Source organism: Parasteatoda tepidariorum, chromosome 6 (genome assembly GCF_982258835.1).
Source record: "Parasteatoda tepidariorum strain Cologne lab strain chromosome 6, Ptep-v5.0, whole genome shotgun sequence".
NCBI lineage: Eukaryota > Metazoa > Arthropoda > Arachnida > Araneae > Theridiidae > Parasteatoda > Parasteatoda tepidariorum.
This window is the reverse complement of record NC_141760.1, coordinates 72723046-72786258: the sequence shown is the minus strand read 5'-3', so window position 1 is coordinate 72786258 and position 63213 is coordinate 72723046. Positions and strand designations below refer to the sequence as shown.

Here is a 63213-nt window from a genome sequence, read left to right as displayed (position 1 = left end):
GCGTCCCAGGAGGCGGAGCCAAGTCTCAACTTCTGGTGAACGAACTATAGCTGTGTGCAATGCCTCACCACAGATATGATGTGGAAGGTTTGTCTGAGTTCGTAAACCTCTACCCATTTCAATTAAGGATCTATTCTTTCTTTCAGCAACTCCACTTTGACTGGACGAATATGGTACTGTTGTTGATGGTTAATACCCATTTCTCTTAAATAGTTTTCTGTTTCTTTGTCGAGGTATTCCCCACCATTATCAGTTCGTAAGTTTTCTGGTATCTTGCCAAATTTATTTCCCACCATGGCTATGTAATTGTTTAATTTTAGTTAGTGCTTCGGATTTTTTCGATAAAAGGTAAACAAATGTATATCTACTGTAGTCATCGATTAAAGTTAAAAAATATGATTTTCCCCTTATCGTCTGAGTTTTCATTGAACCGCAGATATCACTGTGAATAAGTTCGAGACATTTAGTAGCTCTGTTTTGAGTTGATTTAGGATACGGATTGTCTGTGAGTATACTTTGTACGCAATTTTCACATACATTATTGTGTGCATCGACTTAAGTCAATTCCGGTAGCTAAATCATTTAATTTCAATTTTCGATCGAATTATAATTCTTGTACCCTAGTCTTCTGTGCCAAATCTCTATACAATTTTTGCTATCGCAAATGTTGGTTAATTTAGCATACTCTTGATTTGTTTTGTTATTCAATTTCACTTCGTACAAATTATTTCTTTTTATTCCCTCTAAATAAACTTCCTGATCATGAATTACCATGCATTTGTTTTCGCTAAATGTTACAGTGTATCCGTTTTCTGTTGCTTTGGTAACTGACAAAAGATTAGTTTCAATGTCTGGTACATAGCGAACATTTTGTAGTGTTATTTATTTTATGGCTTGATGTCTTAGTGATAATTTCAGCTTCTCTCGAGCCGTATGACATCAGTGTGTTCCCATTTGCTATGATGACTTCACTTTTGTTTGTGTCAGTTATTTTAATGAATGATTCCTGATTGTTAGAAATAAGTGATGAACTACCAGAGTCAATGATCCAGTTTTCTTTTTCTGATTTCGAAGTTATGAAAGTTAAGTTGCTCATTTTATTTTCTACTTCATGTCTATTTTGCGTATTGCTCTTATAGTTGTTCTCACCTCTAGTATTTTTACATAAGAGGGTTTTCTTTTGTTTGGGTGTTGTTTTAGCTTTTGGTAACTAAGTTTTTTTCAAATGCCAACAATCAGCATTATTGTGTTTTCTAAGCTTGCAATGTGTGCAATGTTTATTACTTTCCCTCTTATAATTATTATTATATTTTCTGTTGATTTGAAATGCTTTGTTTGGATTTTTCGACGCGTAGTTAAATTCTATTCTTCTATTATACTCGTCTACTAGTTTACTTCTTATAAACTCGGAATTTAATTCTGTTTCGGGCCTAGCTTCCAATGCTGTTATGAGTGTGTCATAGCTTTGTGGTACTGAGCATAATAAAATTGCTGATAAATGAGAATCGCTAATTTTTTCATCTATCGCTTTAAGTTTGTTTACAATCTCTAAAATTTTAGTAATGTGAGTTATCATATTTCCCCTTTCCTCTAATTTCGTATTGTAAAGTCTTCTTAACAAAAAGAATTTGCTAGATAAGTTGCTTCTTTCGTGTATTAATTTTAATGCATCCCATGTTTCTTTAGCAGTTTCTTTTTCACGGACGTGAACTATTTGATTATCATCAATGCATAAGTTTATTAGTGCGCTTGCTTTTTTTTTTATCTTTTTTACTCCAACCTGCTGTAATGGGATTTGGAGGTGTATCTGTTACAATTTCATACAATTCCTCCTTATTGAGCAGCATTGACATTTTAAAACTCCAATGACTATAATTGTGTTGATTTAGTTTTTCTATCAATTGAGAGTCTCTTGATAAAGCCATTTTTAATTTTATAAAATAATAATTGCTTAGAATTTCAGCCAATATTTCTATTTTATATACTCATTCAATGTAAACACTTTTATTTATTACACTACACTTTCATTTTTATCTATCCATTTTTATTCTTATTTCTTAGCAAATATATAGAGTTATTGTCTTATAGCTATATAGTAAGTGTGCTATAATCAATATATTCTAATATGAAATGTAGTACTTCTCATGTAGTATATTCTTTCTCAAATAATATATTTATAATTTTTGCACACTATATTTATTTTATACTTTCAGTCTCATAATCTTGATAGGAAAAAGGTAGTAAATCTTACCTTGAAAAGGCTATGAGTACGATGAATGGCTGAAAATAAGTACTTTGAAATTGCAGGGTTCATACAGAGATCAGAAGAAAAAATCCAAGGAGTCCAAAATATTAAGGACATGTCATAATTTAAAAAATTTCACTTAAAAGATAGCTAGATTTTTTTATAGTTAAAAAGCAGTTATTACGAAGAAAATAAATAAAAATGCTTATTTTGCACAAGATACTTTTTTCTCATCCTCTCAAATTTAGACTTTGTCAAACTTAACCAAGAAAAATTAATAAAATCAACACCTTCATAAATTTTCCAATTTCAAATATTTTAATAAATCTAGAGTAAGTGTATAAAGAGAAATTAAAGATTAGCATAAAAATCTGACCAAGCATATGTTTTGAAATCAATCTGAATACGTAAGAAAATATAAGGCATTTTGTACAAAAATAATAAATAAGCAAATAACAAATCATTAACTAAGTTTGCTTGTAACATGGAAAATTATTTTTTTCGTCCAACTCTAGCAATTCTATTTTTTTTTTCTTTTAAAGTTTTTCTCAAACTATTTGACTTCGTCAGCAAAGTCATGTCGTTCAGTTTCTCTGCTTTGTCAGCAAACTCATCAGCGGATTTTGTGAGTTCAACAATACATCGCTGTAAATATTTCCTCTGTCTGTTTACTTCATTTAGAGAATCCTGGTTATCAAATTTCCATTTTTTTGAACTTTCAACTTTTTTATCTTCTTCAAGATACTCGTTGTATCGTTGCCTTGCCATCATAACAGATTTTCTCAGTTCTTTATTGATGATAACCTTTGTTACATCACCACCCAAGCCATTGATATGATCACAAATAGTTCGCAGAGCGATATATGAGTTCTCTTTCAAATTTTCCATTTCTATTTTCTTATTAACACTGAAGCTTGTCCATGACTCAACAAAAGAAGCTTTTGGATGCATGGCCAAACTTTCGAATGTTTCTCTTCCAAATAATGAGAAAAAAATTCATCCAACCTTATTTTTTCTTGATCAAAATTTAAAAAATCTGCAATATTTTGACTAACTGTTTCATTGATGAAATCAGAAAAATCATCATGAACTACATCACAATCACAGATTTTTATAATATTTAAATCTGCTAGGCTATGCAGAAGACTTCTCATTTTCGTCAAGCACCCTTGTTTATCTTCAACTAATTTTTTTGGAGTGAGACACGGCATGTTTCGAACAATACTAAACTTAGCTGGCGACTTTGAAATAATGACCGATACCATCTTTACAAGAGCAGACTTTAAATCTTTACATAAGGATAAGATTTGGCCATCTTAAATTTTTTTCGCCGAATATAACTTTTTCAATAGGAATATGGGTTTATGGATTATCATGCTCTATCTGTAATAACTTAAGAACAGATACGCCGTTAAAAAGCTTAGGATTCAAGAACCTTTGCATTAATCTAACCAAAAGTTTCTTGAGATCTTCAGCCATAAATGGGGTCAAAGGTTTGTCCGACTGATAGGTTTTTAGCAAAGGCTCTACGGTTTTCGCTATACTTAAAAATATGTTCAATTTCACGGGAAATAAAACATCTTTAACATTTTTTCGTATGTTTTGAAATGATTTCGTTGGTGGCTCTTAAAATTTCCCCTTTTCCATGTCTTTCACATAAGTATGTAATGCAGAGAAAATGGCTAATGCTCCTTCACATACTATTATATTCTCAAACCATCCATGGGAGACGAATTTCAAGTGGTAACGAGACCCAGATATTGACGCAAAATCCTCTCTCCTAGCAGGAGAATATTTAAAAAAGTGATATATATTAAATAAAAATAATTCTATTTCCCAGTCTAAAGTTTCAAAACCCTTACGAAAGGCATTATGTACAACATGTAATGAACATGTCCCTATATTTATGAGTTGTTTGCTGAACTCATTAAGAATATGTTCTTCCAATAATTTCAAATTAACAAATGGTCCATCCATCGATAGCTGCAAAGCATTTTTTAAACACAATGGTGAAATTTAATTTAACAGATTCGTAAACATGTCATTAGCAGTTGCATGCCTGAGGAAGACCGATGTTAAAAAGCATGTTTTAATGCAATTATCAAGCCAAAATTCAGCATTAATATCCATCTGCTTCTTTAAATTTTTAGAATTGAGGGTTTCATCGAATAGAAGCACAAAATTTTTTCCCTCCAAGTCTTTTAGAAGAAGATTTTTGAAATGTGGGGCAAGCCCAAAAACAGCTATATACGAAGTTTTCTTTTCACTGCGTGAAAAGTTGGCTGCAATAGCACTATCAGGAAACATAAGCTTTTCAAGACTTTGTCAATGTTGGTGTTTGACCTACTATATGAATGGTGACACTTCACAGTTCTTAAAACCCAGAGTATCTCGGCATCTAGAGTTTTTGAAGTTTGAAAATAACTTTCTAAATTCTTTCCAACTTCATTTGAAGATGAAGTATAACATCATCCCTTTGCTGAGATGAAGTTGATGGAAACGAAATTTTCTTTGTAAGTAGCAGTGCCCTCAATGGCTTTTGTAACCCATGTGTGACTTCAGAGCAGATTCCCCCATGAAGAGTTTTTGAAAATGTCTTATTACAAGACCAGCATCTGGCTAAGAGCCAGTTCTTGTACTTTTCATCTTCTAACCATTTAGTGTTGAAAACACATTTGCCATGTGGAGCCATTATCACAGAGACAATACTCCTAAACAAACAAACAAAACCATTAATCTCTAAACACTGCCAGTCACTTTTTAAATAATAGAAAGTAAAAAATCATTTAATATTTATAAATTTTTATGAACAATGGAAATTACCCCCTAAATATTTGTGTTACAAAAATTAGACATTCGTAGTGGTAGTTACGCCACAATACTCCCCCAACAGAATTTTATCAGAGATAGAATTCGATACCACTAGTTGCTGTACTTATGAAAGATCGGGAGAGCTTTGTTGAGTGCAGAATGTGAGATGTGTATTAACATCACGTTGTTGTTGCATTTTGCAGTCAACTGTTCAACGTGGACTATCCATCGAAGTAGGCGTTACTGCGTGTACAAATCAAGTCCGGAAGTCACTAAAGTGGGGGGAGGAGCTGGATTAAGGTCACCGGGATTTGAGCTTTACCATGAGAGCTGTATTAAGATCATGTTTTGTGGGTGATCTATCCTATGTTGCTATTAGCAGTCTAGTGTGTGCAGAAACCTTATATGTGTAAATGAGACTGAGAAGCAACAGTGCGAGGAGGACGATAATGCAGTCGCTAAAAAGCATGTCTCATATACTAGTGAATTGTTGTTTAATATTCGTAGTGGTAGTTACGCCACAGGCTTTTTAAGATATGTTTTTTAAAAGATTGTCTTTTTTAAAATTATTGTGTTCCTAACTTAGTGTTAAGTTCTAAAACATAGTTACTCAACTGAAATTAGTAAATTCATTAGTGTTGCTGACAGGAAGGGAAAATCCAAATTTAACTTCATCAGAAGTGTATTACTGCCAGTATACTGTCGTTATTTCGAAACTTCATTTTTTTAGAACTTAATAAAATTTCATGTGTTAAAAATTTGTAGAAATTAACTACTAAATAATTACCAGTTGATTTCTAAAATTTTAAATACCATGCATAATTTATTAGAACATAATATAATGTTCTTATAAATTCTGCACAATATCATTATGCTTGTAACATAATTTTCGTAAATACCATTTATAATTATATGCACATAATTTATAAAAATAAAAGCCTCTGTTTTTGAATGAAATTCTTTTACTATACCATAGTACTTTAAAGTTAAAACTCACGCAGTGAACAAAGCCTCTTCTTCTAACCAAGTATCAGTGTAATAAGAAATCAAATGTGTAACGGGAGCTGTCCAGGTTACTTCTCCAACTGATATCAGGAATGCCTCATCCACCTGGCCCATGGGTACAAATGGCATTGCCATTAAGAGATGAATAAATTGCCTGATTTCTGCACAGTTAATATAATGAGATACCAATCCCAACTCTTGTACCTGGAAAGAAATTTTTTAAACAACTCTAAAAGTTTCAAGAATTTTTATATCTATCTTACTATTATTTTTCTTCTTCTTTATGGCGCTTTCTTTACGTTTCACTAACTAAGATACTTATAATTGAAATGCATTCATGGCGCCAAAGTCAAAGGGAGTTTTGGAAGCGTTACGTTTCATCTATCACATTTACAACGTCTCCCAGACAAGTCTGGTCGAGAGTTAAAAAGGCGAATGGTATGTACCGTGAATTCCATCTTCCGGTGTTTGAAAGACACGGTACTTCATGCTCCGATCCTGTAGATGTGAGTAACATCCTAGGTGAAGCTTTTGCTGCATTCTCCAGTCCTGACAGTTACAGCCGAGCGTTTCAAAACCATAAGCGCGTTGCGGAAAAAAATAAACTAAATTTCGTGACTCGACAGCAACTGCAGTATAATCAACCATTTACTTTTACAGAATTACTACGAGCAATTGCGAAAGCTCCCAATACAAGCCCTGGCCCCGATGGAATTAAGTATTGCATGCTACGTCACTTGAATGCTGTCTCCTTGCGCAATATTCTCGAGCTTTTCAACCGAATATGGTTAGAACAAATATTTCCAACTAATTGGCGTGAGGCAATTGTCATACCTGTCTTGAAGCCAGGTAAGGATGCGACAAATTCGATGAATTATCGCCCGATTGCGCTGACGAGTTGCTTCTACTACTTTAAATTTATCTATACCATTCTCAGATATAAAAATACATATAAAAAATGTATATAAAATCTTTATGGCAGGAACAGTGGGATAACCAAGTGAATAATAAGTTGCACGCTTATAAATCAAATTTAGAACCCTTTCCTGTGTTGTGATTACGTAGTGCAGATGTTAAACTTACCCGGCTGCGAATCGGACATACCAGACTGACCCATCTACATCTGTTGTTTGGTGAACCACCTCCTCAATGCAACACTTGTGATGTTTTACTTTCGATTCACCATATTTTAATCATTTGCCCGTGTTTTAATAGACATCGTCTTACCTTTTTTGGTAGTCCTATTTTATCTATGGGAGATTTGTTAGGTGACTCTCATCATCCTAACATTTTTGCGTTTTTACGTGCTATTGGCATTTTAAATTGTAAATAAGTTTTATTCTATTCATGAATTTTTTTCACTTATTTAAAATAGTGTAAAAGTATGCTTCTATATCTTTCAAAATTTAACTGTGTTTCAACTTTGACCTGATTTTAATCCAGTATTACAGTTGATTGTTTCTATATCATTTTATCACTTTTTAATGTGATTTATGGAAAATATGTATGCACTTTAATTTTGACATGTATAAACATATTGTTTGACGCAGCATGTCCAGATTTGGATCTTGTACCATTAAACTCTGCATTCAATCAATCAAATGCATTCATGCTGTAGTGTAAGCATATATGTTGTACGTCCATAAAACTTACATTTAATTATGTTTAGTGCAACACTTGTTTCTAAACCTTACTTTATCGGCCATTTAGGTATGAATCATAACTTGTTTTTAATAATGCAAGATTCAAATAAGTCAGAAACAATGTGGTGTTTTACAGTCAATTTCATGGAATTTATTGATCCTTTGGTCTAGCATTTTTGATTAAGTCACCTGGCAAGGTGACTGCCAAATACATGTTTGTTATCTGTTCTGTGACTACAAAAAATAGTGACGAATCAAAACTTACCTTTCGCCAAATTGATTGCGAGTAGTAGAAATGACATCCTTTAATCTTTACAGATGGAACCTTTTCTTTTAAGCATTCATGGCCCCTACTTCAAAGTCCATCATTGCATATGAGGGGCGAATTTCAATACATTCAATTTACGTTTAGCCCCTGCCATGCTTAATCAAAATTCAATTGAACAATGTTTAAAAAAAAAAAAATGTGACGCTCAAACCAACGACCTCCTAAAAAAATTCTACTGATAAAATGAATTTCTCTTTGAGTTGTTCTTATCCATGTGTGGAAACTGATGCCCAGTGGTGACGCCCCCCTCATCAATCAACTTTTCATTGTCCGAATACACTCAATTGGTTGGAGAGTGTGACGATAGTAACCGGAAATTCCAAGAAACGACCACCCAGTCTGCTCATTCTTACTTCCCATGGGGCTAGGGAATTTTTCTGTTCTTCTAATGTAGCTTGTTTGAACAAATTCTGCTGTCCAGGCATCGGTTACGATGATGTACATTCTCCTTCAAAATTCGAGAAACACAGGTTTTGAAAGAAATTCTTTCGATATAAACTTGAAAAAATACATTAAAATTAAATCGTTAATATCGGGAAACTAAGAAATTTCGAGAAATACAGGTTCAACTGTATTTCTTTAATCATTTTCTAATCCATGACAAAGTGTCGTTTCGTCCACGTGTCAACATCGTGTCAGCTTGAATCTAAAAGACGGAAAACTTTCAATAAGCTAATTAATATTTAATCTTGCCATTAAAAAACTTTTAGCACTCAATTGTAATTTTTAGTCACTATAATTATAATTTTTGATAATAGTTATAAAGGTATTTTTATCTATGAAATATTTCATTATCAATTATTTGTTAATAATTAATAATAATAATTAATGGACGTTTGACAATGATTCAAAACATCAAATTTTGCTTCCCAAAAAGCATAAGTTAACCAAAATGATATTTGCTTACTACCATTTAAAAAATCTTCATGCAGGGCTGCAAGCTTTATTGCAGTTTATTCGACGAGTTCATTGGCCCATGGGTGGAAAAGATATTGCTAGAAAAACCGTTCATGACTGTTTAATTTGTTTTCGCCATAAACGTACTAATTTAGAACAATTAATGGGAAATTTGCCCGCTGAACGTGTAACTCCTAATTTAACTTTTAGCAATACAGGAGAAGACTACTGTGGCCCCTTCCTTATTAAATACAAGAATTAAAAAAAGGGAAATTTACATAAGGTGTATGTTGCTATTTTTATTTGTTTAGTTACGAAGGCCATACATCTAGAAATTGTATTTGATTCTTCTACCCAAGCTTTCGTTGCATGTTTAAAACGCTTCTTTTCTCGAAGAGGGAAAAGCCCTTGTATTTTTAGCGACAATGATACTAATTTCACATGCTACTAATTTCTAATGAATATTTAGCTAATTACTGATCCTCTGAAATTTATCACGAGTAAGGATAAGTACTTATCCTTACTCGTGTCCCAAATTTTGGAGGTCTATGGGAATCAGGAGTAAAGTCATTCAAACATCACTTGAAAAGAACTGTAGCTAATGCTAAATTTAATTATTAAGAACTTCTTTCTGTACTTACCCAAATTGGAGGAATTTTAAATTCCTGTTCGATTTCCCCTTTGTCATCGGACGTTTCTGACTATGAGCTTCTTACCCAAGCCATTTTCTCATAGGTCGACCGATAAATACTATTGCAGAACCGATTTTAATCAATGAGCCCGAAAATAGATTGTCTTATTGGCGTAAACTGTCAAAAATGATACAGATACTTTGGAAACGTCGGTCTGTAGATTATCTTAATCATTTGCAACAACATAAGAAATGGGTTTTTTTTTTTAAGATAATGTTAAGAAAAAAGATATGGTTATTGTTAAGGAGGACAATTTGCCCACTTTTAAATGGATGATGGGAAGAATAGATCAAACTTCCTGGTTTTGATGGAAAGGTCCGAGTTGTAATAGTAAATACCAAATCTGGACCTCCTAAAAGATCTATTTCTAAAATTTTATTACTTTCTATTGAAGTTAATTTTAGTTAAAAACTTTGTTGTGCTTTAAAATTTCACTAATTGCATTCATTTGTCAAAATACTAAAGTTAATTTAATCTACTAAGTGAATTTCAACCATTGTAGTGATCCGTATCTTTTGTTAAAGATTTAATTTCAGTCATATTAGTTGAATTGTTGTGTTCTTGTTTTATAATCTTTATGTATTTTTTTTTACTTTGTTATGTCATAATTGCACTTCTTGTATCTGATTATTATTTATCCACATCTGAGCATAATTCAAGTTTAGGGTCCGACTCAGATGAAGAATTAAGTAGTGAGTTGAATTTAAAAGGTGAGTTACGGAATTGGGCTATTAATTACAATGTGACACTTGGTGCTTTAGGAGATTTGTTAAAAACATTAGGTAAATATGATTTACCTCGTGATGCCCGGACATTGTTATCAACTCCTGCAAATAATGTTGATGTGAAAAAAATTGGTGATGGTGAGTATTATCATTTTGGCTTGATGACGGGGCTTCATAGAAAAATTCTTGATGGCATTAATACGGAGCAACATGATAGCTTAGGAAATATTAAACTTTCCATTAAAACAAATATTGATGGTGTTCAGTTGTTTAGAAGTTCATCAAAACATTTCTGGCCCATAACAAGTATTTTGAATGAGTCAATTAATCTGAGTCCTTTTATTGTAGGTGTGTATTGAGGTACATCAAAACCAGGATCTGTTCATGATCCATCATCTTTGATAGATGAAATGAATTCTCTTTCAAAAGGATTTTTAGTCCAAAATCAATCTTATGTACTTGTTCTCACCGGACCATTTATCTGTGATATTCCTGCTAAATCCTTCATGAAAGGCACAAAATATCATAATGCCTTTCATAGTTGTGATAAATGCACACAGAGAGGTGAATGGAAAGGTCGTGTTGTTTTTCCTGCTGATCTTGTTTATTCTTTGCGAACAGATTTTTCATTTAGGCAATTTTTGGATCCTAAACACCACAATATTTTTGATTCTCCTCTGTGTAAACTTCCAATTGATATGATAAGACAATTTCCATCAGATTATATGCATTCTGTGTGCTTGGGGGTTATGCGTCGTTTGCTATTTCATTGGAGCAAGAAAAGAGGGATAGCTCGTTTATCTAATACTTCAGTTGATTCTATGTCCGAAGTCTTGATATCCTTAAGGGATTGCATTCCTGTTGAATTCAGTAGGAAGCCAAGATCACTTACTGAGTTAGATCGTTGGAAAGCTACTGAATTCAGATTATTTCTTTTATACATTGGTCCTTTTGTTTTAAAATCTTTTCTTTCATTAACTCATTATAAACATTTCTTGAAGCTTCATGCAGCAATTATTATTTTGTGCAGTGACAATGCTCTTCCTAAAGCAATCGATTATGCTAAGAATTTATTAACATCATTTGTAAGAGAAATTGAAGAGTTATATGGTGTTGAAATGCTTGTTTCAAATGTGCATAGTTTACTTCATTTGGCGGATGATGTTAAATTATACGACACATTGGATCAGTTCAGTGCTTTTCCATTTGAAAGCTATATGTGCAAATTAAAGAGCTGGATTAGGTCACCTAACCGGCCCTTACAGCAGCTTGTTAGGAGATATTCTGAAGTCTCGAATGTTAACTGGAGTACGTAATCTGTAACATCTGTACATCTGTAAGTACGTACATCTGTAAGTACATACGTACATCTGTAAGTACAGATAAGGTCGAACTGTCTGGAAAGCATTCTAATGGACCTACTTTAGGTATGACCTGTGCTCAGTTTTCAAAAGTTTCTTATAAAGATTATACATTACATATTAACTATTGTAACAATTGTGTAGTACTTAAAGATTTAACTGTTGATCTTATTAATAATATTGTAGAAATTGATAACATTATTTACATTATTGGCTATAAATTTCTAAATCGAGGAGATTTTTTTACGGAGCCTTGCAACTCCTCTAAGTTCCATATATTCAAGGTAGATTCCCTTTCTATTTTTTTATTTCAGTGGAAACTTTCTGATATTAAGTATAAAGCTGTTGCCTTACAATCAGCATCAGAATATTATGTTATTTATCCTTTAATTCATATTTAATTTTTAAAGTGTATTTCTTATACTAGTAAAAATATTAAATAAAATTTAATTGATCTAATAAAAAGATTTTCTTGAAATTATTAAAATGAATACCTGATATTTGTAAATTTAAATATAATTACTACTCTGATCATTATGTAGTGGATGCGACCCACTATAAAAAGCGTGCCTGATATTTGTAAATTTGTTAGTACTTGATATTTGTAAATTTAAATATAAATTTTACTCTTGATTTTTTTGTAGTGCCTGATATTTGTAAATTTGTTTGTACCTTATAATGTGAATACCTGATATTTGTAAATTTAAATGTAATTGCTATTCTGATCTTTATGTAGTGGATGCAACCCACTTTAAAAAGCGTGCTGAGTGGATGCGACCCACTTTAAAAAGCGTGCCGAGTGGACGCAACCCACTTTTTAAAAAAAGCATGGAGCGCCATAAGGAGAAGAGTTCACGTCCCGCGCTCTGGATGGTTAAATAATGCCAACAAATGTCTCCTTTTTTTTTTTTCAAATTAGTTAAGTAAAATGTGTTTAAAGGGATAAGATGCTTTTTTTTTTAAATTTTAGATTGCATGTTTTGGTCACAAATAGCATATTTCATTTATAATTGTAACTTACACATTGTTCAATTTTTTCCTTAAATTTACCTTTGTAGCTTTTCTTCAATAAAAATTTAAGAGGCATACTAACATCCAATAAAAGTATATATTTAATTAGTAATATTTTGTAGTGAAATTTCATTATCTGTTTCTGTAAAAAGAAACTGCTCTCTTGTATAAACCATATTAATGTCATGATAATTATTGTATTAATCGGCATAAATCATTGCATGAGTAATTCGCGATCGAAACGCTCGAGTACGCCGTCTAGCGGGAGCCTGTAAATATCGGACATTAATTTATCACGTTTTCATTTAGTTCCATCAAAGTCATTGACTGAATCAGACGCCATTTTTTAGCAGCAAATAAGAAACAAAATTTCCCTAAGGAAAAGGCCTAAGAACTTGAAAAAAATCTCCAGAATATTAGTAAATCTTTCAGGAACAGAACACGCCAAACATTTGAAGAAAAATTCCTCAATAATTTTTAATTTCTATTATCAACAAACTTGCAACTGATGACTTCCGATTTCGGATACTGTTACAGATGTGTGTATTAAGGTAAAATGCATTTCTTCTGTCTTCAATTCATTACGAGTTAAAGTGAAGTCAACATTGCTTTCTTCATTCCAGTGAATAAATATGAATTCAGAACATACAGAATTGTAATAGTTATAGCATATTCTTCTTCGTTATAGAATAGTATATATTTCTGTATCCATATAATTCGGAAAACAACAATAAAAAATTATCCAAGTTACTTGAAATAGTGCCATTTGTGCTGATTCTTAATTAATTTAAATCGTTTTCTTGGTAAGTTTTTTTTAATTTTGAAAGAATAAGTTCAACTAGAATTCAGCTATTCTGTTTTTAGCTACATATTCAAATTCATATTAATTATAAAATTTTGCTGTGTAGTATGTTATCTAAAAGTAATGAAGGTATAAACTATGTATCTATTATTTGAGAATAAAGTTTTCAAACAAGAAACTTATCATTTTGGAATTCTCCGGAAATCACAAATCAGGTAAGTGCAATGATTTTTACAATAAAAAATTTGCTTGTAAATATTTTTTTTTCATTTGATGATGGTTCTCTACAGAATGGTTTTTTACGTCTGATTAAGAACTATAAGAATAATAAAAAAAAGAAACAATATGAAAGTTTTTATTTCAATGTTAAGAATTCTTAAAATCGTTTTTTTTATCCTAAGAATTCTTTATTTTCCGTTTTTTAGTTTATAATTTTTTGATAAAAATTGTTCTCAAAATACTTTTGAAAAATTAAATGGTATAACATTATGTGTTTATGTATACTTCTTGTATATTCCAATGTTTGAAATAATATGATTCAGAAAAGTATGGAATAAAAATTCGGTACTTACATATTAACGCCACCGCCGCTACAGATTTGGTGGTTTTTAAGTGCCGCCAATCTACACTTAAAATTTTTGCGACAATTCATAAAATAAAACACTTTATTTAAAATCAAAATAGTTAATCGGATTTCGGTGGAAAATGAGCCGATATAGAGTTTAGCATAGATTTAAAACAATCATATCGCCATATGAACTCTGATAAATAAGATTCCAAATGAAATAACATTTCCAAAACGTACGTTTACCAAGATAAAGTTTTATGTTGTGGGAATTGGTACATTTTCGTTTTTTCGGTAAAATATTTCCCTCCTGAAAAAATAAAATTGCATCTTGTTTTGTTTTTGGCAAATCCCAAAGACGAATATTCGTAGCACTAAAAATGGCGACAAAAAAGAATTGTTTATTTTTTTTGTTTTTGTTTCGTCAGCATTCTTTATTTTACGTTTCTTAGTTTCTAAATAATGATTTTTATTGAAACTTGAAATTTTTTGATAAAAATTGTTGTCAAAAAACGTTGTTTACAAAATTAAATTTCATAAAATTATGTAAACTTTTTGTTCATTTTAATTTTTGAACTAATATGATTCTTAAAACTATAGAATGTAAAGTTTAAATGGGCCTTTCATGTTATATCATTAAATTTAGTAATACTATTTCTCGGGCATTAGGTATACATATTTATACTCTTATAAGAATATACATATTTTTTTCTGATAATGTACAAATATTTTTCCGATGTGTTTTGGATGTTCCTTCTCTAATAAAAAGAGATACCATTTTGTTTTCGGTTGTGCAAGAAAGAAGATCAAGCATTTTTCTTTTTTAAATTTAATAAGCCACATTAAAGAAAGAACGTTGCAATGCTACACGCTACATTAACGACGTCTCCAGAGTAACTGAATGACGGTTCATATAGAAATCGCAGGTAAGCGTCTCATACAACAACGCCCCCTATAGTTCGTTGCGATCGCGAATTCTGTTAAATCTATATTATATAAAACGCTAATACGTACGTATGTATGTATTAATAAAACCGATGATATTTCTTTTCTCGCGCTGGCAACAGTTTTCATTTTTAATTGATTGGATTCGGCGCGCAAGAGCACGTAGTGAGCATCATGTAGCTAATCCATGTTATATAAAACGCTAATACGTTTTAATTGATAGGCTTCGGCGCGCAAGAGCACGTAGTGAGCATCATATGTCTATCTATCTCCGATTGTCACCGAGAAAAAAACGGTTGGTTATGAGTACTGAAATAGTTCCTTTTCATTGGCAGAAATGAGAAGTGTTATGTTATTGCTATTTTATTTTGAATTGAGCGCTTTACTATTCCACGTTTTGTTATATTATCTTTACATCCGGCGTTCAGTGGCAGACTACTATTTCATATTGTTTTACAACACATGGCTTTAGCCCTTTTGTGGGAAAGACTTTAAAACAAAACTTACAACGGTTACTTTTCTCAACAACTGAAATTTAGAATAGTGTGATTAAGAAAAATATGTGAACTGTTTGCAATTTCAAATTAATATTGAAATGTACAGGTTTAGAATTTTCTACAGTGAAAAGTTTTCGGAACTTCAGTGTTCAAAAAAGTATACAAAAGCTAGACGTTAAGAACGTATCCAATGAGCGAGTAAAGCGAGCATCGGATTGCGAAGCAATCCGAAATGAACTGCAAAATCAGTTCCGGGGGTTGGCGAGCACCAGCCTCCTAGTATATATATATTTTGAAGTTTCTTAAATTCATCGTAACTCCTATGTTAAGTTGCACTTCTGATTAAACTAAAAAGTAGATTTTCAGGTAAGTGAAAGCATAACAATCTTTATATAATATCTTAGGTTAATCTTTTATATAATATTTTAATGAAAACTTATTTTAAATTATAAATAAAAAGAAATTATTTAAATATCTTAAGTGTAATACAAATGTAGCTTGTAATCACAGTATGGTAGAATTTCTAAGTTCTTAAGAATAATTTTTATCAATTCATTAAGTATTTTACAGTTCATGTTATATTTGCTGCTTCTAATTTAACCCATAATGGTGTGGAAATAATTTAAGCTTAGTTCCTTCCCGGTATGAATGTAATGATTAACTATAATTATAAGGTTTATTACAACTAATTTTTAAATATGTAATAATATAAAAGTAAAAGGTATTTTTTAGTTATCAAAGATAAATTTTGAGAAAGAGCAAAATTACCATGCCCCATATGACAGCATTTGTCCGTTAAGGACTCAGCATGCTATATCTAAAGTAAAATCATTGTTATTTTACTTATATTACTTAAAAGTGCACTTTGATAAAGTGAAAAATTTTGGTTAACACAAAATCTTAAATTTATAAAACTAGTTCATTTTTTTACTTTATGGATGTATAACCATATGAAGCTAAGAATAGGTGGATTTCGAGGTTAACATTTCGCAAGATTTCTGAGAAACTACAGTCGGACCTTCATTTAACGAAGTCGCTAAATCCCGATAATAAGTTCTTCACATAAAACAGGTTTTAAATTCATAAACACTAGACATAATTAAAATAGCAATTAATACACGTTTATCTTGCTAAGTAGTATCTACTATATATTTTAAAAATCTTAACCATAAACGAAATCTGCATGGAAAGCAAGAATAGAGCAAAACATTATACAGTGTTACACTATCATGCTACATACATTTTAAACTAAAAGAAGCTAAATTTATGCATAAAATTATATCTGCATTTATTATAAAAGTAATATTACACATACATTTCCACATGCGTTCTTAAATTTAATTGCTTCTGATAAAATCCGTTAAATTTGTCTGAGTTCTTCGCTTGAAATGCAAACAACTAACTGCTTTCTCTAAAAGTTAAGTGACTTCAAATTTTACGGAAATAGGGAAAGGGGATCTGAAAGAGAAATTCGTTCAATAGAAAATTCACTTCGCTATTTGGAAGTTATTTTACAAAGAAATTTCCAAAATATTCTTGGTTTCTCGAAAAAATTCGCAAAATAGAAAAATTCGTAAAAGGGAAGTTCGTTAAATAGAGGTCTGACTGTACTTCTGATTTATTTTATGCTTTATGAGATTCACAGATAAAATTGCTATCCAATATCTTACTTGTAGCACGTTCTTTATATCTAAAACTTTCAACAAAACAAACAGGCCTTAACTGTTAGGCTTTGGCATAACTTATATATTAATTAATTCTAGTTGTTTTTATAAGAATTAAGCTCCAAGAAAGTTATTTGGTGCTTTCTAAAAAAGAAAACACTGTATAGATAATTACAAACTTTGTTTTATGTGTGCCTAGATGATGCAATACGCAGTTGTAGAGTTCGATGATTCGACAATGGACATTGTGGGGGTGAATTGGCTAATAGGTGATGGCAGCACCACCTATTGGCGAAAGAAAGGAACCTCTACGCACCAGAGGAGGAACAGCCCTCCAGGGCAAGATTGGGCCATGCATAAAGTAAATCGTATACTGTATCGAGCCAGTGAATAATACTTTTTCTAGGCTATATATTTTATTTTTTGAGTGAAATTCTCATATTTTTCAAATTTTTACTTGCGATAAACATTTGTTTTCTGCCTTTTTAAGAACCTCTTAATTCCTTTCTGAAGTTCAGGGAGTTGAATGTTGTCTGATGCTTAAAAATAATTGATAGTTTTATATTCTGATTTAAATTTGTTTTATGACATGTTGTTATGTTGATGATCAAGCTAATTTTAAGAACTTTTTTTAATAAGCAATGCTTGCAAGGTACCATCATTACAAAGAATTTAATATGATCCAACACTCCATAAGTTAAATTAATTAAAATCTCAGAATTTTGTGAATATGGAGGATTGACCGTGTAAAGTTAAACACAGCATTAGGAGTTAAAATTTGCCATAAGTTTTTTAGGTTACAAATTCCGAATGATTTTTGCCCCTCAACTTGAAAAAGCACGCCACAGAGTATCGTTATACTGGTAGTGTTCGCAAATATAACACATTCTTTCAATTTAAATTTCTATGAAACAAGCAAATGAATCTGGAAATCTCGGTAAGTATGCTATCCAAAAAATAACAAAATGTGCTATTCTACGATATGATATTTTTTTAAATGTAATCAAATGAAGAATAACACTCTAAACATAGAGAAACCTTATAATTTATTTATGTGGTGATATTAACTTTCTAAAAGAATTCATGAATTAAAAGAACTTTTATGAATGTTAAAATTTTGGGGAAATTTAAAAGCAAATCAGAGTAAGACATACTATAATATTAAACCTGTTTACACATCGCTTCATGAGATTAACAAAATCGGAGCGATGCACAAGAAGTTTTCGAACGCTTGTTGTTTGCATTCAGTCAAACATCCATATAAAATGAGGTATTGTTTTGATAATGGGAGAAAAAAAAAACACTAAAGCCATCTCTTTCAAGTTCAGTTTGAACCTTGTAATTTCAATAATAAACATGACAAATTTTTAATATCTTATCCATATTTCAATTCTATGAAACTTATTGAACTTTGTGGTTGCGAACTAGGAAAATTCCAGTTATGAAATTTGATTTTGAACGATTTTTGTTACAAAGCAAAAACTATCTGTAATAAGTCATGTAAATTGTTTGCTGATTACAAATTAAAAAGCTATGCAAGCCAAAATTGTTAATTTTGTTTCGTATCAGTTTTAATTATCTAAAAAAATTCTTTTTTTTCTATGAATATTGAATTCTTAAATGCCTATTTGTATTCTGTTCCGGACTAATATTGCCATGTTTAGTAAGTTTAAAGATATGATCTAGATAAAACATTTCATAAAATGCTTGCATTATATGGTTTGCTCATAAGGATCTTCTGTATTATCTTAATTAGAATAAGAAGAATAATATTTAACACAAATATCAAACGTGCCTATATTGACTTTCCGAGAATAAGTCTGAAAGCTATGGTATTTATTAATTTCAAGATGTTTCTGTAAATAAAGGAATGTTTTTTCTTTTGCAGTGACCTTCTCCGAAGCACGGAGGATGTTGGTCAAACTTAGATACCTCTGATGCCATACCGAGTGATGAAGGTGGCAGGGGGATTAAACGAAAATGTATAGCGGCCGCTGCTGAGTCATCTGATGATGAGCAGCCGATCGGAGAGAGGAGGCGCAAGGTGCTGTAAGATTTCAATTCCGTAAGATTATTAACTCTCCATTTTAATAAACAAAAACAGAAATATTTTATAACAGTTAGAGAATTAAGCGCGCCTATCTTGGCGAGTGGTGGCCATTTTGGCGAGGAGATGTGGAGTTGGTTCGAAGAAGTTGAAATGAGAACACGGACTTTGAACGTTCTCTCGCTCGAGATTTTTTTTATATATTATTTCATGTGTTGAATATGTGTGTGTATTTGTTTGTGTTGTAGAAACGAAGAGTTTGAATAAATAATAGTTTCCAACCTGGACTATTTATTTGTGCCACACATTACAGTGCCTGCACCCAGGAGTGTGTCTCCTCGGCCTCCTAGTAGGCTCTTTGAAGATGACCAGCAGGTGGTGATTTCATCATCCCCTGCCACCACTTCCTTCCCTGGTGCCAGTGTAGTCAACCTGGTTCCGGAGACCAGTGCCGCCCCATTCGACGCATGGGTCACTAAACACGAATTTAAAGGTAAGCAAGTCAAAGTTGCTTAGAGTTATTTTGAAATATTTTCTTTATTTTTTCATGTTAAATATGCTTAATAATTTTTAATGCAACCTTCAGCTAAACTGCTTCTTCTTGTCTGAGCTTGTCAGATATGTAGCACCTCTGCATATGTTGCATTTTGTACCATACTCCAAGCCCAATTTTTCCTAGTTCCATTGTCTTTCGCCTACTTTGTTTACATAGTCTGACAGTCCCTTAATGGAATTAAGGTGAAGCTCTTTAGGATATGGATTGCCTAAGGTAGTGAGGCGCGTAAGGGCGAGGGCATCACACTCGTATAGGATGTGAAGTGCTGATTCTATGTCCCATTCTATGTAGATGTTTCCTGAAATGGTAGTGCCCAGTGATGAAGCCTACAATTGTTTGAATCTTCAATCTTGGGGGCCTAAGGATTTCGGAAGCAATTTTTGCAGAAGGGCTGCTGATCATGCTTTTAGCATGTTTTTGTCCAGGAGAACTGCGCCAAACTTTGTTCATCTCCTGTTTTTCCCATTTTAGGACGGCCTTTTTTGTAGTCTTCATATTGTGTTGATTTTTTAATATAATTTTTAATTTTTCACAAAATAGGTACCTCTCAGAAAAACCTAGATGTCATACAGCTTTATTGTTTTAACGTGACTAAAACAGATTTGCTCTAGTTTATGTTCATGCATTAATTTGTTACATTAGACAATATATAATGTAGATTCAAAGTTTGAATAAATTATACCATATATTATATAATATAGAATATTTATTATCATGTATAGCATTAGTATATTATAATACTTGGACCAAATTATTAGACACACTTTAGGGTTTTAATAATTGCTAGTTTTGCAGGAGCTTATAAGCAATACTCTTATATTTAAACATACATGCAATGAGTTTTTATTCAGGAGATTTTTTTTGTGTGCTTCCTATTTGTATTTATTTTGATTGTGTTGCATTGTAATGTTAACTAATTGATACACAAACATAAACAATTGTAAACTGGTTGAAGCTGCGTAAAAACAATAAGGCTGTATAGTATCACCTGATAATTGAGATTTTACATAGAATTTTATAGTGTGTCTAATAATTAGGCCAGGGACTGTAGAATTACGATGTATATAGAGGTGAGATTTGTCATAATCACGAATTTTAATTATAACAAATTATTTTATTTCAGCCTATAAGAAGGAGCACTTCTCCATGTTGAACAAGATACTCGTCATGCAACACAACATGGAGGAGATGTTGGTGGATCTGTGGATGCTGCCGGAGGGAGCACCTCAGCTACCCTTAAAAGCTGAGGTTGAGGTACATCATGGTAGCAAGTGCTTCAATTGATGACCTTCGCAGATTTTTTCTTTTCAGATTTATGGAGAAAGGGAACAACTGAACTATTACTGAAACATAAAAGGGAAACAATATTTTTCTAAACTGCTGGGTGAAAGATATGGGCAGGGTTGCCACAGGCGGCTAAAATGCAACTATTTTCAGCATGAGGCAACTGTGGCAACTTATTTTGCCTGAACTTTACGCATTTTTCAGGAAGGGAACAGGTTCTGAATGAGTGTCCTATTTCACTACAACGTGAGGGTTTGGGACGTACGGGCGGACTTTGACATCGTTTGGTAGTTCAGCAGTATTGAAAGTTAATATTAGGTGTTGAGTATTGATTATGTCTGTACCTTTTTTTATTGTAATATGGCGTGCATCAATAACACCTTGGTTCGATAGGCCTTCGAGTATTTCTTCTATTGGGAGAGACTGGAGAGCTTTATCAGAAATTACGCCTTTCGATATATTTAATGTATTATGAGGTGATACTGTTATTGATATGTTGCCTAAATTATGTGTTTTCAAGAGAGCATTAGTTTGTTTTTCAGATGTAGTCTCGACTAGTAAATCGCCAGAGGGTAACTGTTTAACGTTCTTTGGATTACCTATTGATGATTCAAGAGATTTTTGCACAAGAAATGGGGATACGGTAGATAGCTTTTTTTCCGTTGAACTTAATATTAGGAATTTAGCTTTAGTAGGGTCATAATTTGAACATTTAGAAAGGTTGAAACTGGGTGAAGGGGTTGTTCCGCTTTTATTTCGGTGTGCGGAACTGAACACCTGTTCATTTTCAGCCATAGAAAACTAAACTAACTTCTACTATCAGCGGCACCACCCACCACGGAGTCCAACTTAGGGGATGCAAGTAACAGTAAAAAATGTTACTGCACTGTCTGTTACTTATACAACGATGCTGACTAATAGTTATACGCCCGTAAGTCACCCCTGAAACAGCCTCCACCCTTAACGAGGTGCCCAGAAAGTGACCCCGGGCTTGACCCTAGCCATCAGATGACGTTTGTGACTAGCCGATTGATGCATACGGGCCGATATGCACCTCCCGTTTACCTGCAGCAGGGGCCAAAGCAGTGTGTTGGGGTACCAAGATGCCCCCCAACTACCAGGATCCCCTTTTCCAGGGACACGGGTCTCCACGCACGGCAAACACGAGGGTGGTTTCTTCCCATCAAGATCGGACACACCAAGGTAGTAATCGAACCATAACAAAAAGCCCTTACCAATAAACTTGGAAACCACGATATGAATGAAAATCTGTCATAACGAATCAAAATGTGAAACAATATCAATAACTCAGAAATTGCAAAAAAAGGCATAATCAAAGCCTATAATCTGCAAATAATAACCAGATTTTTAAAGTAATTTAAATAATGTTCGCTTACTAGGCCAATGAAATCATAAAGTGAATGTCAGAAACTCAAAACAGGACCCTCGCAAGAGAGAAATGGAAGAATGCTCAGGTCCAGCTCGGGACCCCGGGTGCGCCGTACCCGTCACACAAGAGTGTGCCCCTGGGGAGGAATATTTGTTAAATTTGTCTGTTTTAAGCTGAAGGTCTGCACATTTGGATGAAATAAGTACGATGTCATCAGCAAAATCAAGGTCTTCTAAAGTAGTTGTGAAATTCCACCTTATTCCTCTTTTCTCATCTTTCAAGCTGTTTCGCATAATCCAGTCTATCACCATTATAAATAAAAATCTTGATAAAACACATCCCTGTCTCACGCCAGTTTTTACCAAAAAGAATTCACGAATATCTTTTTCGAAAAATATTTAAGTTTTTAATCTTTTTGATTAATTATTATTTTGTAAAAAAAAATATTTTTCATCAAGTTCTTTAATCTTTATGAGTTTTTTGAATATTACATAGTAAGAAAATTTTAGTCATAAACCATCTTTATGGTAATACCATGCTACTATTCATAAAGCATCTTTATGAACGGTAGCATCTTCATGAAATAACTATCATTGTGGTATACTGATTTTTTTTCACAATCATTTTAAGGTTTCAAAAAAAAAAAGCAAATGCTATAGTTTGATTATTCCTAGCATTTTCAATCGGATCATGCAATGCAGTATGCCCTTTAAATTTAAGCATAAAAAAATGCACGAAAAATCTTCAAAAAGTTAGCATCGGAGTTCCCCCCCTTCTCGTCATTTGAACGGTACCCATGACTAAAACACTCGAAACGTCGTGTATGTTTTAAGAGTGAATTTTATAGAATGAAAATAAGATTATTACTTTGTTAAAGAGATGGAGTGATCGAGAAAATAATTTTACGAGAACTGAACGAACAATTTGAAGCTTGCGTCTTGAATTGATATTCCCTTTTCACTTATAGCAGGAATAGGAATCCTGACTGGAAAAAAAAGTTGCCTCTGCAAGAGAAGTTGTTTTTCCTGGAAATGCTTCGACTTTCCATGGACAGCAAATGGAAGAAAGAGCGAGATCATTTTTTTCCCCTGATCAAAATGTCAAAGTTTTCTGTTTTGGATTAATAGTGCGTGACCAGATGCCATGGTTTGGTTATAATCCTCATGGACTTTATTCTGAAGATGGTAATTTAATTTTATTAGAAATAAAATGTCCGTTCAAGAAGATGACTCCTTACTATATCTCTATGTTGACACTAAGACTGGTCAATATACTCTGAAACCTAGGCATGCTTATTATGGTCAGGTCCAGCTGGGAATGTATTTGACAGGAGCAGTTAAAACTAAATTAGCTATATTTTTATTGTATCACAACAGCTATATTGTGTTTGAAGTTTTTCCGGCACAGAATGATTGTTTTTTTTAAAACCTTAATTGATGTTTATATTTCTCATTTTTTACCAAATATAATCTAATGCTACTCTTTTGATTACTTTTTTTTGTATAATTAGGATATAATTAGATTTTGTTTAATTAGGATTTTTAGATAATTTTTTGTATATATGTGTTTTAAATATCCTATATAATTTATTACTTTTACTATAGATGTTTCTCAGGAGTTCTCTGTAAATATTGTATATATATTTTAAATTGCATTTATGTAAATATTTTATTGTATTATTCATTTACTTGATTTTTTTTAATGCTTTTATAAGGGGAACTAACTCCTAGCCCCGGTGTACAGACCAAAAATAGGGCACTGACAGGGCCTAGAGGGAGGTTCTCTATGGCGCTCAACAGTGAAGAATATATGAATAAAATTTACTTATACTTACGAGTAAAGTGTAATAAATTAAGATACGCAGCATTATTAAATTTTTTAATATTGTAATTTTATAAAATTGAAATTGTTTCAGTAGATGATGAATTTCCCCGTAGATAAAAGATTGGTTAGGTAAAGTTACGTAAATCCTGTTGGTTACATCATCCACCCTGTAAATTGCAGATTATTTTTAACTCAACGTCCATATTACTTAATTTTTTGTTACTTTTATAAACATTGTTTTGAAAATTTATTATTAAAATCCATAAAATAGTTTTCTGAAAATTCCAGCATTTTAAATATAATATTTATAAAGTGTTGAATAAAATGATTTTATGGGCAGGCAGAAACGTATTAATCAAATTTCTAAGAATTGAACAATTTGTAACATTAATGTCCTTGATTATCTCATGACAGCTCAATATATGAGAAAAAAGTTGCGGGTGAATTAGAGAAGTCCTTCACAGGGTGTTCTCTAGTTAGTGTTTCTCACTAGGATTACATTTTTTTCGTTCAAATTAACATTTATTTTCTTGGTATTTTAAAAACAAAGTGATTACAATCAACACATTAAATGATAAAACCAATCAATTAAAAAACAATAAGAATATAATGGTTTAAGATATTAATATAGCGTTATTTTTCGTTAGCTAACTAATGAAGTTCATACAAGCAACAACAAACTTAAATGATAATGAGGCCGCTAATTTGCATATAATCTAGTTGAAATGCAGAGACTATCCGTGGCTTCACTTTGATTCCAAGTTAATTTCAATACGCCAAATAAGAAGGTGATCTCATCACTCATTAGGAAGGTGCAAGTCATTTTAAGTATGGCAAAGAGGGGCTCTAAGACAAAAATCTGAGGTGCTTAAACTTTCATGAATATTATCACCAGAAGAAAGTTGTTTAGACAAAGTTTAAGGTAACTTTCATTCCTGGCAAAAACTGCAGTAATAACTTATTTAGCTATAGTTTTACAAATTTTGTTGTATAATGTATTCCGCTTGTTACAACTCAAGTTTTTTTGCTGTAAAAATTTTATGAGCAGCTATTTTTGGTGGAACATTGTAATTTCTTGTTTCTCGTGTTGCTTTTGACTATTGAAAATACAATTTTTTTCTTAGTTGCCTCACTTGGCAAACGAAACCTGCATTCCAAACACCATTTCTCCGAACGCCCCGTGGACTATGTCTTCGGAGATACTTTTAACTAAGTTACATATCTCCAGTTTCTGTAAAGAGGCAAAAGGCATACTTATAATTGAATTTTCCAATAGAAAAAAAAAGTTGAATGAAGATTTAGTTACAGGCTGCAAAACAAGACAATTTTTAAAAGAGAATTCTCTGACTGAAGATGTTGCGTCTACATTTTATCTATCTAAGTGCCAGAAACTTTTATTCCTAGTCATGCGTATATATATGTGATTGATTGAATGTAGAGTTTAATGGCACAAAATCCAAATGTGGACATGCTGCGCCAAACAATATGTTTATACATGTCAAAATTGAAGTGTATACTTATTTTCCTAAATATAATTAAAAATTGATAAAATCATATACAAACAATCAACGGTAATATTGGAATAAAATCACGTCAAAGTTAAAACACAGTAAAATAGTATAAAAGTAAGAATATCCTTCTAAAAATGAATAAATTCATGAACAGAATAAACTTATATACAATTTAAAATGCCAATAGCACGTAAAAATGCAAAAATGTTCGGATGATGCGTATATATATGTCAAAAATTTTCACTAGAGGATGCTGCCTTATTAAATGCAGAAGTTGCGGACATTAACCTGAGGCTGGAAAAATATTTCAGTGCAGTTAACTACTTCGTAGATCTTTTTTGTGAAGATTTCTAAAAACATACAAAAGAGTACACTAGAGGAAGAATTTGCTCTGTATCAGATTGATATCTTCAGTGAGGTTGTTATAAAAAATAATAAGCCTGCTGAAGTTTGGTCTCTGATCGAAAAAATTAAAGATCAGAAAGGTTGTTTAAAATACAACATTCTGCCGATTATTATGAAGAGGATATTGCTAATCCCACACAGCAATGTCCCTTGTGAAAGGCTGTTTAGTCTTGTGAGAAAAAATCAAAATGACTTCAGAGGAAATTTAAGTTTATCGACGTTGCAATTTGATTGAAAAATCAAAAATGAACTCTGTTATGAAGGAGACTTTACTAAAGAAGAATTAGCTAAGGCTAAAAAGGCCACATCTATAGCATTACAAAGCAAATAATGTGTTATAATTTTTATACTCTTTTAATTTGCATTTTAATATTTTATTATTATATTAATAAATATTTTGTATATTCAGTATTGCTTTATTATTTCTCATTACCATATAATGTACAGTCGGCAAAAAAAAAAAAAAGATATCACCCTGAATAACTTTTGTTCTAATGATCGGATTTTCACGATTTAAGTGTCAATCTTAATGGTTCCTGGGGGTGACCTCAAATATGCTAATTAATTAGTGCTAACTATTAATTAAGTTACGAAATCAGACACAAAAACGTACTTTCTCTGAATAAACATGCATTTTTTTTTACATATTTGGAATCCTGACCCTTAAAATAGGGGGGGTAGACAAAATTTCGAAAAAAATGGGTTGTAAATTAGGTCGCAATAAGGATTTATATATCTGGCGATGGTTTAAAAATATGCCAAATTACCTCGCCATAGAAGGGGAAATAATTTATAACAACCATAAAGAAACTGAATGAATGACAAGATGGGAAAAGATAGTGCTTCTCGTTGCTAAGCAACCAAAAGAATTTTTCGCGTTGCTTTCTGGGCTTTTTTTTTTTTTTTTAAATCTCCTTTAAAAAGGAAATTTAAATAAATTAATAAATTTTTTTTGATTCTCCAAGATTATAGAATCTTTGACTTTTTATCTGGCATTATTTATTTTTTTAAAGCTGTTTTAATGTAATTTGTAGGACAGTTTTGAATTAAAACCAAATTTTCATAAGTTATCATAAATTTATGAAGAGTTGTAGGGTTAAATGCTTTTGCCCCTCACTTCGAGTTTCTTAGGAAAGGAAAAAAAAGTGATCAAGCAAAGGTGGACCTGAAAAAAGATAGCTATTCTGATGCAGAATCGCAAAATTTTATAGAAATCACGGTATTTATTTTCGATAAAATTGTAAAACTTAATAAATTTTATATGGCATTTTAAAAGCATTTTGATATATATATATATATATATATATATATATATATATATATATATATATATATATATATATATATATATATATATATATATATATATATATATATTATAATAAATAAAAACAAAAAAAACACGAAGAAAATTACGAGTTGATGTTATTTACACACTCCTTTCGTTAGTTCTTTAAAAAACATGATTAAAAGAAAATTAGGTTTATAATACCCTTAATTAAACAAGAGTAACAATTGTTACAGTTTTTACAATACTTTTTCAACTCTGACACTCTTTTCATGAGATAACTTCTTTTGCCAACGATTTTGTCCCTTTTTTTTTGTTAATTGAAACCAGCTTACGCATTCTTGTAATTTTTACATTTTATCTTTGAAATTTCAATCTCGAAAGACATGCATGAAGTGACGCCTAGTCCAAAGAATCTAAGTTAAATAGTTGTAAGGCCGATTATTACGAAAACAATTAACTACTCTGGTTCAATGAAACAATTACAGTAAAACTTGTGTAAGTTGATCACTTCATGTGTATTGTTTTAGTGGCCAACGTAGACAAGTGGTCAACTTATAGAAGGGGTGGGACATTGTTTACTTTTTCGTTTCCTACATGTTGCTATACATTTAAATTTTTTTTTTACTTGACTTAAAAATTTGATTTAGCAAATGGCCAAATGAATATCTCAAGAAATGTGTTTAAACCTAAACGAACTTCAATTTGTTACACAGAAATAATTTTAATATTTAACTAACTTTTTTAAAAAAATTATTTTGTTAGTTATGCATGTGAAGTGTTTAATAAAAATAATTTCTTAAAATATCAGAACACGAAAACATTGAAAACTTTAACAAAACAAAATTATTTTAACACTTCAAAATTTATTCTGTTATTACTACACATATAAGCCTATTTGCTCACTATTGCAACTGGAAGAGCAACTTTTCAACTAACACACCTGTTTTCAATGAATGGTCAAAAGCTGAGTCCCTACAGTTTCCCCAGATGGTCAACTCACAAAAGGGTTTAGATTAGCTTTTTACACTATTTCACCAAACAAGTGAAATATTAACATACATTGCAAAATGACAGAAACTTTTCTGAATTTTTTTTTCTGGTCAACTTATGAGGGTTTTAGAATAGAATTTCATAATACTCCTAGACAAAATTAACTTATTTCAGTGGTCAACATACAAGATAGACAGGTGGTCAAGTTACAAAGGTTTAGCTTCTTTATTATGCAGGAAAATTTCCGTTCTTGATAATTGAGGTCAACTTATTCAGATGTAAAACTTACAAGTGTGGTCAACTTGGCAGGTTTCACTGTATAAATAAATCATTAATGTTCTTGTTTTTTTATTACGAAATATTAGGAATTTGTTTACATAATTTCTTCAAAACGTGTGTTAAAACTATGATTATAAGTTATTTAAGAAGAAGAAAGTCAAATGGAGTAAAAGAACAATTTTTGAGATGATGATTCTAAAAATAGCACGTTTTTCTAATCTTTTTACAATTTTTTATTTTAGTAGTTGTTTAACAAAACAAGGCATATCAAACATTTTCCTGATATAGCAATATTTTTTTGAACTGTGTAAAAGTTGAGAAATCATACAAACAACTTTTAAAGCAAATATTTTCAACTTTTTAAGACAAAAGGGTTAGCGCACAAGATTTTCTTTGAATGTTGAATTAAAATTGCATGCCCATAGTTTGTTGTTCATTTAAAAAACAAAACAATCTATTAAATTTTTCCCCTGTGCGCACATACGCATTTACTTTTCATTACTCGAATAAATAAGAAGCAATAAAAAAAATAAAATTAATAATTTATCTTCATTTTTCGTAAACAATAGTATTTTTAGTAAATAGTCAGCTGTTCTGCTTCGAATGATATTGTGTGTGATCAGTAGAATATTTTTAATTTCTTAACAAGATTTAATTCTCTGATAGCTGGCAATAATTCTAAGTTTTCTTTCAATAAGAACTTAGCAATAATTTAAAAAGTAATTTTATTTTAAAGAAAAACATAAATTAAAGTACTTAAACGATTGATTAATATATTATTGGACAAAAATATACATAATAGAATTTAAAAAAAATTGCATTAAAATTCAATAAAAAAGTTAGAAAAATAATTCTGCGAAACACGCACAGACAGGTAATTTACAAATTTATTTTAAGATTAAGGCGATATATAAGATGTAAAGAAGTTTTAAAAAACTCTACTCTAAACTCAGCTGCACGACAGCCCATGGAGGGCCAAGGCCTACTGTGCCCATCTCAGTTTTCTGGACCTAGGGCTCTGGGGTGCAGGAGCAGATGTTCCGTTCAGGTGGTCAGCCGAACGCGGAACCCCCAGTGTTTAGTTCCCAATCATGCTTGGTACTTATTTATCGACCCACTGAAGGGATGAAAGGCTGAGTCAGCCTTGCCCGGCCCGAGGAACGACAGCGCGAAGCGCTACCGCTCAGCCACCGGGCGAAGTTTTAAGATGATTAAAAATGTTGACTACGCATTCGTATTAATAATTATAAAATATATATTCAAGAAATTGATAAATATATTATTCCAAATCTATGCATACGTATGTATATTATTGAAATTGTATCAGTTATTGAAAAAGAAACTCAAAAATTAAAAAATAATCACATTAAGTAAGCACAATCTGGTGCATAATCATATTCTATCAGAAGCACGCCTTTATAAAACTAGACATTCGTTGAATAAAGTGTTTTTTATTCAAAATGCTTTATTTATAATTTCTTTACTAAATTACAAATAAATTATTAAATGACTAAAAAGAAACATCGTATTTTATAGTTTGAAAGAAATAAAAATAAAAGGATTAGCAAACGATTATTAGCGAAAAAAATATGAATGAAATTTTACACTACGCGCGAGAAGTCAAGTTCCTCGCAAGTTTATCACATTTTAATATTAATCGCCCCATTTAATCATTTTTTTATTGTCGCCAAATTATTTTTTCAAAAATAATTAATTTTAATTTTTTTCAGCTTCTAATAAATAAAAACAGTTGAAACTTTAGATTTTTGTATTGAAAAATATGTAGATTATTATGGTATAAAAAATTCATACCTTATAATCAAAATTTTTTCATCCTCAATTTAATTAAATAATAAAAAATAATTAATAATTACTAAAAATTATTTTTTTCATGAAATTATCTTTGGGTAAATGAGTTTTATGAGTGGGGGCAATTTTCTTCAAATTGCTTCATTAGTTTTGAAAATATGACTAAAAACGTAAAAAGTGAAATTAACATTAACGGGTACGAACTTTGGATCGCTCTCCTGACCAAACTATGGGGACCATATTTCCCAGATTGCGGCTACCCCCTATATTTTGAAGCTTAGAAATCCAAATATGTAAAAAAAAATACATGTTTATTCAGAGAAAGTACGTTTTTGTGTCTGATTTCGTAACTTAATTAATAGTTAGCACTAATTAATTAGCATATTTGAGGTCACCCCCGGGAACCATTAAGATCGACGCTTAGATCGTGAAAATCCGATCATTAGAACAAAAGTTATTCAGGGTGATATCTTTTTTTTTTGCGGACTGTACATAATGAGGTATATTTAATGTAATAAAACGATTGATCATTGACTGCAAAAAAAGTGCTCCCCTTTGGTATGACTAAAGGTTGGAATCCCTGAGAGTGTTACTGCACAAGAGAATGGGAAATTATGGCATCGACGTCTGCGACACGCCTCCGTCAAAATACGTAGACTTTTGAATCTCCCTGTGTCTAACGAATTCTGTGAAATTTCCTGCACTGCCAAACAAGCTCGACTCCCATGGGAAAAGGGTCAAGAACTAGAGAAAAGAAACCTCGGCTGACAATTCACACTGATATTTGTGGACCAATTTTTCCAACCACTGCATCTGCACCTACATAGTAAATAGTAATCACATACTAATCCAAAGTTCACTGAACTACGATTATTATACTTTTTTAACTAATTTGGTTAACTTATATTGACCAGTTTTGGTATAGGATAAAATGTTAGCTACAGCTATCGACTAGATAATATTCGAATGCTAACTGTCTTACTTAGTGAGGTAATACTACAATTTCTTAATACTTCTGTATAAGTATACTTCTGTATAAGTGAATATACTTCTGTATAAGTGAAATGGGATCATCACAAGAAAAAAAAACTTCCTAAACTGGAACAGTCTAGTTTTAAAAATTTATCTCGCGAAGAAAGAATTTTTATGTTCCTCTCTTCCGACCTAAACAAAGCATATTGCTTGTTTATGCAATTTATTCTATCTACATTTGATGTCGCTAATAAAACTCTGCAGTGTAGAATTCCAAAAATTCATATTTTTAATTCTATGCTCAGAGAATTATTCAGAAATATCCTCTCGAAATTTGTAAAACCCTGTGGAATATTGCATGTCAATACGATCTATGATGTTGATTACCACAAGAGAGAGAACCAAAAAGAGGATGAAGATCTGGTTATTGGAACTGCTACTGGAAAGATTGTGTCTGAATTATCGAAAGAAGAACAGAAGCAGTTTTACATTAATATCAGAAAATACTTATGCAGGGCATGTGACTATATTTTGCATAAATTTCCCATAAAAGATGAAGTTGTGCTGCATGCTCAAGTAGCTGATGTTTCAAGACTTCAACAAGCTTCTTTTTCGGATGTTAAGTACTTTATTAACAGATTTCCCATTTTAGTTAAATTGATTTTACCAGATAAAGAAATTGATACCGCAGTAGATATCCTACAGGCACAGTTTTGCTCTCTCCAGTTAGAGGACTTAACTGAAATAAAAAAAATTGAAAGAATAGACACCCAGTGGGGTTCCATAGGAAAAATTAAAAGTGCTGATGGAAACTTGAAATATAGTGACATTTCAAAAGTAATGTTATCGATTTTAACTATTCCGCATAGCAATGCGGAATGTTAAAGGATTTTCAGTATTGTGACAAAAACAAGAACCAAATTTCGACCTAACTTAACTAATGACACACTAGAAAAAGTGTTGTTAGCTAAAGCTGGCCTACACGGAAATTGTTATGACCAAGCATTTGACTCAGCTTTCCTACAAAAAGCAAAATCTGCTGCTAATGTTTACAATACAAAAATGATCCAATAATCTTTTATATGTGTAATTTTTTTGCCCAGTGGAAAGTATTTTATCCTTTCTTTAAAATGGTTTTTCCCCCCTTAAGGTCCTAATTATATTTTTTATGTGTTAACATTGATGTACTGTTATATATTAACAAATAAAAGGTTCATTTTTAAATTTTAATACATATAAGTATTGGTTAAGATTGATTTCCTATGTCGTGAAAAATCTCCTGATTTTTGACTTTCATAACTTGGCATCTCTGTTATGGCCTAAAATAAGGTTTAACCTGTTTGTAATTATATCGATTGACAACCAATTTAGTTGATCTATTTTATATGAATAATGTAAACATCAAAACTAACACAGATAAGTGTGTTCGTTACAAATGCTCTGTCGTCCTATCCCCATCAGTTTATCATGGCTAGCTTTAGGGGAAGGCCAACATTTAACAATCAATTTGCACCGCTAATTAAAATGAATAAACTTACGTCCTCCTCAATTAAGGACATTTACGATAAATATGTAAGAGTTGATGTGCAGGGTGCTCAAGAGCCATCGCCAGTCTCTAAAAGGACCAGGTCAAAAGACTGTAATGGCAGTAGCACAAAGTCTGTAGCAGAAATAGACCAGGGAACAGACTAAGACCTTCAAGAGCAAAACAAAATACATGAAACACTAACAGGCTTGAACAGAATTGTTAAATCAAAAGATAGTAAAGGCAATTACTACTTGCCTAAAAGTGCAAGGGACGCCTTTGTTGTTACCTACTGTGACTTAAGCCAAGCTTATACCAGACTAAGGACGGATCTACAAGAAACTAGTAAAACAATTGATGAACAAATTACAAAAGAGTGGGAAGCAAACGAGCAGATACGATCAACTAGCATCCCAGCGGCAAAACTAAACAAAAGGTGCCAAACGAACCAAGTTCAGTTGGACGTAAACGACCTCAAGCAAAATCTTAAGTAATACCGAGCAGCTGAAAAATGAGCTAGATGGGAATAACGTGCGAATTGTAACGCTGAGCAAAAGCGCAGATGCTGAATACACACCGCAAACTTATGCAGAAGCTGCAAAAAATAACAGGAAAGTTCTGCTCCCGACTCCAAAAACCCCAACAATAATTCATCTGTCAATACCACCCGAACAAAACAAGAGAGACATAATAAACAGCCTGAGCGCTCTGCACACCACTGCTGCTATAAATAACATTCAAGTTAAACCAAACTCAATATCAATAAACTGTAACTCAGACAGACTAAAACTTATACAAGATTGTAGTATGGTATACTATATATTAAGTAAAATCATTTGTTAATTCTAATTTAATTATCTAATTTCATTATCTAATCATCTAATTTATTTAATCATCATCATTCATCTAATTTAATAATCATTTTGTTAATAATGTAATAAACAGCTTAAATAATTGTAACTGTTAAATTTGTGATTAACTTTTAATTGTATGTTTTTTAATTTCTTCTTTTTACACTTGTAATTAATGTTATTTATTTATCAGTATTCAATAATTCCTTGCAATAATTTCATGTAATATTTAAGTTTTAAGCCTCAATTTATTTTGTAACCTTGGGAAAGTAATCTTTCTCTGCATTTATGTTCTTCCTTTAAAGGAAGATTCCTCCTTTTGTTACTTTGCTGACAGCAAGTTGTGTGTCCAGTCAGCAAACCCCTTTGTTGGATCGAGAAGGAGTGACACCAAGTCCCCTTTCCCACGTTTTGGCTTGCATCAAATGCAAAGCGCCCCTTATGATGGCGCCAAAAATGTTCCAGAACATTCCACAAAATTCTTTACCAGGTGTGTCACCACTTTTGACAACCCTGCTTCATGTTTGGCATGGAGCTTAACAATTAACTTCGCCAGTTGGCCAATATTTGCAGCTCAATGATTTGCCCCTCTGATCCTTCTCCGTCCAACCAACGCGATATTCGTAAAAATAGGATTTTTTTTGGCGAGAGTTTTCTCCCTTATCTTCATAACGAAGAAATAGTCAGTCGTTGTTTTGTTTCAATAGTGCTTGTTTTTTTTTTTTTTTTTTTTTGGCTTAGGCCGAATTTTTTCAGTGTTGGCATGTTTGCCAAGCATTCTTGTTTTTTTTACAATGTTGTCCGTTGTCAATAAAATGGTTATTTGCATCTTAGAGAATGTATCTGGTGAGTAATTTTACAGTATAAGTTGTTTTCTCTTCCTTTTTTTTCAGCATGTTCCATTGTCGCTCTTACCTGAAATTTTGCACCCACTTCCAATGTTCGCCACTATCATCTTTTTCGGCCTTTACATAATTACTTTCTAAATTGCATTCAATCTTAATTTGACTTAATGTTAGTCACCCCCCTTTTTGATCTAGCCACACCACAAAGATCTAAACGACAATGACTTCCAGGTTGTAATCCCATAGCAGAGGAGACAGAATATAATTGTAACGAATGTACCTGTCTACATAAATCAAAACCAACTAACAAATAAGATACATCAAACACTCAATACAACTCAAACACACTTCCCAATAAAAATATACAAGATTAACAAACACAGGACGAACCCAAACCTGCAACATTGGGTCGTTTCAGTAACTAAGGTATCAGCAAATATGTTTTGCAAACAAGGGTTTCTCTTTTTCGGCTTAAGCAAATCAAGAGTATCTAAATACGTTAACATCACTCAATGCAACAATTATCAAAATTTAACCCACAGAGAGGCTAACTGTAATTGCAAGCCCATTTGCATGCATTGTGCACGTGGTCACCACACCCACAGTTGCAAGAACACACAGTCCTCTCTTTGTTATAACTGCTATTACGTCAATAAGTGGAACGAGCAGAATAGAGATTGGATACCCCTAGTCGTTAATCATAAGGCAAACGACTACCGCTGCACCACGTATATACAAGCAAAATATGGTTACTGGCCGTAATCTAATACTATTTGGTCATTCCGTAATCAATCAATTCTTACTGAATCTTATTCAATTTATTCCATTACTCTATCCATACCGTTATTTATATTCATTCTCTCATCCTATTACTTTTGTTTTCCCAGATTAGGGTCTATTATTATCACTTAATCATCCTCAGTCTAACAACTTATTAATCACATAATTTTACCAATCTCTATGATGAACGCTTCCACATGTTGCCCCATACTTATTTTTAATAGCTGCAATATTTTTTTATATTAATAACTTAACAAGGGTAAGTGTCACGATGTTGTGTGACGATTTTTTTATTTGTAGTAATTTAATAGTTTTAATTTAGCTTTTGGTGTTTCTGTTTCTAAATTTTATTTCATCCTTTTGTAATTTTGCCCCAGCTCTTTAAAAGAGAAGCGAAAATACTTCTCTTTTTTTCTAGTTGCTAACACATTTTGTGTCATCTTTTCCTTTTTTTTTTACTCAAGGTCGATTGACCCCGCTGTCTCTCAAGACCAATATTCTCCCCTCACGTTTTACGTCACTTTCAACCATGTTCCCTTAACTTTAAAATAACCTTCAGTTTTGCATGTGGTGCGATAACGCTTCTAACCGGATTTCGATATTCTTGGTAATGGCGTAGTCACGCCTCAATTTAAACCTCGTTAATACCTTATTTGGTATGAGGTGGGGATACTGTTCTCACTGATTGGCATTGGGATACCAATCCTTTGATCCCCCCCCCATTCAATCAGGATCTTTATTCTCCCTTTTTTCACGACTCGTATTTTCTCGCGCTAATGTGGACGCCACGATTATTACTTTTGGGCTTTTATCACTTCTTCCTGGGATTGCGGTGCGGCTAGTGAGCTGACCATCGTGGTCAGCGAGCCATGCCAAACCACCCCATATTTAATTTTTTTCTTTGGCAATTTTTTCACTTTTATTATTAATATAGACGAGTTTGGCCTATTCTTTCCTACAATTATTTAAATTAAATGAATTATATTCTATGGTATTTTGTAAGTTTTCTTTTAATGCGAATTATTTAGTAGCAGTGATTTTTTTTGTAGGGAGAAGTTATGTACTGTTCTTTTTTGTCGTTTTGGGGTATCTGCACCCCTCCCCACTCAGTTAAACTTGTTTGTGCCTTGTAAATAAAAAAAAAGGGAAATATAAATAAATTATGTGACATGTTGAACGATAATTCTGTTTCGTGTCTTTGTTTTTGAAGTTTTTTGTTTCCCTAATTTTGGACGGAGACACAAAAATGGTGTCATGATGCTAACTGGGGTGAGTAACTCACTTTTGTTTTATTGTGTTTATTTGACAAGAGGGCAGTTACCACTCATTTAATGATGCATAAAATTCCATAGGTTATTCAGTCGTTCTTTTATTTTAATTGACCACTAGCCCTTGCTGTTGGGTTAATTCACTTGGCACGTTAGCAATGTTTCCTTCCACTACAATTTCGATCACTTTTGGCCCTCCTTTACATCAGTTATTGATGATCCAAAATCATTATCAAAATTTATTAATTAGTCAATCTCTTTTAATTTCATTCCTTTGTTTTTTTTATATACTTTATCGCTTGAATACCACTATGAAATTTTATACCCATTTCTCTGTATACGAGGTATGATCAAAAAGTATCCGACCTTAATTTTTATTGGTCAAACAAACGCAGCTATGGGTGCGGGGCTCCATGTTGTGAGCATGCCTAGTGCGCATGCTCATTTTTTTCTACAGCTCCAATAAAAGTCAGTCGGCGTCAGGCCATTCATGATTGAACAGGTGCAAGTGAGTGTCGTCGGATTTTATTTTTTTTAAAATGTCAGAAAAAGTCGAACAGCGTTATTGCATAAAATTTTGTTTTAATCTTGGTGATTCGCAAGTGGAAACAATTCGCAAGATTAAACAAGTGTTTGGAAATGAAGCGATGGGCACCACACAGATAAAGGAGTGGTACAACCGCTTCAAAGATGGCCGCTTATCAGTTGAAAGTGAACCACGCTCAGGGAGGCCCTCAACATCGAAAAATGATGCCATCATTGATCAAGTGAGGAACCTGGTGATGCAGAACCGCCGAATCACGATCAGAGAGCTTGTAGACGAGGTGAGTATTAGTTTTGGTTCCATTCAATCAATTTTGACTGACGACTTGGGCCTCAGGAGAGTCTCAGCAAAGTTTGTACCAAGGTAAGCTGCTAACATTTGAGCAAAAAAACCTTCGTCTGGAGATCGCACAAGACATGCTGGAAACTGGAAAGACATGCTGGATCCCGACTTTATGAACACAGTGATTACAGGTGACGAGTCATGGGTTTATGGATATGACCCAGAAACCAAGCGCCAGTCAACACAGTGGAAGCATCCTTCATCCCCGAGGCCCAAAAAAGCAAGGCAAGTTCGCAGCAATGTCAAGGTCATGCTAACTGCCTTTTTTGACTCCAGTGGCTTAGTACATCACGAGTACGCACCACACGGTACTACAATCACCAAGGAGTACTACCAAGAGGTTCTGCGTCTCCTTCGTGACGCAGTGAGGCGCAAGCGCCCGGATCTGTGGGCAACAGGCAGTTGGAAGCTCCATCATGATAGCGCTCCCGCACATTCTTCCCATTTAATTCAGAACTTCTTGACAAAACACAGCACACCAGTGGTTCGTCAACCTCCCTACTCTCCTGACATGGCTCCCTGCGATTTTTGGCTTTTCCCAAAGTTGAAAATGCCACTAAAAGGGGCCAGATTTCAGACCAGAGAAGACATTATGCAGAATGCGACAGACCATCTGAGAGCCATACCGAAGGAGGACTTCCAGCGATGCTTTCAACAGTGGCAGAAGCGTTGGGAGAAGTGTGTGGCAGCCCAAGGGGACTACTTTGAAGGGGATTTGTATTAAATAATTTTATTATAATAAACGTTTATTTTATGAACAAAAGTCGGATACTTTTTGATCACACCTCGTATATAAATTTTAATAACCATTCATCGTCATACCAATAATTTAAATTAACCCTGGCACAATGATAAACATTTTATAATTTCCTTTTTTAATTTTTTTTTCTTCGGTACAGTAAGTAACTATTTTATTTAGAAATTGTTCCTATATTACAAGAACCAGAAAAGGGAGAAAAACCAAGAAGAAAACTTCCCAATCACAAAAGATACCCGTCAGGTTTCCCGATCCGGAAGTATATACTTCCGCAATGATGTCAGATGAAGAAACTCAATGAACTTTGCTCTCTAACCACACCTGAACAATTACTATGGATGCAAGCAATGACGGAAGAGATCAACTCTATGAAGAAAAATGAAGTGTGGTAGTTAGGAGAACTTCCCCTTAACGTAAAACCTGCCTCCAGCAGATCGGTATTAAAGAAAAAGGAAGATGGAACGTTTAAAGCCCGCCTTGTCGCCCGGGGCTCTCAGCAAAAATAACGCATTGATTACAAGGAGACATATGCCCCTGTAATCAGCTACCCAGAGCGCTACGCATGCTATTCATTCTTATCTTACTACGAACCCTTTTTTGTGCGAGCGTAAAAGCTGCGTTTTTAAACGGTAATTTGAAAGAAACTATCTACATGACACAATCCGACGGTTTTGATGATCCCTCCGGAAGAGTTTGCAATCTTCAAAAATGTGACACGTGAAGTTCTCTAAACTAATGACGAAACTGGATTTCGTAGGCATGGAACATTAACCCTGCATTTTCGTCTGGTCTGTAAATGTGGATAACATTAACATAGCTTTTTATGTCAACGACTTATTAATATGTGGAAATAACATGCTAGAAATTAGCAAAATTATTGATATCATGACTAATACTTTTGAAGTGTCTAGACCTGGTGATTTAACTCAATTTTTGGGTATAAATATCGAACTTCCTGAAAATGTATTCTTAATGGATCAGGAATCCTACATTCAGAAATTAATTATTAAATACAATTTAGAAGATTCAAAAATTCATGACCTGCCCATTCAGCCAAAGGCTACTGCGGCAGACTTTCAGAATGGCGAAAGTTTTATTTGCCCTTATAGAGAACTTGAAACATCACTTCTATATTTGGCTGTGATAACGAGACCCGACATCTCAGTTGCAATTAATTGTCTGAATCAACACCAGGAAAAACCAACCGTATCAGCTTGGATTAATTTAAAGGGGGTTCTTAAAAGAAAAGGGGGTTAAAAGGGGGTTCTTTAAAGGGGGTTAAAGAAAACCTCAAATCTAAATTAACATACATAAAGTCTGAGACTCTTACCAATCAGCTCTCACTCTATGTGGACTCAGACTGAGGATCGGAAATCTATAACTTTCCCATCGTAAGGACATGCCCTAACAAAAAGTTATTGGTCTGTCATCCACTGAGGCAGAAATTATTGCTTTAAGCAAAAGCTTACAAGATCTTATATGGTGGAAAAATATTTCAAAAGAAATTGTTAATCAAAATTTAACTTAGACGATATTTGAGGATAATATTGTCCTGCATCAAATATTTGTCCAATAATAACAATCAAGGTAGACTTATGCCCGTATTCACCACTGACCCTAACCCTCGGTTAGATTTCAAAACAGGTTTTGAGAGAGCAACTCCAGGTTAGAGTTAAAATTCTCATTCCACCGTATACGTAAGTGCGAGTTAATTTAACCCAGAGTTAAGTAACTTTAACCTGAAGATATTCCCGGTCAGTGTAACCGCGCATGCGCAGTAAACGAGTGTTTGTTTACTTCGTTGTTTTCGGTAGCATTATTTGTTATTCGGTTTTATATTTTAAGTATTTTTTTTATAATGGAAGATTATTCTTTAATTCAAGAATTAGAATTGTCAGAAAAGCTTGAAAATCGAGAGCAAAGAAATGTTCGAATCTGCCCATTCGATGAGTTGGACGAGGGGAGTCTTAAAAAAGATTTCGTCTGGACAAGGAAAGTGTTTCCTCTTTATTATCAATTATAAGCAAAGAATTAGAACAGTCATCGACGTTAAATAATGCCTTATCGCCTCTAGAACTATTGCTTATTACACTCCGGTACTATGCTACCGAAAGTTTTCAGCTTCTTCTCGGAAATTGTTTTCAAGTAAGCCAGTCTACAATATGTCGAGTTATTCACAGAGTTAGCAAAGCCCTTGCTTCTTAGTGTAAGGAATTCATTTTCTTCCCAAAGACCAAAGAAGAATGTGAAGAGGTAAGGGAAATTTATTTTTTTAACTGGCTTGCACATACAACTCAATTAATATCTATGAAATGCATTTTATAAATTATTTTTTGTTTATCATTTACATTCAAGGTTATACTGTAAGGTAAAATTATATTCATTTACATTTTTCCCCATTAGGTGTCTCAAAAGTTTTTCAACGTAGCTGGCTTTCCTAGAGTGCTAGGAGCAATAGATTGCTCACATGTGAGAATTTTCTCTCCCTGTGGAGAGGATGCTGAAAGGTTCCGGTGTCGGAAGGATTTTTTTTCTCTTAACGTACAGTCTGCGATGCAGTTTTGTCAATCAGAAATGTTGTGGCTCGGTGGCCTGGATCCGTGCATTACAGCACAATTTTCAATAATAGGGCTGTCTGTCTAGATCTACAGACGATTATCCGATCTATAAAAACTACAATCTCTTAGGCGATAATATTTATGGCTGCCAGCCTTTTTTAATGACACCTGTGTTGGGACCAAAATCACCAGCACAAGTGAGGTACGTCACTGCATTTGTAAATTTTAAAATGATTTTTGTGTACTTTAAAACATGGTATTATTGCATTTACAAATAAAATCACTTCATAATTATTGGTTATATGTGCTTCGTAATGGGTCAATTTCTTATTACTATTTCTTGATAAAGATGGTAATTATTAAACGGGAGTACTTTTCATTTTAAAAATTAGTAGTTTGCAAAGCCCTTTAGTTCTTTGCATTGCAGTTCATAGCTGCTTGTATGCTATTAAATATTAGATTTATTCAAAATCACCAAATAACCAGCAACTAACAAAAAGCTAAAAAATAGGAAAACACTAATTTTCTCAGCTGCTAAAACATTAATTTTAATACTTTATACCGAGTATAGGGTTCTGTTTCCTAATTATCATAAGGTATAGAGAAGTATAAATTTTTACTTTAGAAATCTTCTGCTTCTTAAACATTCTTGATTGCAAAAACTTATTAGATTACTGGAAAGAGAATATAAATACCTCTCTGTAACAAATACATTGGGCAGGTTTTGAAATAATTTGATTGACATTAAATTACGAAGCACAGTGTTGATCCTGGTAGGCTACTGCAGCCAAAAAATGTATTTTTTGCTTGGTATGTCTTTGGAATATTTCTGGCAAGTGTAAACAGCCTTGTAAACAATGTAGTACTATAAAGAAAGTTGTTATAGTTGAAGGAAGGCAATATTAGTAGAATATTTATTCCGAAGATGATGATTAATATTAGCTGAAGAAGAAGCGGTAGCTCATGGTGTCTGAATAAATATGTTGGTACTATTTATTGTAGGAAATTATTATTTTCTATTTGTCCAATTATTCTGTTCTGATTATTAGAAAATAAAATTTAGAATCAAATTTGAAAAAATAAAAAAAATTTATGACTAAAAATACATAGCTAAAAATTATCATTTTTAATATATTTATGTTTACTATATATACAATACCAGTGTATGATTAATTATTATCCGGCTGTACATCACGCGAGTTTCAAAATAAATTTTAAACCTTTTTTTTTTTTAACCACTTTATTTAATTTCCAACCAAATTTTTGGCCTTAAGATTTAAATCTTCTGCCAGTTTTTTTAAAAATTTTATGTTGATACTGAAGGGTGGGGTTTATTTTTTGTTAAACTGCTAAGTTTTGTATCCCTTTCCATGCTTCTAGCATTCATTTGCTAGTATACATTCGCTGGCATCAATTAAAATTTGTTGGCGTTAAGACAGGGAGTTTTTTTTTTACATTCCTTTTGCCCGTCAGTCTAACCATTAAAAAGCGTTTTAAAAATTCTATAGAAATAGATTCTTAAAAAAAAAAACTGCCTAGTCTCTGCATATTAAGAACCTGTTAACATAATCTGGGGTCTATCAAGGTTTTTCTGAGAGGTACTTTTTTTGGTAAAATTTAGACATAATTTGTGAAAATTAAAAATCATATTAAAAAATCAACACAAAAATATGGATTTATTGTTTCTTACGGGATAGAATAAGAAAATTTTAAGAAAGAGTATTTTGTGAATTAAAGTTGAATTTATGAAGGCCCAGCTAAAGGGTAATAAATTCGTCCTGGACAAGACATCTGATAGTATAGGCAATGTACCAAATTACACTATAATCATTTAGTATAACCCCTAACTCAAACTAAAATAATTTCAGTAGAAAAGATATAAAAACTGTAAAATAATTAGGCTAGTTGGTATTTTGTTTCAGATATAACAAGGCACATATATTGACAAGAAATACTGTAGAGCGAAGATATGGCATTTTAAAAAGAAGATTCCCTTGCCTCAGCCTAGGCATATCATGCCACATCGATAATGTTTCAGCTATAATAGTTGCATGTTGCGTACTTCATAACATTGCTTTAAATTTAGGTGAGTACCTTACTAAACTTCAATCATTTTAATGACTTTGTAATCAATTAATGTTTTAAAAAATTGAGCAACTTTACAAAAAGAGATGAAAAAAAATCATTTGTAGTAATTTTTAAGTAAGTTGCAATACTATATTAATTTGTGATTTGATGATATCTAAACAATAATACTTAATATATTAATTTAAATTGGCTGTTAAATTTAGGTTTATATTTACCTATTAATAATTGATTAAAAATTATATGCGAAGGCAAGCCAGCATGTTTAAATATTTTGTAACTTATAATGATAAATTTAAGCTTGTTATGCTGTGTTCCCTACAAAAAAAAAGAGAGGGCACTATTTTTTCTACATTTGAAATTAAATATTTAACTTATTGAATAACTCTATAAATAGATAAAGTAATCTTTTCATATTTGATAGGTGTTTACTTGTCTTATGGACTGGCTTCAAGACTACAAGGTTGCAGAGTTGAACATTGTAAAAAAAATTAGCCTGCTGTTCAATGACTGTTATAATGTTAAATAAAATGGTCTCTAATTTCTAATTGTAAATTTTTGCTCATAGTTGTCATAATAGATTTACCATGAAAATGTGAATCAAAAAGCAGATAGCAAGATATTAAAGAAGAAAAATTTTAGTTACTTAACCTTTTTAATTTATTTTGCTATAGGTGATGAAGAGCCACCTATGGACCTAGAGATAGAAAAATTGCTAAAGCAACTAAAGATACCAGAATACCAAGAAATTATTACTGGACGCTCTCCTGCTGGATTTGCAAAACAAAATGTCCTCATTTCTAATTATTTTAACTAAAATTGGTCTTTTTTAAACTCGAATATATTAAATTATGTTTTTAGTTTGTCAAATTCTCTTCTTTAAAAATACTGGTTCTTATCTATTGTTATTAATAGCTAAAGCTGAAATTCTAAAAACAAAATTTTTACTTAGGAACATTGGCATTTTTCTATTTAATGTTTCATTTACATTTTAAAGTTGTTATACCAATTCATTAAAATAGTATTACAATATCTTGGTATGTGAAACAAATATTTTCTAAAGCTGTAAAAAAAACTTAATTTTCTGTTCAACACAATGTATTTCGAACAATATAGAAGATTTAAATCGTGCATTTGAGTATTTACTTTTTAGGGCAATAACTATTTAGGAGTTATGAGAGTTATTGCTTTTAATGTCAAAGCGAAACAGACATTTGAGACGTCTGGTTCTCATGATTTCATCTCCATTAACTTTGAGAAATAAGAAAATAATCTATTAATATTAATTAAGCCTGTCCTCAATAAGGCAATGCTCTAATTTAAAAGAACTATTATTTCTTATGTTCACACTGACAAAATTATGTGGGAAATTGCATTATTTAACAATTATAAAACATAGGTTTAATAACATTGATACACAACACACTAAAATAGTAATGCAATTATTTATTTATTAAAATGTTTAAGCATCTCGGGTCTTCAGCTATTACACGGTTTAAATGTTCTTGAAATTAATTCTACTTGCACAGACAGCAGCCTCATCTTTAGACTTTACTCCTCAATTCTATGTATCGCTCCTCTTTTCTTCTCATTATTTCCATCTCCAGTTTATTCTTTTCTTCAATGGAACAAGCAGCTTTTTGGGCGGCAGAGGGGGCAGATTTTTTGGCCTGTTTGCGGAACATTGAGAAGCTCGGTTTGAAGGTGCAGGAGTTTCCTCAGTTCCTGCCACCAGGGAAGGACATGGTGTTGACGTTAACTGTAATTCTTAATCCTGTAATATTCAAAGTAAATTTGACATAGTGTTACATTACATGAAAATTAAATCCAGTTACGAAGTTTATTTTCTGATGGTTGTTAAGATATTTGCGAACACATAGTTTATTTCTTTTAGCATGTATAGTAATGCAGAAACTAATAACTGTTTTTTTAACCGCCTCCCGGATTAACTCGAGTCCTGAGTTAACTAGGGTACGTATTATATTGCAAATATTTATATAGAACTTATAGGTCTAGCAGAATTCATCAATATGCTTTGTTTTATCATATTTCTATTTATAACAATCTGCTGAGAGTGTAAGTTTGCAAATTTTTGTTTGGAGTTTTGCTATTTTTGGGACAGTAGACTTTTTTTTTGTATAATTGTATATACACTAGTTAATGAATTTATATGGGGGAAAAATGGTGTTCAAAAGTGAAAATAATGCAGATAATTTTTCAGATTATGAAGATGTAAACATATTGTGATGTTGCTACATCACACGTGCGACGATATTCAACTCAATAGTTTTTTCAGTTTTAGTTCATTTAACCACATAGCCTTCCACTAAATTTAAATTGAATTTTCATATCGATTATTGCCACCTTAACTTTAAACGAGTAGCGCTTTGCTCTTTTTCCGCGTGCCTTCTTTGCGTCAGTTTGGGATAAAAAGTTACCTTTTTTTTTTCTCGCGGCGACTTTCTGTGGTTTATGGCCGCCAGTTGTAATTAGTTTTGGCTAGCTGTGTCATAACAGTGCTTGCTGTATTGTTGTTCAAAATCTTTTTGAGAGTGCGTGTATGTGACTTTTGCGCGTTTGTTTGAGATTGCGCTTTATTTTGTATGTATTTACAGCTTTTATTTTAGGGATTGCAAAGTATTATCAAATATCTTCTTGTAAGTTAATTTTTTTTTTACTCTTTATCTTGATTTTTGTTCACGTGTGAAATTAGTATGGTAATTTAAAATTAACTCCAATAACAATCATTTGTTGTATCATCTATTATTTCTACCACGTGTTTTAATGTAAAAAATACATTTCCTACATAATAATGTAGCAATGTGTACACGTGTACTATATAATAATTTCTTAATTCCTACATGTGTAATAGTTGAATTTAATTACTAGTGTTAAATATGTTTCACGAGTTTCAATACTAATTTAAAAATTATTTATTCCTGATCTTGATACTACAAAATTCTTTGATTAAAGTTAATAGTATCACTTGTAGTATAGAGAATACTAATTGTATACTCTTTACAATATTAATGCATTCAAGTACTTCAAATTTATCATGTACATTTTGATATAACAAACTTGTAATTAATACTCAATGTAAATAATATTTTGGATATTTTCTAATAGAGCAATTTATAACATAACATACTAAAAATACAGCCAATGATGTGGGCAAGAATTTTACTGGAAAAAAAGTGATAATCGATTTTTTAGCATTTTGATTGGAGTAATCACTATAATACTAAGTCTAAATAACTACTATGTACTTAAATAACTACTATGTACTTAAAAACTAATAATTATGATTTTTATATATTTGTTATTTCGTGGCTTATGATGATGATTGTTTTCTTTCATATATAATTTTTTTAGCGAGATGAAAGTTTTAATCATCGGTGACTCCATGTGTAAGTATTTAAGACCCCATATACCTGATAATGTTATTAGGCATAAGGTACATGTAAGGAGTTTCCCTGGATTTAAGATAAAAGGTTTTTTGAGAAGGTAAAAGAAAATGGATTTGTCCTTCATATTGGTAAGTAACTTATCAGTACTGGTTTAATTTGGATTATTGCTGTTTATTATTAGCATTTTATAATTTTAAATTTATTTTTTTATTGTGATAATTTTTGTTTAATAGTGAATACCAGGAGTGTAATGACGAATGAACCGAATAATTTTAATTTCCTATGTATCCTATTGAAATATTACCTAAGTAGTGATAGATCAGTCCAAATTTAAATTAATCAATTTTAAGGGGAGTCGGTATGCCCTATACCAACAATGTTAAAATGGCAAACTTTATCTACCTTTTTCTTAAAAAGTATTCAACATAGACACTTGAAATTTTTAATGGAGCTTAATTAGACTTTTTTACATATACTGAGGTGATAATCATACACATAAATATACTTTTTATTTAAGAAAAAAATAATTACTGAGCACTACTGTAAAATACCTGTTTTCGACTAGTTAAAAAAAAAATTCATGAATTATCTCAAAATTTTCACCTCAGTATATGTACTTATACATAATAAATATATATTCAAAATTTCAAAGCAGTGTCATTTATAGTTCCTGAGAAAAAGGTACACGAAGATTGAAAAATGTCATTTCAAGAAAATGCAGTTTAAAGTAAAAATCATAGATTACTAAAATATTCTGACAATGTTTCTAAATATTTTTTCATTTTCTTTAGTTGTTACCTATGCCCTACTTATTTTTATTTGTTTAAAATTCTTTGTTGTTATTTTGGTCACAAAAAGTACGATTTACTCGCACAAAATACATGATAAATCACAACGACAATGTTAAAATTATAAATGTATTCACTTTCAAAAAATGCTAACTATAAAAACTTATCTAATAAAGACTAAATAACCACAAATAATTATTCCTAAAGTAATACTCAATAATTATAAGTTAATGTATCATATTTTTAAACAGGTTAATAATGCACAAAATAAAACTGTATCAAAATGTTGTACGAATCAATGTAAAAAAAAAAGAAGCTATATTGCAGCACTAGCAAAACCCAATTAAAATACACCAGGCCCATAGCCAGATTTTTGTGGATCTTTTTGCATTTTATCTTCCTCAAATTTTCTTTTCAGTCTTTTTTCCTTTGTTTGCTGACAAAAGGCATATTTTGCCCGCAATAGTTTCTCTTTATCAAAACACTTCATCGCAGCAATACAATTATCTCCTGGCTCTATTCCTAATGCCTGAAGAATATGTAGCTTCGATGCATTACCATCATTAAAACTGCATACAGCATCTAACACACCAAGCGAAAGAGCATCAATATCAATAAATGTTCCTTTTAGTATTCGCGACCATATGACATTGTTAAAACTCTCATTTGGGTTCTGCGTTTTTCCATGCAGACATTTTTGAAGAAGATCTGGATGGGATAAGTCCTTGAATATTGAACGCATAGCTTCAACAACTGCAGGCGGAAGACTGTTTTTGTGAGTATAAGTTTTCTTTACGACTTCAGCCTTCTTAAAAACACACCACGAATCAGCACCACTAGAACAAAACATATGCCGGGGTAGATCGTCAGTTGATTGCGTATGCATGTAAATTGCCCATATAGCTTGACGCATGTCTTTGACACTTCCTATATTTCTTCGTATGGCAAGGCCATAGTAAGTTTGAATTTTATCGATTACACAATCTGTAAGGCGGTTTTTCCCAGATATCCCTTTGCCATCACTTAGTTTTTTCCCCTTCAAATCACATTTAAGCCGGCGAAGTCTTGAGCCCATACGCTACATTACATGCCCAATGCACTCAAGTTTCGTGACTGGATATGCATCTCCATACACATTTTGTCTCTTGATGCTATCAAAGGCTTTGGAGTCTCCATCCCCTAAGTAAGTGGTATAACGTAGGTCATGGAAAGATAAAGATCGTTTAAAAATTCGTAAAGCACCTTCTACTCCCATAAGCCCACTAGAACCTTCAAAGTTTTCCTTGCAGCTACTTTCATGTTTATTTTTGTTTCGGCATCTACAATACTTAGATAAAACTTCTACATCTAACGCTTTGCCAGTGTCTACACTCGTAACAGAAACAGCACCATTCAATGACGTGAAGCCTCGCTTCTGCCGTCAACTGCCACTGCTACGCTATTATCATTATTATTTTCCAATTTACTTTCACTTGCAGCTTCTTTCATGGATACATCTGACACTTGCTGCACAGCTGTCAAGAGTCTCTTATTGTAAAGTGCAAATCTTGTAGGTGGTTGAGGTAAATTCATAACGGCTGAAAACATTCTACCTGCTTCAGCACCTTTACCAATGGAACGCATGGCATATACATATCTTGTATTTATGGTTACTATCTGACTGTTTTTATGAAAACCAGATGTCCAGAATTTATGTTCAAAAGAACATTCATTACATTTTAAAAGGCATAACAAAGCCAATCCAGAATTTGGCTTCAAAATTCTAAGATCAAGTCTAGTGTTACACACCTTGCATCGAACAACATTTTTAAATATATCTGCAAATATATTCATATCCACCAATGCATTAATTAAACCATTGTCTTCTTGGAAAAACAGGAAAGAATCATCCAAATTCGGTACTTTCTTTTCTTTAGCAAAAAGTTCCACATCAACATCACTTTTCTTTTCAGAAACCAACTTCCTTTCACAATAAAAACCTTAACGTTTTTTAAAATGTTTAGTTGATCGAGGCATATTTATGTTACAAAATTAAAGCAACAAATTAAAATAAAAGCAATGATTGCAGATGTATAATCTCAGTTGTTGTTTAAAAAATTCGCAAATAATAACGCTCAACGTGCTCGATAATCAGATGATTAATGAACACAAAAGCTGAGTTATTGACTACAGTTATTGTAAATTTTCAAATATATGTTGTTAGCTTGTAGCTTTCACATTAGAAATAAAAGTTTATCTTTATCCAGGGAAAAATATAAAAAGAATGCAAGAATTCACTATGATGTCATAGAATTGACTCTTCTGTTTTCGTTTTGAGATGTCAAATGTGGGCGTGGCACAGCCAATGGATCGTTTGTTTACATTTTGAAATCTGAATTTAACTAACTTCTGTTGTTGTTGCTAATTCCCATCTGGTCTGACGGGGTCAGACCAGATCAATGAATCCATTGATATTGAGAAAATCCAAAACCAGAATGGGAGAGGAATGAATATCGTTCCAGTCCAGCCCTAAACAGATCAAGATGTGCTCAGGTGATGCCTGGTTTTGTTGGCATTTAGGGCAAAGAGGAAAGATCTTTTGATTTGCGGAAATTGTGAGACTTTTCAGGAGTCCACTGGCTAGTCGGGATAGGCAGGTGTTGGTTTGCCTGTCACCAGTGAGAGATAGAGTCCTGGTCTTTTTGCTTTATACCAGTAGTGAATAGGTGGAAGCAGCCACTTTTGTTTGTTCTGGGCCTTTTGCCTTACAAAAAGTTCAAGGTATGTAAGCTCTGAGGTGGAGGGGACTGGATGGTCTAGTCCCTTCTTTGCAAGAGTGTCAGCCAACTCGTTGCCGTGGATATCGACGTGGGACGGGATCCATTGAAAGTGGACCTTATGCTGTTGGGAAATGAGCTTTACTTTTTGTAAGATCGAAAAACTGGTTTTATCTCCAATGAGGGCCCAATTTTTGAGGTGTTGAATTGAACTACGGCTGTCAGATAGTATCCAAGTATTTCCAAGGTGACCTTCACTCAAGATTTTCTCTAGTCCCCTGTCGATTGCAATTAGTTCGCTTCGAAAGACGGAGCAAAAATCGGGGTTTAGTTGATGAAGAGTGTAGTTCTCTCGAGGTGTTTCAATAAATACCCCACTGCCAGTCTGTCTATCCATTTTACTGCCATCAGAGAATATTTTGATGTCGTTTGGAGGGATTTTATTGATGATTTCCAGGGACATTGTCTGAGGAAGTCAGGCGCACAGTCTTTCTTGTCAAGCATGGTAGGGAGGCTTTCATGAAAACTAACATTGGAAAGATCCAAGCAAGTACTAACATTGCTATGAAGATAAAGAGGTTCAATATTTTCAGCGATTAACAGTTGTGATTAACATGACTAAAAGGACTGTTTTTCTTTAGCCTTTGATTGCAGGTCCAGTTATTTAGGTAAATAGCAGTTAAATTGCCTTGGTCTAAACTGGAAAGTTCATTGTAATATTTCACTAAATTAGCTTGCCTTCTGAAGTTAAGAGGTTGCAGATCTGCTTCGTAAAGAACGATCTCTGAAGGGCAGTTTCAGTCCAGTGATGATGCGAGCGGCGCTCAGTTGAACCTTTTCCAATTTGTTTAAGTTAGATTGAGAAGCACAGCAGTAGACAGGATAGCCATATTCAAGAATTGGTCGAACAAGAGCCTGGTAGGAAGTCCTAAGAGTAGTTGCATCTGCTCCCCAATCCCTACCAGCGATACACTTAATAATATTTAGGCGCTTCCTAGCCTTCGAGACAATATAATCAATATGTTTGTTACTTGTAAATTCGGGATCGAGAATGTATCCCAGGTATTTTGGGTGTTTCTCGTAGGAGAGCTTCTGGTGTTTGAGAAACAAGGATGGTTCATATTTATAAAGTCGCTTATTAGTAGTGAAGAAGGTGGTTATCGATTTGGTTGGGTTGAAGCTCAATTTGAGTTCATCTGCGTACTTGGACAGGGCTTCTAATGAGTTGTTGAGTCTCGACTCAATCTCGGCAACGTCGTCACCGCTACCCCAAAGAGCAATATCATCAGCGAACATTCCGATGCGAGTCCCGAGAGAAACAGTTTTCTCAATTCCGGCCATGTACAGAGTGAATTAACTAACTTCTAGTTTTGGTAAACACAAAATTATATATCGTTGGAAAGGTCTTGAATTGAATATTACAAAAATGAAAAAATCTCAAAACCGATTTTTTGAAAGTTTAGGGGGTACTGACTCCCTTAATTTCAGGTTCAAATGACTGTGATAAAGACGCCAAAGAAAATTTCTCTGCATACCAGCAGTTGCTTAAGGAAGTGGAGGTTGAGAATCCACACTGTCAGATTTTTATCACCAAAATATTCAAACGAAGGCCAAATGGCTTTTTACCAGTCCAACAACGGCTTTCTGAAAGGCGGAGATTGAGAAACTGGAATTCAAATGTTGAAGCCTTAAATGAAATGTTAAGTAATGAAGCCATGAGGAATGCAAATCTCCACTTTTGCTGTTCTCCTAAAGTCACTTGGGACAGATACTTGGGGTGTGATAGTGTCCATTTTGATAGGACAGGAAATGAGATCTTTGCTGAGTACATCACTGATATTTTGTCTGGATACTTTGCATGGCTTTTAAAATGCGAAACTGAAAGAACAGGTCTGTTAAGTACTGTATAATTTTATTTCCAATTTTTTTTTCTTTATTGACGTGTGTTTTCTTTGGTATTTTTTGAAGAAGATATTTAATGTATCTTTTTATGTGTGAGGCTTAAAATGGTCTACTTTTCTCATATCTGTTGTTGCTAATAGCATTTAACATTAGTTTATAGATTAATTATTTTGTTTATATTAGAGAGTGGTTAAATATAATTTTTCTTTGGTAGAATGGTTGCTGACACGTAAGTTTTTATTTTTGTTTGTCATATTAAAAGGTTAGTTTACACTAAACTTGGCTAATAAATTTTAAGTACTAAGTATTTTAAGTATTAATTACTACTAAGTATAAGTGTTTCATTTTATAATCTCTTCAAGTTGTAAGTTTTTGAATGTAATCCCTTTAAAAGATTTAAATTTGAAGCTTAAATTAGTTTTATGTAATTATGTAGCTATGTTTATGTATCTATGTTATATTGATTATGACTAATTATTAAGCAAAGTTACTTATTGTGTAGGTAGGTTTCTTTTATATTGTTGTGAAAATTTTAGACATTGTTTTGATGAGGTTATCTGACCAAAGAATTTGTTGTGATTTGTCAAGCTGTGTATGTGAGGTCTATGGTTTTTATTTGGTTTTACATCTTATAGATTTTGATTTATTTTTGTGTTTAGTAGTGCCCTTGTCTTCTAAGACACCTGTACTCAAAGTCGCTCAGCACTCGGAGGCACCAAAGGCGGAAAGAAAGCAAGAACTTTATTCTGCCATTTTAAAGAGGTAAATAGTTTTTGAACCTTTGGTGCTATTTTTTAAAATTTGCACTTGTCAGCAAAGCAAGTTCAGTAACACAATTTAGTTTTAAACATGTGGTATTAGCTTATTGCTAGTAAAGCTAATAACCAAGGTATTTTCTGTTAATACAAATAATAAGTAATATGATTAAGATTAATCACATTTATATTAATCCATCATTTTAATTCGAATGTTAATATTGTGATAATGATTTTAGAGTTATTCCCGTTTCTGATCTTCCATGTGAAACAAGGATTCGAGCTCAGATGAACCATCCACATCTGTTATTTTGCCCCTTGCCACTGAATTGCATAGTGAGGCTAAGTGTTACAGCAGTTCAGGCTGGACTCTTGTTGGCCGAAGGAATTTATATTATATGTGATTTGTTTACTGATTTTTAAGGTTTGATGGAGGCTATAATTTATTTATTAATTCCTTTCTAGGCTTGGATATAAAGGACTAAAATTTTCATCATTGTAAGTGACATTTTATGTTTGTTAGTGTAGTTTATCAAGTTAATGTTAATATTCATTCTATGAGAACTAATAAATGATTTGGATGTTTTTTTTCGATCAGTGTTGGGCTTATGACAAGATTTTATATTTTCTGGCTATGAGTGATTGTTTTGTATTATAGGTGTGAGGAAGTACCATGCCCAAAAGGATTGACTTGTTCTGGAGCTAAAGAAGACTATGCTGATACTGATTGTACAGTTTCTCAGTAAGTTTTTTTCTTCCTTCCTTTAAAGGTTCTCCTTTCTATTTTATTGTTCTACTGTGTAGATTTTCATTGTGTTATAGATATAAGGAAGCATTTTATGTTGCAAAAGTCTAGAACAAATCCAGTTGTCTCTAAATATTTTTTTCTTTTTATAAATATTCTCCATTTACAATTCGTCCATCTACAACTGTTTGTTTTTGTAAACTGAAACCACCTCTTTATATTTATAGGTTTGCCTCTTTCTATGGCAAAAAGTCTAAGAGAAGGGATTGTTCTGTTGTTACTAAAGTAAAGAATGCGGGTTCTAAAGATACAATTTCTGGGTTAGTGTTATTTTCTTCTTTCTCCAATACTTTCTAAGTATTGTTCAGAATTTTGCTCATTTCTGTTTAATCATTTTGCTTTGTAGTTTTCTTTTTTTTTTTGCATTATAAATGTGAAGAAGCATTTATCAATGCCAGAGCCAAGAATATGTGCAGTAGTTTTTTAAATATGTTTTTTTTTTAAATATAATGCTTTTGTCTGCAATTAATGTTTGCATCTGCAATTAATTGTAGTTTATATACAGTGGCAGTCAAAACTATTCGTACACTTAAATTACTAACTTCAAAAGTGAATAAAAATTGAAATTGCGTAAAAATTAATTGAAATTTTCAAAAAATCTTAATGTTTTTCAAGTTGTTGCATGAATGATTTGAATTTTTAAGAGGAAATTTTTAAATTTGGTCCTAAAGAGCTCCTCGATAGAGTGAGAATTTGAATCTCACCACTAAACCTCGTGCTTCAAAAGTATTCGTACATCCACATTTCAAGTCGTAAAATAGTAAAATTAAGACAATTTGTGCGGCAAATATCGTTTGTGGGAATATATTTGGCGAGATTTTATATTATTCTTACTTTTACCGCTTTATCTGTTTCATTCTTATGTTTACTAGCTTTGAAACTCGCATTTTTTGTTGTCAATCATACAGCTTTAAATTGAGATGGCTCGGAAGGGAAAAGAAACTTCTCTCGCTGAAAGAAAACTGATAATGAAACTACATAATAACTGTAACTCTTTAAGAAAGATATCACTTGCTATTGGAAGACCCCGATCTACAGTGCAGAGTGTTATAGATCGACATTGCCAACGCAATACTGTTGAAAATATTCCACGAAGTGGACGCCCAAAAATTCTCAGCATTAAGCACAGACGCTTACTCGTAAGATTGATTAAGAAAAATCCAAAATTGAGTGCCCCGGCAGTAAAATCAGAACTCCTCAAACAGGGAATTTCGATCTCGGTAAGTGCTATACGCCGCACTTTTAACGAATCAGGATTCCATGGTCGAGTATCTCGAAAAAAGTTTTTTGTGTCGGAAGTTAATAGAAAGAAACGAATGTCTTTCGTCAAACAGCATGTTAATAAAAATCCTGATTTCTGGAACAGGGTTATATTCTTGGATGAGAGCAAGTTTAACGTGTTTGGATCTGATGGCAGACAAATTGTGTGGCGTAAAAAGAATACAGAGCTACAACCAAAAAATTTGAGTGCGGCAGTAAAGCATGGCGGTGGTAACATTCTAGTTTGGGGATGTATGAGCGCACATGGAGTGGGTAAATTGCACATCATTGATGGGATTATGGATCACAAAAAGTACATTGACATTCTAAAAAGTAATTTAAATTCTAGCCCTTCACAAATGGGTCTTCAAACTAACTATATATTTCAACAAGACAATGACCCTAAGCATACAGCTTATAATGCTAAGCTCTAGGTATTATATAACACTCCCGAAGGACTCAACACACCTCCACAATCACCAGACATGAATCCTATTGAGCATTTGTGGAGTATTTTAGACGACAAAATCAAAAATCGAGGAGTAAAAAATAAAAATCAGCTGAAAACCGCCATATTGGAAGAATGGGCATCAATTACACCAGATATTACACAGAAGTTGGTAGATTCAATGCCAAGTCGAATGAAAGCAATAATTAAGGCGAAAGGGTATCCTTCTAAGTATTAAACTGTGATATACTATATAATTTTAGGGAAATTTCTTAAGTGTACGAATACTTTTGACACAAAAGTTTTGATAATTAATTTCTATTTTTTTATATTTTTTTTCTGTAATTGTTTTACAAGAAAACTTCTTTCGATTAAATTGCTCAAAAATAAAGGATACAAGGCCTGGTATCTGTGTTTAATGACGTAGTATAATTAATAAAATACTATGAAGCGATGAGCACTTCAAAATTCATTGTACGAATACTTTTGACTGCCACTGTATGTGTATGCTTATATATTTTTATGCATGTGGCATGTGGATTAATTTATTTCAGTTGCAGAAAGTCCAGAAAGAATTGTGATATTGTATAGTTTCCAATAAAAAGAGTAAAAGTTCTCAGGATACAGCCTCTTTGTTAGTTTCATTTTCTTTCAACAAAAAAAATTATCCTCTGTTAGACACAGTTGTTCCAAACATACAATAAATTGCCTTTGTTTGAATGTATACGCAGACTTCATTAAAAATATATGTATGTTGAAAAATATGTTACTACATATACATTTATTTATTTCAGGCGCAATAAGTCTAGGGGAACTGTAGCAAAGGAGGAAAAGACTGCTTCTGGATGTTCAATTTCTGGGTTAGTGTTTTATTCTTTCTGCCATAGTTGTCTGAAAGTGTCTTTCATAGTTTTGTTCTTTCCTGTTAACAAATTAACTTCCCTTCTATTTTATATACCAGTCATAAGAGCTCTGTTACTTAAAATTCTCACTCTACCTATAATTTTTTCTTTAAAGTTCATCTAAATTTAATTTCTCGCATGATGTGGGTAAAAAGTTGTAATGTTATTCTAAAAATTGTTCTTGATTGTGTGTAGGAAATGATTTATGATATTGTATTAGTAGTTAATTTTTTAACTTTTGCTATGTTTTAGGTGTCATAAGGAAGCAGTCCTAACTGTAAAGGATAGAAATTCTAAGGCCAAAGTTAGTGCAGAGTACTCAATAAACCGGTAAGTTATTTTATCTTGATTATTTTCTCTGTAATTCAAGACTCATAATCATAGTTATCTATTTTTGAACAGTCTACTTTTCATGACTCTCTTAACCACTTTAATTTTCTCTTCTCTGTACATATTGCTATTTCTTTTTAGTTAAAGATAAACTGCGAAAGTTTACATGCATTGTGTATTTTACTTCTTTCAGCACTATGCAACATAAAAGATATGCAAAGTTTGAATTTGGATAATGAATCTACAAGAACATATTCAAATTTTAAGAAAGATTTCTAATGATGGAAAAAGTTTCTATTCATACTACACTTGCCAATTTACCAGATCATTGAAAAAAGTAGCTGAAAGAAAGACTAGTAGAAAAAATGTAAAAGGAGTTATACCTACCGATGTAGCTTGTATGGCCCGAATAATCTGTTGTGAGAAACCAGATGGAATTGCTGTTCAGTACTTTTCTAACCATAATCATGCATTGAGCGAAGAAAATATTAAGTTCCAACATCTTAAGAAGACATTTCGAAATTTTGTTAAGGCAAGTGCTCAACTAGGAATCCCAGCTTCTAAGGTTATTGATAGTGTTCGAGTTGATCGGAATATGAGAGATGAAAATGATTTAATTATTAAGGAGTCACTTCTTACGAACAGTAAATTAAAATATTATTATGATACTGTCAGGTCCTCTTCATTACTTCATAAAGATGATGCAATGGCTGTCCATCTTTTGGTAAACGATATGATGCAGTGGGAATATAATCCTGTCCTGTTGTATAAACCTCAATTTCAAGTTGTTGTTTTAGGTCCTACAGATGTGAATATTGACTTACCTCAAGATTCATTTGTTTTAGGTATACAGACAGCCCAACAAAACGAAATTTTGTGTATTGATTCCACACATAAAACTAATGAGCATGATTTTTATTTACTTAATTTATTGGTCCAGGATGAATATGGGTATGGTTATGCGGTTGCACATTTTATTGCTAGTAAATTAGATAAAGAGATTATGATTTCTTGTTTTACCAGCATTAAAGTCAGAGTCAGAGACTTGCAGGTAACAAATGTTATGACAGATGATGACAAGACTACTGGCCCTGCGTTTCAGTAGTTTTTGGCAGTGAGTTTCACCATCTTTTATGCAAATGGCATATCCATAGGGCTTGGAATAGGAAACAATGAGAAAAGAAATATATGCATGTTTAGTTTCTATTCTAGAAGAGCCATCCATTAATAAATTTAATGATATGATAGATTATTTCAAAAGAAGATATATTGTCAAGGAGCCTATATTTGTTAATTACTTTATTGATAATTATTGTACGCAAAATAGATGACCTCTCTGGAGTATGTGTCATCGTCAATTTCCGCATGCGAATACTGATACAAATATGTATTGCGAATCTTTTCACAATAAATTAAAGACACATTATTTAAAACGTAAATTCGATCGAAGGATAGATGTATTAAAGATAGAAGACACATATTCAGAGCATAAGTTAAAAAAAGGCAATGGGTATTCCACGCTGTTCACATCCTCCTACATATTATAAGCGACATGATAGAATGAAAATAAAAGACGAAGATGTTGAAAAAATAACAGAAAATACCTGGCTAGTGAAATCTCAGAGAGATATTAAAATTAAGTATAAAATAACAAAACTTATGGAAGAATGCCTTAGTATTAGTGAGTGTTACACAAAGTGTATTAAATTGCCTTGTTTAAATCTTTGTATGCATATGTATAAATGTGAATGCCTAGATAATCATCCTATTTGCAAGTATATACAGTCGGTAAAAAAAGTATTGGCACATCAATATAGTTTCAAATATTCACGCAACGAAAAGTTCTAACTTTACCAATTAAACTATATTACACTCAATTTTCAAATGAAAACTAAATCACAAAATATAAAATTCCCGTCATTGTTAATAAAATATTTCCATAGAAAAAACGCATTTTATTTTACAAAAAAAATATTGGCACACTCGAATTGCATTACTACCACTACAGATAAGAAGAATAAAACCTTATATTCACTTACTGAAACCGATTTATAACTTGTACTAAGACTAGAGTATTAAGTTACGTTCAGTGTTATTTTGAATTTCTCTATTCATTAAGTATGAGTTCGAAGAAATGTGAAATTCCAGGCTCCACTCGAGAAAAGATAATATGTCTCCGTGAATTAGGATTGATTGATTGAATGTAGAAGTTTTATGGCACAAGATCCAAAGGAGGATATGCTGCGCCAAACAATTTGTTGAGTTAGATCTAATGGTAAATTGCACACAATAGTTTCATTGTCGTAAAATAAATGAAACGAATAAGATTGTTTATCTCAAGACACGTATTTTTAAAAGTTCATAAAATCAATAAAAGCGTAATTCTATAAAATACACAGAAAAGGTAAAACGGTTCATGGGTAGGAAATAAGAGTGAATAAAATCAGATAAAACAGTTATATACAATATAAAATACCAATAGCTCGCAGAAATGCGAAAATGTTAGGATGATGAATATCATCTAACAAATCCTTCATACATAAAATCGTGCTATTAAAAAAGGTAAGACGATGTCGGTTAAAACAAGGACAAATGGTTAAAATGTGATGAACCGTAAGTAAAGTATTGCAAGAGTCGCATTTGGGAGGAGATTCTCCAAACAACAGATGAAGATGCGTGAGTCGAGTGTGGCCGATTCTGAGACGATTAAGCTTTACATCTGCATTACGTAAACGTAATACAGGTAAGGGGTCTATATATGGTTTGATGTTATGAAGTTTATTTTGAGTTTGAAGGTCCCAATGCTGTTGCCAAAGGGACGAGATGAGCTGTCGAACATGTAGTTTAATGTCTGAGAATGGTACAGATATTGTTAATTCAGTAGTTGCAGATCGTGCTGCAGAATCAGCCAACTCATTCCCTGGGATACCGACGTGACTCGGTATCCAGCAAAATGAAATATTAAATCCCTTCTTGTGAAGAGCGATTAATAAATGATTAATGAAGCATAAAATTGGGTGAGTGTCACTGCGAAAATTTTCTAACTGGTTCAAAACGCTCTTACTATCGGAGTATATAAAATACTTTCGTTCGGAGCGTGAAGAAATCAGCCGCAATGCCAAAAGGATGGCAACAGCTTCCGCAGTGAAGACGGAACAAATATCTGGGATCTTGTAGCTATAAGTATCATCAGCGATGATGACACCACAGCCTACGTATTCCGTCGATTTTGATCCGTCAGTATATACAGGCATATACTCAAAATATTGGTGGCGATGAGAATTGAATATTTGTTGATAAATGATGGATGCAGCATTAGATTTACTGTACAACTTAAAAAGGGGATAAAACTGATATGGTGAGATGATCCATGGTGGTATGAGAAGATGATCTATTAATTGTGTTGGCACCTCACAAATGTTAAATGTTTGTATGAGAGAACGCACGCGAGCATGAAATGGACGGACATATGAAGGTTTAGCGTCATACAATCGTTCCAAGCTTGATGGAAGGACATCGTGTTTTAGAGGGTGAGATTTGCAGGATTTCACACGATAGTAATACGCTAAAGACAATTGCATGCGACGAAAATCGAGAGATGATTGGTGACAAATGACATATAAACTCTCTACTGGTGAGGTGCGGAATGCACCACTACATATACGTAAAGCCGTATGATGTACTGTATCTAAACGCCTTAAGTTGGAAGCAGTAGCAGTACCATAGACTGCACAAACGTAATCTATACGTGATAGTATTAACGCTTTGTACAGTCTGAGTAGGGCGATACGATCCGCACCCCAAGAAGTATTCGACAAAACGCGTAATATATTCAAAGTCTTCTCACACCGTTTTCTTAGATGTAAAATATGAGGCTTAAAAGTGAGTTTGTGATCAAATATAACACCTAAAAACTTTAATTCGGATACAACGGGTATAGTAATGTTGTTAATAGATATAACAGGATCAAAATGTATTCTGCGTAATTTAGAAAAGTGAATGCAAGAGCTTTTAGCGGGTGAAAGGGCATGACCATTTTGCTCACACCATTCCACAATTTTATTTACAGTCAACTGCAGTTGACGCTCAATGACGCGCATGTCAGATCCTGTACATGACACGTTCAGATCGTCAACATATAGTGAACCAAATACGGAAGGAGGCAGCACGTTCAAGATTTGTGATACATGAATAATGAAGAGTATGACACTTAAAACACTGCCTTGAGGGACGCCTTCAGTCTGACTGAAGAGATCAGAAAATGTAGTTCCCAGCTTTACTCGAAAATACCGCTTCGACAGAAAGTTCTTGAGAAAGATGGGTAGATTTCCACGAAGTCCCATGTCGTAGAGTGTCTTCAAAATTCCGTACCGCCATGTCCGATCGTAAGCCTTCTCAATATCAAAGAAGATAGAGACGAAATCCGTGAATTAGGAAAAAGTTATCGGGATATTGGAAAAAAGTTAAAATTGAGCTTTTCAATAGTTCGTTCAATTATTAAAAAAGTGGAAGAAACAGGATCCACGAAAAATAAACCCCGATCTGGTCGCCCAGTCAAAGTAAATGACAGGGAAAGGAGGCATGTTGTTAAAATGGCCCTAAGAAATCCAACTCAAAGTGCTCGAAATTTAGCCAACGACTTTCGTCAACATCTGGCAAGTCAGTGACGCCACAAACTATTAGAAATGTTCTCCATATGAGTGGTCTTCGGGGTAGGAGGCCAAGGAAGAAACCTTTTATTAGCGAGGTTAATAGAAAAAAGAGACTTGAGTTTGCTCTGACCTATCGAAGTAAGCCAATGGAGTTTTGGAAGCAAGTTATTTTTTCTGATGAGAGTAAGTTTGAAATATTTCGGCCAAAAAGCATTTTAACTGTTTGGAGGAAAAAAGGTACTGCTCTTGATCAGAAAAATATCTTGTCAACAATTAAGCATAGTGGGGGAAATGTGATGGTTTGGGGCTGTATGGCGCATAATGGGGTTGGAAATTTGGAAGTTATTAATGGTAGGATGACAGCTTTATCGTATATAGAGGTTTTGCGCCGTAACTTGAAAAGCAGTGCTAGAAAATTAGGCCTCCAAGACACCTATATATTCCAGCAAGATAATGATCCTAAACATTCCGCGAATGTAACAAGGGAATGGTTGCTTTATAATGCACCAAGAAGGCTACGCACTCCCCCCCCCCCAATCTCCTGATCTGAACCCGATCGAACATCTTCGGCACCATCTGGATCAAGAAGTAAGGAATAACCACATTACGGGAAGAGATTCTTTAGAATCTACATTGATTCATTCCTGGAATAATATTTCCTCAGATATTACCAAAAAGTTAGTAGAATCTATGCCACGAAGATTAGAAGCAGTCATTAAGGCCAATGGATTGCATACTAGATATTAAAAAGCAAATCACCGATAATGAAAAATGTTTTTATTTGTTTCACTAAGTGTGCTAATACTTTTTTTGCAAAAATATAATATTGTTTTTTTGTTTTAAATTCTGTAAAAGCAAGTGTGCTTTTTATTTTCACCTACTTTTGTTTTTACTATAATAAAGGTAAAGAAAATCCTAGTTTGGATCAGTTTGGTTATTTTATCTTGTAAGAATTTTAAATTAGCTTAGTGTGCTAATACTTTTTTTGTCAACTGTACATAAAATACATTCTATAAGTTTCCGACAAATGCCATTCATTAAGCTTAGTTCAAAGGAAGACATTGACACAGATGAAGACAAGACAGCATATTTACCAAACCATGCTTTAAAGGTTGTTAAAGCAAATTATGATAAATTAGAAGAATCTTTACAAGAACATGAATCAAAGATAGATGTTAAAGTGAATGCAAATGAAAATAGAGAGTTGCTTTTGACAAATATTACTTTGGGTCACGTAGAATTCCCTCCTACTATGGTACGCTCAAAAGGAGCAGCTTTTAATTTTTATTCGGATGTGGAGGCTAAAATGAAAGAAAACGGTATTTTGTTGAATAGGTTAGGTAGTTTAGTACAAGATAAAACTATTCAGAGCACCATTTTACCATTCATAAATAATAGTTTAAAAAATTTGATTTCTTTGTGTGAGGGATTGCAAGGGCAAGATAAACTTCAAAAACTGCAGAGTTTTTCTCCTACATTGAATATTTCACCCAATCGGCATTTAGATAAGCAATTAGTTTTTAAGCGTGCATCTAGAAAACCAAAGCGAAAGGCTGTTGGATATCCTAATGATTTTCTTAAAAGATTAGCTCGTGATTGCTTAGAAGAAGATAATTCTATATTTATTGATAGTAAAGATGAAGTATGCAAGAGATTAAGAGGTTCTTTTACTCCCAAAATGGATTGTGTTACTAACTATAGTGAGGTAGTTTTGCGTGTGTGTGATATACCACTGCATTTTTATGAAATTAAGTCTTTAAATCCATTTATATCTGAAAGAGACATTGAAACTTTAGTAAAACCTTCGTCGATTTTTGTGAAGGATTGGTTGTATGACAGCATTATTGATGCCTTTAACTCCAAAATTTTACACGATAAAAATTCATTAGCAGCTTCTTGCATGCATTCTCAAGTCTTAATTAGTGGAGGTAATCTTGCCAATGCTTTTAATTTAAATAAATTACAGGGGCGTGATTATTTGTTTATACCAATTAATTTATATCAACATTGGGTTTTGTTAGTTGTTAAATTAAGACAGCGTAAGTTTAATTTCTATGATCCTTTAGGTTTTGGAAATGAAGATCGGTATGTTAAAGTTTTGGAT

At 32.6% G+C, this 63213-nt stretch overlaps 2 protein-coding genes across 2 annotated transcripts; one reads left to right on the top strand and one right to left on the bottom strand.

Moving 5' to 3' along the window:
- Positions 1–17429: 17429 nt before the first annotated feature.
- On the top strand, positions 17430–21205 carry LOC147808110 (uncharacterized). The gene is made up of 4 exons (XM_087166882.1): positions 17430–17552; positions 19095–19240; positions 19565–19731; positions 20918–21205. The coding sequence occupies exons 1-4, from the start codon at positions 17430–17432 to the stop codon at positions 21076–21078; spliced, it is 597 nt and encodes a 198-aa protein (XP_087023008.1). The 3' UTR covers positions 21079–21205.
- Positions 21206–45214: 24009 nt separating this feature from the next.
- LOC147808109 (uncharacterized) lies at positions 45215–62097 on the bottom strand. The gene is made up of 2 exons (XM_087166594.1): positions 55723–62097; positions 45215–54054 (listed from the first exon to the last, which is right to left on the bottom strand). Exon 1 carries the CDS (start codon positions 60798–60800, stop codon positions 58914–58916), a length of 1887 nt encoding a protein of 628 aa, XP_087022720.1. The 5' UTR covers positions 60801–62097; the 3' UTR covers positions 45215–54054; positions 55723–58913.
- Between the last annotated feature and the right edge of the window lie 1116 nt (positions 62098–63213).

Coding starts and splice junctions, on each gene's coding strand:
- LOC147808110 (XM_087166882.1), top strand. CDS start 17,430: ATGGACATTGTGGGGGTGAATTGGCTAATAGGTGATGGCAGCACCACC. Junction 17,553..19,094: donor AAGATTGGGCCATGCATAAA/GTAAATCGTATA, acceptor CCTTCTCCGAAG/CACGGAGGATGTTGGTCAAA. Junction 19,241..19,564: donor GAGAGGAGGCGCAAGGTGCT/GTAAGATTTCAA, acceptor GCCTGCACCCAG/GAGTGTGTCTCCTCGGCCTC.
- LOC147808109 (XM_087166594.1), bottom strand. CDS start 60,800: ATGGGACTTCGTGGAAATCTACCCATCTTTCTCAAGAACTTTCTGTCG.